Here is a 60,718-nt window from a genome sequence, read left to right as displayed (position 1 = left end):
CACTAAACTGAAATATTCTTTGGACGACTCAATTTTTTTTTAAGGTCAAGAATCTCTTGCATGAAAGACGGCCAAGCTCAACCTTCTTGATGATAGAAAGATTTGTGCGTCCAATTTGCCAAATTAATGGCATCTTCGTTTGACATCATGACCACTTCAACACTTAGCTAGGTTAGGTGCCAAGCTTGGACAGATACATGTTGTCTTTGATGATCAATGCCAATTTGACCTTGTACCATGAAATTGGCCACATTCATGTCAATGATTGATGCTTTATCAAAATTCAGTGTCCCTTTCCACGACACGGCTCCTTGTGTTTTTTTTTATCATTTTCAGAACCCTTTAATAATGCTAGAAACAAGCCATGCTTACATCCACTTCCATATTAGCTGGATAAAAACGCGCATCTCGAAGGGAATGGGGCCTTGCATTCGGTCATAAAATTGAGTTTTGTCATCTCTTATGCAATCCATCCTTCATTAACTTCATTAATTTGTAGTTATTACCGGCTCTTCTGTGTTATTATTAAAGTAACATATCATTACCATATTGAATGAGGAGATCGTGTATGTTATGATTCGAGTCGACTCATGATGATCGATGTCCCCGAGGCTCTTATTATAAGTTTAACGCCATTTCGTTGCTAGCTACAAGTAGTATCATGGAAAATCAAATTTGCTTCTTAACAGTTCTTTGGATATGGAGTAATAAAAAGAAAAATAGAGAGGTTATTGCTTAAGTCTTCCATTTTCAACCGAAACAGGAATACCGGATATCGGAGACAGAAAATAAAATAAAAAGACTGCTAATTGGTGTTGTCATGTGGAGGGCTCTTTATAATAAACATATCTTGTTTGGAAGATAGCAGAAAAATAGATTGGGAATCGGATAAAGATAATAGCCACGATGGGTATGCTCATGATTTATAATTGGAATGTGATATGGTTGTTAGGGTTTCAAACGGTTGTATATAGTTCATGACATGTGCCCCATTTGTTGAAAAATCTCAACAACCAGCAGGGAGGAAAGCTTTCATTGTCAATCTCATCTATGTCTTCTCCTCAGGTCTTAAATGAATTCAAGGGTTTTCTCTTCGAGTGACCAACGCCATATATTTCCTTATTAAACTTATCATCCATGTGACTTCAACTACATTTCTCCCCTTTTTCTTTCATTCCCTTTTCTTGTTCGTTTTTCATTTTTCTTTAATGTTAAATAACTCTCGGTTCTCTCACAAAAGCCTCCAATGAGACTGTTTTCTTGGGTGTCATGCTAGTTATTGTATGCTTAATATAATCGTTGATAGTTTTGTAGGTTAGTTAAGATTAAGGAGCCCAAAATGTATTATCAATTTACAACATAACTATAGATGCCGAAAGCACTCATGGCTAGCTAGCCCACGCCGCCGCCAGCGCACCGAAGTCTACTAGTTTCAGAATGGTCAGTGAGGGATTAGGGGGATGTCACCTTATTCAAATCCTAATGACATGATCGAATCCGAGTAATGTTAATTATCTAATGGCTTCAAGTGATTTGAGATCTCATGACCAGGAAACCCTAAATAAAAAAATACAACACTTTATGCAATGGAAAGATAATAAAAAGGTCAGCTGCCTTGTAAATCAGGGTTCCATCATGCTTGCATTCACATTCCCATATGCAGCCGTGGTATGTGACACATGGTGCCCGCATGCAGTTCTTCGCAATTAGCTAGCTTTTTTTCTAGTTGGATTAAGATTTAAGCAATTGGGGCTGGCAGTCCCTCTTACAAAGCCATAATAGCACTCTCAATCTCTAATTGGAACGACTGCCGTTAGCTATTTGAAGGTTTAGCCTCTACATTGAAAGAATTTGATTCCGATGAGACCCCGCATCGCCCATTTTGCATCTGTAAATCCGAAGCTTAAACACGCACACCAAAATTCTTTCGCAATTACGTTAAATAAAGTCTCACTTTTGAACAAGTGGGGGTACTCTTTTTTTCCCTTGGAAAATGGGCTTTTGATGGGAAAAAAAGGAAAATATAAAGAGGCATGGGGAATGAAACCGTGGGTCTGTTTGATTGAAAACGAGGAATCTACTCTCGAAAAAAATCTAAAAAATCGTCGAAGATTTTTGCTGTTAAAAAGATCTATGGATATCCAATCGATATAAAAGTTTAGGATTTCTTTAGTGAAAGGTGATGTGTGGTACGAGAGTAAAGAGATGAGAAATTATCCTTGTAATTTTTCACTGGGATGATTTTTAAAGAAGACAAGAATTTAAGAAAAGCTAACATTTAACCCCAAAAATATGGTTAAGTGTTACTTGGGGAGGGAAGGATAAAGTAATTTTCAAGGTGAAAATTCTTAGTTTTTGTGCCTTTTCTCATCTTTTTTGTTTTAATTCAATTTTATTCCACTCTCATTTATTCTTTCATTTCTACTTTAAACCACAAATATATATATGATTTTAAACTTTTATAATATTATTTAATTTAGGTTAATCTTATTTATATTAGCTAGATTCTATCATTATCAATAATTTCTTCATCTCTTACCAAACATCCTTAAAACCTTTTTTTAAAATATTTTTATTACATTCTTTAAATCTTATTTTCTTAATAGTTTCTCTCCAAATTTTCACCTCATATCAAACACAATCAAATACTTGAGATTCCAAACAATATCGATTTTTTGCTATATCCATGGAAGTGAAAAATCTAATGATTGCACATCATGTGTTTAAAACTTTCCTATTTTTAAAGATTTATAATTTTTGAAGGTTCAATGTTCTTCCTTAAAAATAGGATTGCCTTTTCATATTGATTTAATGTATTTACATCATGATTTGTCAATTATCATTTTGATAAGACTATATTTTCAATATTAAAAGGATAAATTAAACAACTGGATAAAGAATATTGCATGGAATGCATAATCATTATTGAATTTTGATCCTCATACAAAATAATGTGAACAACAAGTTCAAAAGATATTTCGCTTGCAACACATAGCAAATCATCTACTAGATGCATCCACTGACTTAAAAGAAGTAACTGAATCTCATATACTAACTGCAAATGCTTCAGTTCAAATTGAAGTCCTAATAGAACAATCCACTAAAATTATAGCAAATGAATCTACGGCACGCTAGAAGCGTGGTAGACTAACCAATTCAAAAGACAAAAATCCTCGAAAAAAAGAACCATATAATCAAGTTGGCATTATCGAAGAGACAAACATTCATAATAATATAAACATAACTAATCACAAAACCCAAAAGAGGTTTAGGTACCTGAACACAATGAAAATGAGGAGATCTCGATAAATTATGTCTCTATAAAATAAAGATGAAATCGAAATGAAATAGTTGTCGACATCATTTTTCATATAATATATCACTTGATACCATTAGCGAAAACAAGGAACTTGAGCCTAAATCTTTCAAAGAATGTCGACGTGGAAATGATTGATAAAAATGGAAAGAAACAATCCAGGCAAAATCAAATTCACTTGCAAAACACCTGAAGGTGTAAAGCCAACTGGATACAAATGAGTATTTCTATGAAAACAAAATGAGAAAAAAAATCATAACATATAAGGCTAGTGGCACAAGGTTTTTCACAAAGATCTGGTATTGATTACGATAAAACATACTTTCCTGTAGTAGATGTAATTACATTTTGGTATCTTATTAACCTGACAACACATGAAAGATTAAATACGTGTTTGATAAATGTTATTAGAACCTATTAAAATATATTCTCCTGTAGTATATGCAATTGCATTTATGTATCGCATTAGCGTGGCAACTCATGAAAGACTAGATGTGAATGATGGATGTAGTTAGACCTATTAATATAGGTCAATTGATAATGATGTTTATATGCAAATCCCTAAAGGATTTAAAATGTGTGAAGCATATAATTCAAATCATTAAAAAATTAACTCAATCAAGTTGTAAAGATCCTTGTATGCATTAAAGCAATCAAGATTCATGTGGTATAATTATCTTAGTGAATATTTATTAAAACAAGGGTATAATAATGATCCTATATGCACACGTGTTTTTATAAAGAAGTCAAAATTTGACTTTACTATTATTGTTGTGTATATTGATATTTAAATATTATTGGAACTCTTGGAGAGATATCAAAGACAATAAATTATTTAAAGAAAGAAACTGAGATGAAAAATATTTAGGAAAAACAAATATTTTTCTTGGCTTAGAGATCGAGCATTTAGTAAATGGAATTCTCAGTCACTAATCAATTTGCACAGATGAGGATAATGAAGAATTACTTGGTCTCTAAGTATCATACATGAGTGCAATTGATGCATTAATGTATCTTGCTAATAATATACGACCTAGTATAGCATTTTGTGTAAATTTACTAGCAAGATATAGTTCTTCTCCTACCCGGAGACATAGGAATGAAGTTAAACATATTTTTCATTACCTACCTCAACTATAGATATGAGCTTATTTTATTTAAAAGATGTTAATCATGGATTGGTTGGGTATGATGATGCTGAATATTTATTTGATCCACATAAAAATTGGTCTCAAACATTTTATCTCTTTAGGTGTTGTAATACTACTATATCATGAAGATTTACAAGGTAAACAATAGTTGTCACTTCATTTAATCATGCTGAAATACCTGCAATCCATGAAGTAAGTTGAGAGTGTGGGCGACTGAGATCAATGACTTAACATATTCGCGGAACATATGGTTTATACTTTAGCAGAGGAACTCCAGCCATATTGTATGAAGACAATATTGCATGAATAACTCAATTAAAAGGAGGATACATCAAATGAGATAGAATAAAACACATTTCACCAAAATTATTTTTCACACATGACCTTGATAAGTATGGTGATATTGAGGTTAAGCATATTTGCTCGAAAGATAATCTAGTAAACTTGTTCAGTAAAACGTTACCAACTACAATGTTTTAAAGATTGCAACGCGGTATTGAAATGCAACAACTTAACGATTTAAAGTGATACAATCATGAGGAGGAGTTAATATGCACTAAACTTTTTTTTCCTTGATCATGTTTTTGTTTTCATTGGGTTTTCTCTTGGTTATGAGGCGGTTTCCAATGCGTAAGGTTGTTTAAAAAAATCCAAGCAGGAGTGTCATGAAACCATACATTATATTTGGATATCTATTTGTCTTCTTTCACTTCTTCATCTTCATGTTCATTCATCATCTCCAAGTTTATTTGAACTCTATATTTTCTTATGACATCTAGGCTTACACGTATTAATATATATTAAATTATAAATAGAAGTATAATTGAGATGATGTTAGTTTACAACTACATTTACAAGATAATATGAAAAAACAAGCTTTCGTTTTGTTTTTGTAATCTCGATTCTTCTTATTTATTCTATTTAATGGGTATATTGCTTGGTCTTAAATATATCTTAAATTTATAACACTTTTCAGATTATTATAAAGAAGAAGTAATTTTTTAGTAGCATGGTCTTGATCAAGTAATAAAAAAGGCATGTGGAAATTAGAGTCGGCTAAATGATGGGATCTTCTTTCATATGGTTGTCCAACTCGATCACGTGGAATGTGGGGGTTTTCTACATGGGTTCTTTCGTCTCGAGAACAGCGTCTTCTACATTCTGGATTGATGGTGCAACTTGATTAAATAATTCACCTATTAATTACAATTTAACATAAAACTTGATCTTCTTAAATCTTAATTAGCCACCTGATAAATGGGCTAAGCCTAAACTTGACCCACCATTCACGTGCCGGTGAGTGGGTTCGAGAGCATGGCTTTAAATATACACAAAGCAGTGATTGCTTTATTTCTTTTAAAAATGGTGCCCGTAATAACTACCAACTTCTCAAGATACGCGGAACCAAATTTTGTATTGGTATCCGTCGGAAGGGTGTTTGATTAGGGTTCATCATGTTAGCTCACCTAGTCTCATTTCTTTTTGATCAATTAATAATTAAATTCTTAATAATCGAGATGTACAGCCCTTTGATTATATGGAACATCCACAGGCAGATGCACCTGTCTCTTCCGAAACCCAAGCACCAAATTACAAGAGAGAAATGCAGTGTGTTGCCACGGAGTTTTCAAGACTTGAGAAGCTCGCTCGACTAATCATTTTATGATTGGCATTTGGCCGTTGGATCGAGGGTTGAAATCAATTTCGGAAGTAAACTTCACAAGGAGGACCTTTCTATTTTGTGTTTCATAGTAGGACTTGATATAACATATATGAACGTTAGATTTTGTTCTTGCTTGGGAGTGTGGTATAAATAAATATTGGTCAAAATTCTTCTTTTTTTTTTAATATTTTTTTATGTTTAGGAATGGTTTTGATGTATTAAAATTAAAAATAAATTTTAAAAAATAAAAAATATATTATTTCACCTTTTTGTTGGGTTCTTAATTGTTTTATTTTTTCATGCTATGCCTTCCTTTTTTATTTCTTTCTTTTGCTTGCCGACTCTGCTATCTGTGCCTTATTATTTTGTTGTTATTGATTTCAATTAGGTTTGGTTTCGATGTTAAGGAAGCGTTTGGGAACGTGGTTCAATCCGTGTTCCTAAAAAATTTGAAATTTTGTTTTTCTAAAATTTAATATGATTTATATGTTTTGGATCGTTTTGATGTGCTGATATCAAAAATAATTTTTAAAAATAAAAAAACATCATTGACATGTATTTTGGCACGAAAAGTTATTTAAAAAGCACCCGCAATCATACTGTCAAACACGTTCTAATTGGTTGATGAGCTCCCTTTTATAAAAGAATTTTTTTCACTGCTTTTCCCTGTCCCTGGCTCTATGTCTATGACGATGATCTTGATTATGTCGTTTTCTTACTAATATCCTTTGATTGATTGTTGTTGTCTTAATCTGTGTTGTTGTGCTTGATTTGTACATGTTTTGTGCCTCTCTTCCTCTTAAAAATCTCGGTTGTGTATTGTTTTACTGCCATGCCAAGGATTTCTTCGTTAATTTATTCCATTTGTGTTTTTTATACTCAGTTGTGTGTTGCTTTCTCTGTTCATATGCATCATTAGCTTCGTTTTTCCCTTTTTTATGTGCATGTTTTCTCAATTTTAAGCTATTATGTCCCTTTTTTTTTGTGCCCCTTTCATTATTTGTCGTTTATTTGCCTCCGGTTCACTACATCATTTTGTTTCTTTTTTCTTTTTGTTGCTTTTTCAGTCTTCTACTGTGTCTTTCAGCCTAGAAATATAGTTGTAGATGGCCTTAGTTGATGCTGTTTCTGAACAAGGACTGTTTCTTAGATTTAGACGTGTCTCAATTAATGCCCTTCTTGCTCTTGTATGGATGTTGGGAGTTCCATGAATTTAAGAAAAAAAATCTCTAAATTGTGATTAAACTCTTCTTTTTTCCTTCGATGCCCTTGTTGGTATTGGGATACCTTTTAGAAAACTTGGTTTTACGATATTAATTTTGTTCCCTAGGTTTTTATTATGAAAAAAATTCACTGAATTGTCACAATCTTTTTATTATTTTTTTTAATTTGTTTCCCATCTCTAACATGGATTATCGATGCTTTCTTTATTTGAAAGTGTGGTTATAGTTGTTTTTCAAAATATTTTTTGTGCCGAAATGCATCAAAATGATATATTTTTTATTTTTAAAAAATTATTTTTGAGATTAACGCCAAAACGATTTAAAACATATAAATAAAAATTAATTTTTTACAAAAAAAATTAAATTTTTTAGAAATATAGTTTGCACCGCATTCTCAAACTTTTTTTACACCTTTTTTGAATTGGTTTTAATTGTTTTCTTCATTCTATTTCAATTTTAGGAGTTAGAGTGCGAATGGAAATTTCTTATTTTTTTTTATAATAATATTGAAATATTATATGAAATCACTATAACTACAATGATTATTATTCACTCATCCTCACAGCGCACGCGTTCGTAAATCGCCATTTATTTACTATTCATGTGTCATTAGATCCCGATATTTTTAATATTTTCATTTCAATCCCCACCTTCATTTCTTTCACATTCCATTTCTAGATACAGAAAAAAATAGAGAAAACGTCAGCCGACCATTAAAACCATCAAGACTGCTGTCATCGACTTTCTCTTTGAGATTCAAAATATATTCTATGAGCTCTTGAGATGATTTTGATTCATTTTTTTTGAGTGAAAATGATGGAGAATATAGGATTTACCACTCCCAATTTTATATGTTATATTTGAACCCCATCTAAAGTATTTGGTGAAACAACTTTTTTCTTAAGGGGATTTCGGGCCAACGCTGACATGTTGCGAGCCGAAACACTTCTTTCTCTACCAATCTTTACACACATACATTTTCTTTTCATTACGAGTTGGACTTTTTTTTTTTCATTTAAAAAAATATTCAAGTCATGAAATCTTTTTTTTGATATAATCATTAAATCCAATTTAGCAAGTTAAATCTGAAAACTTTTGACTTGATTTCTTATCAAGTCCGAGTTTTAAATTAAATCATGTAGAAATTATTTAGATATGACTCATTCGACTTGATGGGTGTAAAAAAAACATAAAACATGATAAAAAAAAATAATTAAAGACCAGATGCTCAAGTTTAAAGACAATCTGAACAATTAATAAGAAGTAGTTTGACTTTTTATATATAAAAAAAACTAAAGTTTATATTTAAAAAAAATAAGAAAATAAGATATTAGATCGATTAAATTTAACTTTGATTAACTTTCTAAACTCATGATCTAGGTTATATCTTTACTTTTAATTTATTTTGTAATTTCCCAAAAATATTTTTTTATAAAATTTTAATTTTTAGTTTTTACGTATTTTGAATGACGAGCATCCTTTAAATAACGAATAATTTTCTAAATATTTATTATAAAAGGTGTTAAAAAAATGAATATAACAACAAAAACTATTTTATAAAGCAGTTTGTGCTCAGAATATTATAGCTCTAAGATTTTCTTTCAGAAACGAAATAATAAGAAGAAGACGAAGAGGAGGAGGAGGAGGAGGAGGAGGAGGTTTTGTAGCCAACAGCATTTTATTTCTTTTGTAAATGTGTAGCCAACAACATCGATTATCGTTTTGTGAAATTTCTAGTCAACAATGATTAGCTGAAAATACATGACATTTATTTAAAAATAATGGATGCCACGTAGATGCAGGACAAGGAGCGTGACGATCACCTGGACATCCCACATGGTATGCTAGGAGGCCACTAGGGATCACAAACTAGGTTCCCCGCGAAGAAAATAATATTTTAATTAACTAACGACTCGCAAATTGCAATTACACACTGACTTTGCCTCTAAAAATACTTGTACGTTGACCAGAAACACGTTTTAGTGCCGCCCGCTTTTGGACTTAATAATCAACAACAAACCCGTCATTTGCTTAATTATATTCGCGTTTGTTTCTGATGAGATACCTTCTCGTTGGATGAACTTGAAATCCTCAACTTAATTTCATTACCCAAAAAAATATAAAAAATTAAATTTTAGATTGACACTCATATTTCTTTGGATATATACCACAAAATAAGAAAATCAATGGAGACTCCCCTTTCTTGTGTTTGAAACTCGATGATCCTTCTCATTATAGGAAAAACAAATATTCAGTGATTTTCTTTCTCCAAATATTTGTTTGTTTTTGTATTTTAAAGATATTTTAAAAAAAAATAAAAAAAATTGCTTTATTTCTCTTTTTAAATTATTTTTTTGTTTTTTAAATTATTTTGATACACAAATAAAAATTATATTTAAAAAAATATAAAAAATACTATTTTAATATTTTTTTAAATATTTTTTTTATAAAATAACTGTTATGATAATATTAAATACAATTAAAGACATGTCTTATCATTCTAAAGTTGGGTTGGGTCCATGAACTTTTGACGGTTTCATGTTTCGTCAACATATGTATCGATAATGAGTTTCCAAATATATATAATTCATGGTTTTAAAAAAGTGGTACTATATTTCAAAAGATTGAGCTGAGATTTATGACTTTCACTGATTTTGATTCCGGCCATATCTTGTTACTTTGCTTCTTCACATGTATTTATGTGTGTGTGTGTGTGTCATATATATATATCATAATGGATGTTAACATCAAGCTTAAAATAAGTGACACTAGACCTAGAAATTAACATTGGATTCCACCTAGCTAGCTGCAGGGGCGGTGGATTTAAGATCACAAGCGGAGGCCCGAATAGAGCTCGTAAATGCGAGAGATAAAATGAAAATGGCATATATTATATATATAGACACCGTATATCTTGAAAATCAACCTTCTTTTGTAGCACGAGACATCTCTTCAACGAGATGTGTCGTCTACTTTGGTCTCAAAAACTTCTACATTTCAAAGCGATTTGTCCCATCATAAATTCAATGCTCTCCCACATATATACGGGCTCGTGTTGTTTCCCATTTTCCTCCAAATATCAAAAAATAAAAATAAAAATGAAGTTGATTAGCCAATCATACAGCAGTAGATTAAAAGTACCAGTAGTACTAAACCCGACAATTGCAAGTTCAGACGTAGCGATCATGCACGCACTGTTTCCTAATTCCTCCATTGCAGTGAAAGGATACATTTTACCAGGGCTTGAGTGTTGTCTCCAGAAACATAAGCATAAAAAAACTGGCCAAACGCCACTGAAACCTACCTTGTAGCTTCATCCAAAACAAACAAGGCAGGCTAACCTAGCTACCTCCAGAGCATCATCGAGGACACGGAAGTGTAAAGGGAAGTAAAAAAGTATCTTTACTTTGCCTAACTCCTCCTAAAAAATAACTAATAAACCTTGTAACTCCAACATGATTGGTTAAGACAAAAATTATACACTAATTTTAATACTTTATTCCCGGAAGGAGTTGACATTTCACCAATCCAGCTTTGGTATTCCCCGAGATAATAAAAAAAACGTCAGCAATGAGGAGGAAAGACATGAGCCAAGGTATACAGCATGGGTTATCTCGTGGCTTTAGTCTTAAGTTTACGGATCTTAAGAAAAAGGGACCCACGTGAGTGTCTGAATAATTGACTATTTGATGACATGCACTCTAACTTACCACTGTCAAATCACTCTTTTTGGGAAGGTACCAGAACCGTGACTCCATTTTCTTGACCTTTTTGGTTTTCGCTAACTTTAATGAGCAATTAACTGCGAGTAGTTAATTTTGGATGCCTCTACGAATTAGAGTTAGGGGAGGAGCTGCCTGGTTTGTTTAATAGTTCTATGCTTTTCAAGTTTCGAGATTTAGAGGGACCCTTTACCCAAAAAAACATTTGAGTAAGGGAGACAACTAGAATTCATCTATATGGTCAAGGTTTTACATTCGGAGAGATCAGCTATTAAAAAAAATTAAAAAAATTAAGGTGTGAATTAGGCAATTAGAATACAAATTAAAAAGAAACGGGGAATTAACACAGCAGCAGAGAAATTTGATGAAATAACGTATTTTAGAATAGATGATTATCAATTATAATATCAATTAAAATTTAAAAGCCTTCACGGTTATTTTAAGAAAATTTTATTAACAAATTTCCGAACATCTATATATAACAAAAAATAGTTCTTATGAGATTTATTATTTACTCTGTTGATCTGAAATTTAATTTAATAATTGATTGAGTAAAAATATTTTAAATTTGAACAAAATTCAGCTAGAATTTTCATGAAAAATAATTAATTTCATTTTCTCATCTGACATGCTTAAATTACCATTTAATAACAAATTACTCTTATCATTGTATGTGATATTATCATTCACGTCATGAACAATAATGTTACTGTAATGACATAACATTTTAATAAATAATAATTCTTACTTTGTTCCACGATGTAATTACTAAATTACCTTTAAAAGAAAAAACAAACTGCCTCATTCAAGGTGTATTTTGGGCTTTTCAATTTTTTGTGTAATGTGTAATTTAAATTTCCCGTAAAATTAATTTTTTTTGGCTTTGGATGCAAGGTCCTTTCATAATTTTGTTATGTTTTTTTATTATTCTCATGTAAGGTCATGGGTAATTAGGCATTTTAATATATATATATATATATATATATATATATATATATATATATATATATATAATTTAAATAAATCACACGTGTCGACAAGTGAGTGTTGCTCGCACCTTTTTGGTAGCGCATACGGTACCGTAAAAACTCATAACGTCGCTTTTTAGGGCGGCATACAATGAACCTCGCTACCCCCCGTTACGGTGAAGGGGCACGTGTCACTAGAAGATCAACGGTTTTTTCTTCCCTCTCTATTTCCTCTCTCCCTTCCTAGAAAAACAGATTGGCCATTGAAAAAAACTAAGAAATCTGGTTATTTGTTTATTGAATCAGATCAAGTCTTCATTCTTTTGATTACAATGTATTTTGTCTTAATTCCTTTATTAAGTTATTTTTTTTTAATTTATCCATTGACATTTGATTTTTATATCAAATTTGGTTTTCATTCTTTTGATTATTATTTTTATTTTTTCTTATCATTTTCTTAATTGAAATTATTTTTCAATTTCATCCTTTATGATTTGATTTGATTTTCTTTTTGTGTTAAATTTGATCATCATTCTTTTTAAATCTATATTTTTTTTTCTTTTTGATTCCTTTTTTTTGTTGAATTTAATTTTTCAATTTTATCCTTAATTATTTTGGTTGGGTGAGAATTTGACATTAATATTTTTTTTGGGTTTGCATTTTATGTTGTAAATCAACCCCATGATCCATGTTACAAGTTTTGAAGATTAAATTGGATTGGCTTTAGTCGTTTTTAAATTCTTTTTTTTATTTCATTCCTCAACATCGGGTTCATTGAAAATTGGTACACGTTATTTTTCTAACTTTTCTTTATATAGAGTTATCATGATATCATGTTCTAGGTCATTGATTCAGCAGGTTAACTAAGTTTGACTTGAGTCTTTTTTTTCATTGCTTTTCATTTTTTTTCAACTTCGCTCATCAATATTAGGTTGGTTTGATAGTTGAGCTTCGTGATTTCATTCCGTTTGCTTTTTATGGGGTTATCTCGATCCCAAGACTAGGTTATAGATTTTGTTTGATTTTTGCTCAAGCCATATGTGATAAAAAATTATCATGTCCAGATCCTTCGAATGATGTTTTTTTCTTTAAGAATTCACCTATATGCTAGCTTGAACAGACTTGGGTAATTTTCTTTTTTGTTTTTTAAAATTGTTTTCTTCTCAATTTCATCATTGTTATTTTATTTGTTAGGAATTGAGATTCATTTTTTTTTCACTTCTCTTTCTATGAAATGATTTCATTCTTGTTTTTTTTTGTTAACAAATATGATCATTGGGATGTTTAAGGAATATCGTAGTGATATATTTCCATAATATTACAAATATTCATTGCTTGTGTTGAATTGTTGTTGATTTTTTTTAGCTTTACTTGTTCTCAATATCCTATTTTTTCTATTTACTAGACAAGAAAGTAAATAACTATTATTATGTTAATTAAATATCTTTGAACATTAAAATAACATGCATATTATTGAAGGGGAGGGGGGGGGGGGTTTCCTTGCTTATGAGAGTTAATAAGATAAATGTTTAAGTGGCCAAGAAAGAGAAATGAAGTTTTTATTCGAAGGGATCGAATTGAAAACTTCTTAAGAAAATTGACTAGCTAGAATATTTACCATAAAGTTGGAGGGCAACCCCCCCCCCCCCCCCCCCCCCCCCGATCTTTTGAAGCCATGATCACTACTGACCACCGGATCCCTTGTCGAGAACAAATATAGAAACCAGGGGCAGTGCATGTTTGACGAAGATTTTAGTATCTGGTTAAGCATCTACCATCATACATCCCATTTTAGGATCTCTATCAAAACCAATACTGATACTTGGATAATGAAAATGAACAGGAGATGAGGCCGAGACAGTTAGAATGTGTAGATTCAATCGCCATATCTCAGATAAGGAAAGTGAATTGCTCCTATCTCCTGTAAGCTAACATTATCTCCTGTCGTCATGAAGGATAATATTTACCCCTTCTAGTTGGCTGCTCGTTTTTTCGACCTTCTCTGCTATATTGTCTTCATTATGTATGCAAGCAAGCACAGATTCTTTCACGGCATGACAGCATCTTCCATATGCATTTTACACCACAATCTCACTATCGCTAATTACTAGACGGGGACGTGATATAACGCGGGCCTACCCAGATTTTTCCAATATGAAAATAAATGCTAAGTTGATGAAAATCTATCTTTTTTGAAAAAATTACTGACTAGATTATGTTTAATAAAATTAACTAATTCAAATGAATAGAAAAAATGCAACAACGAAAAATAAAATGAAACTAAAACCGATAAAATAAAAAAGAAAAAAACAATTTGATTCAAGTTCATCCGGTAACTCATATATGTGATATAGTTGTGATACTGAGATAATTCTATCAAAAGCAAATAAAATATAACCACGAAACTCAATTATTAAACAATCATTAAAAAAATTAATTATGAAAAAGCAATGAAAAAATATCTTAATTAACCTGGATTAACCCATTAATTATATAATTATAGACACATGATTGAAATAACCTCATGAAAAAAATATTGAAAAGATAAGTACAAAATAAAATTTTATTAAATCAAATATTAATTCATGTGCAATTTTTTAAAACATTTTGTTTTTTAGGGTGGTATAACTATTATACTGTGTTTCTAAAAGGTAAAAAGAATAAATGGTCGCACAGTTAATCTTGTAATGATTTTGCATAATAGTAATTATACTAGTAAACATGCATTTAAATGCACAGTGGATTCTCCTTGCATTATTTTTTAAAACAGAAATTTACCACCCTAGCGAGGTAAAAATTGGACCCCGATAAGTGGTAAACACGGACCCTCTCGGGGCAAGTATTTTGACATGTTAAGTAGGACATAAAGGATTTGAAAGAGCCCTGCAAACTACCGACACCCCTAGAAAGGACAAGTCCAATGGGCGTATGAGCCACTGGAGAAAATCTGACTTCTATAGACGCATTTAATGTCTTTACTTTCTACTGCGCTACAGCAATTAAATTTCAAAATATGCAATGTTAGTTCCTGACATGTGTATATCAAAAGCCTTTCTAGCTCCCTACTAAAAACATTTTTACTTCGGTAGCCTGCCTCCAATCCTAGGTACCTATATCTCGTACAACTACCCCTCCTATACGGTCCCACGTTTAAGAGATTCTTTTTTTAATTGATCAATGCAATCATGCTAAAATGACAAAAAGAGATCAACGGCTGATGTTGCTTCTTCCAGAGTCGTGCAGGAGAGAACAAGAACAACTACCATTTGTGAATCATGCAGGAGAGACAGGCGAGCTCTAAGTAGTTCCAGTTATGGTTCTGCTAGCATTCTTACGATGTTGAAGGCTACACATTCTTACATGGATCTTGCAATAGGATCGCGCGCCTTGTTAAAGAAAAACCATTTTTAAGATTTGTTTTTTGACTTGTCATCGAGCTCTAATTGATATTTTTTTAAAATCTGAATAGTAATTCAAGATTTGAACTTCGATGGTTAGAAGAACAAACCCTTGACAGTAAAGCTGGTCTCTCTGGTTTTTGGTTTGGTTGAACTAAAAAAAAAGCAAAGGATATTGAGTTAAATCATATACGATTGATTGTCTTTGCCAATTCCTAAGTCGGCCATGCAATCTCCTAGTTCAATGCCAAAAAACCTTGTTTCTTTGGGTTTGTGTTCCCCTCGGATTAGTCATGTGAATTTCAATTAGCTATATTTTTAAATGAGATAACGGTTTTTTATCAATATTTTTTCCTTTGAAAATATGATTTTATTAAAGCTATATATTAAAATAATATTTTTAAATTATTTTTTATTTGAAAATATATTAAAATAATATATTTTATATTTTTTAAAAAATATTTTTTAATAGGTTGTCAAAACAATTTTAAATATAAAAAAATTATTTAAAAAAAAAATAAAGAGATACGCGTAGCTAAACCATGTGGCTAGCTTTCGTTGACCGGAGAAGTAAATATAACCAGCAGATGTCAGTCACCGTGGTAAATTCATTATTTAACCATTTCCAAGATGGATATATAGACAGCTAAACTTCTCTCTGTGCATCGAACATATAGAGATAGAGAGAGATAGAGAGAGCTGTAGATCTCATCAAAGCCTTTTGCCTTCTGCCAGATATCTTTTCGGGGCTATCGATGGTATAGAGCAATAAAAAAGAGGGGAAGAGCAAGAGAGAGAGAGAGAGAAATACAGACTTGGGGTTCTATTCATATTATACTATCAATCTATAAATCTCACTTCTTTGTCTCATCGCCTTTATTTTGTTTTTTCATTTGATCCCATGCTGCTGTTGTATTTCTGAATTCAATCCTGCACTCTTTTTGTCTTCAGTGTCAGCCTTTGATCCTTCAAAACAAAACTCCCTTCTGTTATCTTCTTCCTCATCTCTCTATAAAGGTAAAAGAAAGGTGGGGATTTCTTTGATTCTTGCTCTGGCCCCTAACTGAAAAATGGGTACCGGTTGGAGAAGAGCTTTTTGCACAACAATTCCTAGAGACCGAGAAACCACAATCTCTGATAAGCAACAAACCACAAGTCCAAGTCCAAGTCCTAGCCCCAGAAGGTGTGCAAAGCTAGGATTTTTCTCCAGTGCAAGCAACCCCAGTACGCCTCGTTTGCCGTCTCAAAATCCCAACCTGCGTTGCCGCACAAATACTGTAGACTCTCCTTCAACAAACGAGAGCCCCGCCTTCCATTGCAAAACCGCACCGAAAATAACCACCACCACTACTAAAAACCCCAAATCACTACTGAGCTCAAATCCATCTTCTCCTAGATCTCCTCTTAAATTGTCTCTCTTCAAGAATAGCTTCAAATTCAGAGTAAGATTTCTCCATTTCTATGAAAAAAGATTCTTATTTCTCTCTCTTAGTTTTATCTTTAATTTCAAGAAGGCTGATTTTCGGTGTGATTGAGATCTCATTGCTACTTATCATAAAGAGATTTGACTTTATTGACAATTGATGGGTTTTGTTTTATTGTTGTTGCAGAGTAGCTGCGGAATCTGCTTGAATAGCGTAAAAAGAGGTCAAGGCACAGCAATTTACACAGCAGAGTGTGCACATGCCTTCCACTTCCCTTGCATAGCTTCCTATGTTCGTAAGCATGGCAGTCTTGTGTGCCCTGTCTGCAACTCTACCTGGAAAGATGTTCCTTTACTTGCCATCCACAAAAACCTCCACCAAAATGACAATAATTTAGAAGAAGACCCCAGCACCAACACCATCACCAAAGTTGAAGAGAAAAAGGTTGTCATTGTAGAATCATCACCAAGAGCCATAAAAACCCCAACCACACCCACACCCACCCCACAACAACCACAACCAAGAACACCAAAATATTCCGATTCAAGATCCTATGATGACGATGAACCATTATTATCTCCAACTGCCGGTGCCAGATTCAACCCAATTCCTGAAGCTGACGAAAGTGTGGATGACGATGATGACGGTGTTGAAGAATTTCAAGGATTCTTCCCCACCCATTCTACTTCAGTCGTCAAATCGGATGAAGTTTCAATCAATGACCGAGATTTTTCGAGGAATGTTCAGGTCAGATTATTGCCAGAAGTAGCTGTCATATCTGTAGGCCGCGGGTATGAAACTTATGCAGTGGCTCTGAGAGTGAAAGCTCCACCACCATTGCCATCACTAACCACACGCAACAGTTCAAATTCAACAGCATCTCTTTTAGACCCTTCCCGTCGAGCACCCATTGATTTGATAACGGTTCTTGATGTTAGTGCCAGCATGACCGGGGCTAAGTTGCAAATGCTGAAACGCGCCATGCGTCTGGTTATTTCTTCTCTTGGCTCGGCTGATCGACTTTCTATTGTGGCCTTTTCGAGTAGTCCTAAAAGGCTATTGCCTTTGAAGAGAATGACGCCCAATGGACAGCGGTCAGCTCGGCGCATTATTGACCGACTTGTTTGTGGTCAAGGCAGTAGTGTTGGTGAAGCTTTGAGGAAAGCGACTAAGGTTCTTGAAGACAGGAGGGAGAGAAATCCTGTGGCCAGCATCATGTTATTATCAGACGGTCAGGACGAGAGGGTATCGGATAATAACTCAAATCATAGGCACACGTCTATCCACAAGTCGTCTACACGCTTTGCACATATCGAGATCCCGGTTCATTCATTTGGGTTTGGTCAAAGCGGTGGCAACAGCCAGGAGCCGGCTGAGGATGCCTTTGCTAAATGTGTTGGTGGTTTATTGAGTGTTGTGGTGCAGGATTTAAGAATTCAGCTTGGATTCGCCTCCAGCTCCGCTCCTGCTGAAATTGTAGCGGTTTATCCTTGCAATTCGAGACCAAATGTGCTCGGTTCGGGTTCCGTTCGGCTTGGCGATTTGTACGCCGAAGAAGAGAGGGAGCTGTTAGTGGAGCTGAGAGTTCCACAATCGGCTGTTGGGTCCCACCATGTGATGTCTGCTCGATGCCTTTACAAAGATCCCGCCACGCAAGAGGTCGTGTATGACCGTGATCAGTCTCTACTAGTCCCACGGCCCCACGCTCTCCCGTCAACAGGCCCTAAGATCCAACATCTGAGTAATTTGTTTATCACAACTCGAGCCTTGGCCGAGGCTAGGCGGCTCGTGGAGCATAATGAGTTTACAAGTGCACATCACTTGCTCGTATCATCTCGAGCTTTGATATTGCAGTCTAGTTTAATATCAGCTGACGAGTATGTTAGGAGGTTGGAGGCTGAATTGGCAGAGGTGCAATGGCGGAAGCAGCATCATCAATTGCAGCAGCAGCAGCAGCAGCAGCAGCAGCAAATGATGATGCAACGGCGGAGAGAAATGGTTACGATGGATGAGAATGGCGAGCCACTTACCCCCACTTCAGCTTGGAGGGCGGCTGAGAAGCTGGCTAAAGTAGCCACAATGAAAAAGTCGTTGAATAGAGTCAGTGACTTGCACGGCTTTGAAAATGCTAGATTTTAACGGGTGGAAAAAATAGGGTGAAATAATTGATTTTGTTAAAAATTCATGGGAGAAAAATATTAGAAAACTTTGGATTTGGAAGCATAGTTCTATTTAAAAGGGGGACAAGCTGGTAGCAGACGGCGCGGTCTTTTCTGCAGGGGGGGGAGTGATAACATTAGAGAGATCGATACCCCACAGGAATTGATTGGGTGGGTGCTCAAAGCTTGTCTTTTGTTTTGTGCTTTTTTTTCCTTTTCAAAAACTCAATCCACAGCTCTTGTTGAGAGAGAATTTGTATTGTATTTGTAGGAGATCATCATCATCATCTCTTCAACAAAAAGGTGTAAATGTTAGGATAATGGAGCTTTTTATTTTTTGTTTTTTGTTTATGGTTGTTGTTCCTAGTTAACAATCATATCGTTTTAGGACTTTAACGAATAAGTGGGCTAGTTTTAGGACCGTGTCATGTGTATTTGGAATCAATGGTAATAGGACAGAATCATTGAGGTTGCTGGGGCTTGAAATGATGATTGAATCATTTTGTTGTTATGATTCCTTTGCTGTTTTTCTTTCTCTTTTTTTAAGGGAAAAAAAGAAGAAGAGGAAAGTGCCTTGGACCCCTTTGAGAGTGGGGTGATATTGATGGGCTTAGGTCCCCCATGTAATGTTTTGCTTTTATATATTTTTCTGTTCCATGCATCATTTTGGCCCGACCTCTTCTGTGTAATTTGAACAATTTCTTGATTTCAAATGCAGTTGATCTTGTATCCCACTACGTTTTGAAATATGTTTATGATCTAATTAGCAGCTAAGACAATCATTAGAGATGTTAACATGAATTTCCTCAGATTTATGATTTAATCGGACAATCAGTATCCTCATCTTACCGCGTTTCTGTCATAGCCTCGCTCTTGCCCATCAATCAATTTGTAGCTGTCTGTGTAATGTTGCATCCCTTATTCTAGATTTGGTCGTCTTTAGATCAGTTCTTTAGGACAACTTTTAGTCATTTCTTTGCAGTGTTGCATCACTCTCTCCTAGTCTATGGCTGCATCAAAATAAGGACTCGTGGTCTGGTCCAAGTCTCAGGAAACGGCCCACCATCATCAATCAGAATTTAACTTCTCCAACGGTGAAGGCGAGCAAGCTAGCAAAACTAGATCAACAGGAGGGGGCAAAGTCGTGTTCTTCTCTAGCATATTAATCTGTTCTCCCTCTCTCTCTTCTCTCTCTCTCTATATATATATATGAATCAATCTATAAAAGAAATTCAATTTATAAATTTGTTGACTAATGTAAATCGAAGTAAATACCAATCCTCTGATCTTAAAACGTTTTATTATCTGTTTTCCAGTGCTTGTAAATTGATTACTCTATTTCAAATACAATTTCTCGTAATCTATTGAGTTCGAGGCGTGGTCATGTCACTTCTTAGGGACTGGACCATTCTAAAGCCTGCTTTGCTGGACGAGCCTCACTTAAAATGTGACTTCTCCGTAGCAAATAACACAGCTATCAATGCAAAGCAATGGTTTCTCCTAGTTTGTGACTAAAAAGCACGATGGGGTCGTGAGTTTGTTTGATTCCATAGCTAGAGAGGGACGTGTGTGTGAATTTTTATATGCTGATAGGGGCAGGAATTCCTCATGAAATGGGCGTACGTGCTAGTGTTTACAAAAGATGCACCACATTCTTTCTGATTTTAGAGCCCCTTTTAACCTTTTGACGTTCGCAGGATCAATTGCACTTTTAAACTTTCTGGGAAAAGAAAGAGAAGGATCGCCGGGAAAGATTTCAATGTTCTTTTCTTTTCCTTCTCTTATTGCAATCCTCAATCCTAGGTACATGATCTTGGAAGAAAATATTTACATGTACCATTGCGATGGTAAAGATTAGCTATAGGAAAACGAAATAGCTTCTATATTTGCATTTATGGTTTAAAAAATAGGCTTAAAAAAATAATAAAGATTTCTAGAGAGATTTTTCATTGGAAACTATGCAAAACAGTGGTGTTTATTTATTAATTAAGTGTCCGTTTATTTACGCGGCTACGGCTGCGGTAACTTTTAAAGCAAACCGTAGATGTTAAATGTTTGGTAACGAAGAACCACAGTTAACTATTCACGTGAGACCCATTTAAATTTTGTTAAAACCACAGGTTTGCGGAAAGCAGCTCTCAGCTGCTTTCCGCAAACCTGCGGACACGGTGGAGAGTGAATTATAAATCACTCTCCACTGTTCCGGCCGGACCGGGTCCGGTCTAAAGTTAAATGCATTGAATCGGGTCCGACCAAGTTAAAAAAAATTCAATTTTTATTTTTATTTTTAATTGTGTTTTATTCAAAAAATTAGAAGAAGATCGCTTGATGATGTAGCATTTGCAGAATTTGATCGCAATCTCAATTTTGTTTCTGGTGATATTTTACCTGATGTTGTTGTGCACTTAAAAAACCAAGAAAACTATAGTCCTTGTCGGATGGATTTCGTACGTGATGAAATTGTAGATAGTTTAATGGAACAATAAAAAATATTTGATATAAGTATTATTTATTTCATGATGTAATAGCAGTAGTTAAATCTACAATATTTAAATTTAAAACCATCAATATATATATATAACCTTAATTTGAAAAGCATTCTTTTAACCAAACACATTAAATTACTTTTTGTTCAACCTCAATTTCAACCACAATGTTAACCAAACATATATAAATATCAAACAAACCTCAACTAAAAGTATCTCTTGTAAAACAACTTTTTTCAAACCACAACCACAAAAGCTAACACAATACCATAAAACACATTGATTTTTAAAATTATGGTTGAGGTAAAACACAGTTTCAACCACACCTCACCGCATTAACAAACAAACTCAATCCTCTTGTTTTGTTTCCCTATGTAGTAGGATTGTTCAGGATATATACATTAAATTTAAAAAAAAAAACCTAAAAGACATTGATTTTTTACTATAACACAAGATACACATATAAGATACATATAAAATGTAGATTCCTATAGTGCAATTTACAACTATCATCTTTTAGATTATAATTAAAAAAATAAAATAGCAATTAACAAAATTAACAAAAAAAACACAAATTTTTTTTGTTTGTATTGTTCAAAGGATGCGAGAAACTTCAGTTTGGTCTCTATTTTTTTTCTATTCAACCTTAACTTTATTTTTATCATGTTTCGATTCCTAGATGTTAGGAAAGAGAGAAAGTGTTTGGTTGACCGTATTTCATCAATCAAAATGTTTAATCTTGTTGTGAATTAGTTCGTTTTAAAGAGCGTAGTTTAAATTGAAGTGATTTTGTCCTTCAACTTACCAAAAATAATAGATCAAGATCCATTATTTTATTTTCATTTGATTTGGTTTACAATTTTTAATCTCATGAAATTGTGTTTTAAGGTTGTAATGACTTTATAGAGGTTTCCAGGGTATTTTAGGTGTGTTTTCTTGTTAAAACAAGTTCAAATTTAAGATTTTTATGTCAAAAAACTTTAATTCTTACTTTTCAGCCAAGCTAAAATTTGAACCACAAGATAACACGTTGTCAACCCAGGTGGACAATGCGTCCTTCATTTTATTTTAAAAGGGTGAACAACATGTCGTTTGCAAATTTTGAAAAACAAAGAAAGCCAAGAGCACAAACCTGGCTTTCAAGATCTATGTGTGTCTTGTTCTTTTTTTTCAAACTAGACGCACCTAATCTTTTTGTTAAATAACCCTTAATATTTTTTTAAAAAAATTATAATAACTTTATCTTTAAATAAATTTATTTATTTAAATAATTACCCTATCATGACATAGTTTTTAAGAAGATTTGAGCTTTTTTATGGTAATATTAACAATTACTTTATAAATAATTACGTATTAATCTAATATTTAGATATTTTGAAAAAATTTGCTCATTAATAATTAATATGAATAAAATATCTATTTTGTTATTTTTATAGTTTAAATTTCTTTATATAATCTTTTCATGTTTATTAATCTTATATTTGTTTTTCATATAAGTGCATAAAATGATAGATCATGGTTTTATTTTTATTTTTAAATCAAAACTTACTTTCAATAACATACTAAGTTCTTACTTTAAAAATATTTTTCTGATAATTTCTTTTGTCAAGACAAAAAAGAAATATATGAATAAGAAATAATTTTTTTGTATAGAAAAGATACATTATTTACTCTTTAATTCAAATGAATATTTTTTTAATTTTCATTACTTTTTATGCAATAAACCATGTTACTGAGATGTTGTCAAAACAAAAAACAATTTTGAGTACAAAAACACACTTTTCCTCCATAATCTGATTCATATTTTTTATGAATATTATTTTAATTACTAAACAATTAAATAAAAATAGATCTTGAAAAGTGTGTCCTGTAACAATGCACAATTACTATAAACCAGCAATATAATAAAACGACTGTTCATGATACAATTTTTGCAAATCTTATCGTTGGTTTCTACCGCACAGCACGCACTTTGGATTCTTCAGGCAGATGCATAGATGGCTTGTCCTAGCAGTGAAAAATGGAGCGATGGATAAACTCATGCGAAGTTACTTTAAAAAACCATCACTGACAATGACAAGGAAGGCATTGTGTCCAGTCAACTCGAGGTGGATGTGCACCGATAGCATTATTGGGGGAAACAAGATTAGGAAACTGGAGGACGGTAATAGACAGTACAAATAGAAAATAATCTTTAAGCAACGTACACGTGTCATACCATAATTTTTACCCTCTCAAAGCTGCAAGTAAAACAATCCAATGTAATGTATTTACTGGTATTGGAAATAGAACACTATCAGAATTTGTAAACAAGAATGAAATGGTGACCCAGAGCCTATTTCTATGTGAATGATGGTTGTATTAGCCAAATGTGGTTTTTTTTTTTTTTAATATAGGTGTTCGTGTCGGTTTATAAGTCCACCAAAATTAATTTGTGAAAAAAACTGTTCCAAAAAAAAAGTCAAAGCCCACCAAAATAGTTGTGAAAAAGCCTATATTCATTTTGATTTTTTCTTACGACTAATTCACTAGTCTAGACATGTAAATCAAGCCAGGTTTGGGCTCAAAACTAGAATTGATGTTTCTAATTGATGGTTTAGACCTACATACTTGGACTAGTAGCTTGTTTGGCCCTCTATTTTTGTAAATTTACTTGTTTGATTTAAAGCAAAGCACCAAAAAAAAAAAAGGTGCTTGGTTAAGATTTAAAAAATCAGGTGTATAACTTTTTAAAAGTGAAGGATATTTCTTTTTTAGAGCAGATTAAGTGTATATATTAGCTTCTATTTCCAAAATCACGGGAAGTTATGTTTTTGCAAATGGAAGAGTACTTGTTTTATTTAAAAGACAAAGACAACCTAAATATTTGAAAATTAACTAACCTCAATCATTTTTGTTTTAAGTGTAATAATTAACTAATATTTAATCTAATAGTTAAATAATATTTAAGATTAACTAATATTATTACAAGTATATTAGTTCTCAGTTTGTATTGATCTTAGTTATATTATTAATTGAAAAATAACCATGCGATGTTTTGATTATTGTTTTTTTTTTTACTGTTTTTTTATCTTTATGATATTTGTGTATTTTTCAAATAAAGAATTCTCTTAAACAACTCATTTAATTTTTTGAAAAATAATGTTTAAATTATCAAAGAAAATATTTAATTTAAATTATATCTTTAATGATAATTTTAATTTAAGTAGTTTTACTAACAGAACACCACAACAGTTCATTGTCAAACAATTTGATATGTTGAATTTCACAAAATAGCACGGCACAATACAGCAGAGGCCAAACACGCTCTAGACACATCAGCTCCTTCTGCATTTTGGGGATTGCAATCAACTTATCCTTTCATCGTAAACCCAAACTTAAGAAACCCTTAAGCTCAAGCTCATTGGTTGGACAACAAAACACAGCTCCTACTTTTTATCCAACCACTTGGGTTGGTGACCAATTATTGTCCCATGATGGAGAATTTTCTGTCTGAAACTTGGAGCCGCAACACAAATAGCATTGGCATGTATTCTTCATTTTTTTTTTTCCTGTTATGCTTATTGACCACCATCCCTTGCAGCATTTGATCACTGAGATGATAAAAACAGGAAGCAGCGTCCCTCTTTGACAGGAACCAAGAGCAGTCAAGTTATTGGGACTTCATGGTTGCCAAAGCCCACAGGAGCTTTTCCAAAGTGCATGCGAGGCCCGAGGGGAGGATCCCTCCCATCCTTCCATATTCTGTAATTTGCAGTCTGCCCAATTCAGGCGTCTCCCATTTTTCCTCTCCCTTGTTAACCAAACTGGCTGATGGAATAATAATTACCCTCTCCCTTCACTTCCTTCCACATTCACCCTTTCCAGCCTTCTAAACAAACAAAAGGGTGCGTGCATCATGCAGGCGTGCACGCGAAAGAGATACTAGTAAAAGGCAGCTTTATATTAAAATAAGTATATACTTAATTACAACGATAAGAGTATACCGGATACATGCCATGAACTCTTACAACAAATCGATACACGGATCAAGCTCACCTCTATATCACCCTACTGTATCCTAGAAAGATGATACTACTGGTAACACTGGATGCATACAAAAAAAAAAAAAAAAAGAAGCAATTTCCAAATTGAAAACAGTGTATTGCACCAAATAAATCAATGGACGTGTTCCTTCAAGGGAATCACAGTTCACTCATAAAAAAGTGAAGTTTACACTTGGGGGCAGCATTCACAGAAAGTTGAGGAAGATTTCCTCTTATTCAATTCGGAGGTTAATGAAGTGTCATTAAGCTATTTTATGTTGGAACTTACTTCTGGCTTTGTTTGGCTCGAATCTTTTGTTCCAAAACAGCCACTTCTGTCTCGAGGCTGAACATTCTGTTAAGAGCATGCATATTCTCAAGGGTCTCGCTGAGAGTCCGGCTGTCACTACCATCACATCTCAGGTGCTGCATCGGACCATGAAGGAGCTTGTTCACTATACCACGGCTAAGATCATCCACTGCTCTCCTTGTTTTCTTTGAGATATCATCACCCATTTTTGAAAGGCATTTCTCCAGCTCTGCAAGTCTGATTCTCTCAGCATAAGCCCTCAATTTCTTGATGGTAGGAACAGTCTCCAGTGAATCCCTCCAGGCTTCAAATTGTTTTGATTCTTCATTAATGATTGCCTGAGCTTCCATTGCTTTTCGCAGGCGGTCTTCTTTGTTAGCAGCCACAACCTCCTTCAGGTCATCAACATTGTAAACTCGCACATTTTCAAGGTCGCTGACACATGAACCCACATTTCTGGGAACAGAGATATCAACAAATAGCCTCGAACCCCCAACTTCTGAACCAACAGGAGGAAGATCTTTAACATCGTCTCTCACAAATAATGGAGTTTCTGATGATGTGCTTGTGAAAACAACATCAGCTTCAGCAGCGCAAGTTAGCATATCTGGAAAGGGCTTGTATATGATCTCAACATCCTTCAACTCCTCGCGGATGGCTGCAACTCTATCCCCTGTTCTGTTTACAACTACCATCTTTGTGCAACCTTTTGCTACTAAGTGTTTAATGACAAGCTTCCCCATCTTCCCTGCCCCAATTACCAACATTCTGGCACTGGCATGAGAAGATTCAGGGAGCTTCATCAAAGCTAGTTCAACAGCAGCTGAGCTCACGGAAACAGCCCCAGCAGCGATATTTGTCTCGGTTCTAACCCGCTTTCCAACAGTGATTGCATGCTTAAACAGCCCACTAATGTTCCTCCCGAAACCAACAACCCCTTGGCCACCTTTGACAACTTGTTTAACTTGAGCAAGAATCTGACCTTCTCCAAGAACAAGCGAGTCAAGACCAGCAGATACTTCAAACAGATGCTGTGTAGCATCATTATTGTACAGCAAAAACCGGTGTTCACAAATTTCAGAAACAGGGACACCACTTGTCTGAAAAGAAGAGAAATAATATTTTAACAACTAAATGCCATTTTAGAAAAAACAAGACCTGAGAAAGCATGAGAAGCTCACATGCCACGTATATTAAAGCAAAATCAGGACAGGAAAATCCGAATCGTTCAATGGCAGTAAACTTGGTGATAGCATAGAAAGTTTTAATCGCTCAAGGTCGTCTAGCTAGACCACCTCTTATTAACTTATAATGGCAAGTCTAATCCTGCATTTTCTTTATAGGAAGAAAAACTCTCTTCCTACGCACTGATGGAGTAAATAGGACTGTAAAAATGAAGGTTCTCTTAAATTCCATGATAAACCAAGTACAGGAACAAGAAAGCACCTTTGACATCCATTCAGTCACTTCTTTGACCCCGCGATGCTGAGATAGGGCAACAACATATATTTCCATTCTATTGCAAGTGCTAAGCACAGCGGCTTCTTCTATGTGATTTAAACCACAAAGCTCCCCGATAGCTCGGGGCCATTCAGCTTCTGGAATGGCAAGCTTTTCGCGCATTTCAACTGGTGCGGTGTGAATACTAAGCCCAATTACCACGATGCTAGCCCTCTCTTTTGTATATCCTGGTGGAAATCAACAAAGAGACCATCAGCAATGCAATAACACCACAAAAACTTGATGATTATACCCTCTATGGAAAATGCTGAAACCCAAACCGATATTTCCTTTGTTGCATCCTAAGATGCAAAAAGGTTAGACGCTGATTGTGAATCTCAGAATCCAAATACATGATTAAGGTATATATTTTAGTTTGCCACTGGAATTTATTAAAAATAATCTCAGAACCCTGCTACACACTCGCATGTTATAAAATGTAAAACCACACACAAAGACCACGCAATTTTTTTGATTTAGATAGCGATCTAAATTACAATTAAGCAACTCATTCACGGTTGAGAAGGCTAGAATTGAGAATCGGGATAGAAACCCAAAAATCAGTAAAAACAACGGAATCTGAAAACAAAATTCAAGAGTATAAGAAAAACAACTCACTGTCAACAGCAGAGGTCTTGAGCTGTTCAAGAGCAGACATGCTAGAGACTCTAGCCGGGTCAATTTCAGCAGCAAGAGCAACATCATTCGAAGCAGTAGAAACCTCGCATCTCACCCCCCCTCCTTTATTATTCAGCAAGACTCTTCTCCTATAATTATTTCTAGGGGGTTTGCAAGAAACCCGCATATCCTGTGGCAAAACAAAGAATACAGATGATGTAGAATAAGAAGAAGAATTCAACGATAGCAATGTCTCCATTTTGGCACCCGAAATAGTTGTCGCAAATCCACTCGCAACAGCCATTCAGCGTTAGGAGACGATTTCAGACAGGGGTTTTACTTGTTGCGAGTTTGTGGAGATGGAGGAGGGGGCGTGTGGTTGTTGGTTTGGTCTGGCTTCCTTTTTTTTATTTGGATGTAAAAGGTTAGTGGAGTGTGGCAGGCTTCGGAGCAAAATTATTGACTTTTGCTCCTTGATGAGAGAGGCTAGGGGGGGTTTTTGGAGATGTGAAGTGGAGGATTTGTTGATTTGGTCTGTGTGATTTTCTGAATTCTGATTGGCGGATGTTGTGCTGTGTATTTCTTCTATTCTATCCACACTCCGGCTCTCTCTCTCTCTCTCTCCCTCCCTCCCTCCCTCCCTCCCGTTAAAATAGAAAGAAAAAGTTATTAAATTAACCAAGTAAGTACAATAACAAGAGATTCAGATTAAAAAATCGTTTGGGAATACGACACAAACCGTATTTTTAAAAAATTAATTTTTTTTTAAAATTTAATATAGTTTGTATATTTTGAATTGTTTTGATATGCTGATGTCAAAAATAATTTTAAAAAAATAAAAAAACATCATTGACATATATTTCGGTATAAAAAGTTATTTGAAAAGCAACCGCTATCACATTACCAAGCATGTTCTAAGAAGTTTGCTTTCTTTTTTGTTTCAAGTTCGAGTTATGTGGTTGCTAATATAATGGTTACTGGAGGCTTACTTTGTCGTTAACTTTAAAGTCCATGGGATTAGTTGATGTGTGCACCAAGTTGATCCGGACACCAACGTTAATAAAAAAAATATATTAAATTAACTTAAGTAACATAATCTATTAGGATTCATTTTAATTTCAACACTTGAGAAAAAAACAAAAAAGAGAGTCATGTTCTCCCATTTATAAATGATACGTGACATTTTATCGCCTTGTAATTTGCTTCTCTCTTTTTACTTCCTTAGCAATTTAACCAGTCATGTATATGATGATGGGTTGGGGCAAAATAAGCCTTGCCAACTCTGCTTGTATCTATATGGGTTTGGAAAAGAGTCCAGGTCACCTTCCCATAAGACATGACCCAATGCTATTCCCGGGTCCAGTTTTGGCCACCAATCTTCTACATGGCTAATCCTTAACATTTAATATTAAGAGATGGTATGCTAGAAAGTAATTTTTTTTAAAAAAAATTTATTTTTTATAGAAAATAAATGTTTTAAAATTGAATTATTTACTTTGATATTTAAAAATAAAATTAATGTTTTTTTATCATTTAACATTAAATTTATTAGGAATTGAATTTTTTTATTGACCACATTTAGGATTCCAAAAAATATGAGTTTAGAAGATTAACTCAGGTTTGTAGATTCGCCTGAGTTTGGTTTTTTCTTTCTTTCTATATTGCTTTCTGTAAAATTTCTCACTAATTTTAAAATCGGCATGAGTTATCTCTAGTTTTTTTATTTGTTTTTCTTCGTTAAATTTAGTTGTTTTAAAAAAAGTTTTTTTTTTTGTTTTTGGACTAAATTAAATTATTTGATTAAATATAAACTTGAGATACTCCTTATATGATATATTTATTTGGTTTGCTTTCCAAGTTGTTGTTCTAATAGCCCATACAACTCATTTGATGTCGTCGTGAAGCTTTTTTCAATAGCATCATAGCTATCCTGATGAGCTCTTTCTAATAGTTAAGTAGTGTCTATAGTGGAGCGATAATGAGTTTTCATCGGGCTTTTCTTTCTACTCCTTCTGAGCATAATATTGACAATTATTTTTTATAGATAATAATTGTCATGTTTGTTTCTATTCGTGTTATTGAATTAATAGAGTTTATTAAACCCGATTAAATCAATAAATCATATCTTATATTATTATTTTTTACCTTTTAAAAAATACTAACATCATCTAAATATTTTTTATGTTTAAAAAACTCAGCCAACAAGATATCACATATCCATCTAGTAAAGATGTATTAGCGAAGACGAGATTAAAAAAAAAAAAAAAAAACGAAATTCATTTCGTGTCTAGATATGTGAGATTTGATAAATTAAATATGAACGGCACACCATTAATTTTTTTCTTACTGGCACGTCTATTTCAAAACCGAAACAGACAACAATATGTGAAGTGCCACCGCACAAAAACAAAAGAGAGCATCAAACCATCAATCTTTCTGGAAAATCAGGAATTTATTCAGATATTTACACACTCATTATGATCTATATGGACGTGAAATTGGCATCTCTTGCTGTTCTTTAACAAGAAGCGGTATATACCACGAAGAAAATCGAAGCCATGCTTGTTCTTGTCCTTTGCTCTCAAGTTAGCCGGACACATGACTTGCATCGTAGCAGCCTGCAGTCCATTCGATTACTAAATGCACTTGTGTATCCAATGGTCAAGCGAGGCCTTCCTGAGTTCCTGGCCACCATTTGTTCTTCGGAAGAGAGGGATATAGGGCAGCACACCTGGGAAAGAGATAAGGTGAGAAGAGGTGGGCCTTCAAGCTGTGAATGATATTGCTTTCTAAGATTCTGGGTCTCTGTTTGCCACAACTTTTGATGTGAAAATCGTGGAGAGCAGCTACACTCACGTTTCAGGATATGAACAGGGCTATAGCTAACGAGTAATTTTATTCACCAAAATATAACATAGCAAATTGCTCAATTTAGAGGGTTGGTATGGGTTTATTTTTTAAAGTTTTTTTTATTTAAAATATATTAAAATAATATATATTTTTATTTTTTAAAATTATTTTTGATATCATCACATTAAAATAATTTAAAATAAAATAAAAACAAACAGGAAATTAAAAACCAATTTCAAGCAAGCTGTTTCAGAACTTGAGGAGCAATACAGTGCAGCATAGTCTTGGAGTAAAGCTGAGATTTGATCATGTGATGATTAATTTAAAATCTTGAGCTCCATTATTATGTTTCTTCGGTTTCAATTTTAGAGGAATTCCACCTACATTGCTATTTACAGATTAAAAAACACCAGCCAACAACAACAGATCCTACCCTTTTTAGGGCAATTTTTAGCTTGAATTCATGTTCTTTTCATTTTTAGTATATGATTAGGGTGCATTCCAAGATACTTGTCGCCAGCACCATGGGCCGTCCTATTTATTTATTTTTTAATTAACCAATCAATTCTGGACGTCTTTTTTCCCACTTCGGGGAAGGTTACTTTCAACTAACTACAAAGTGCGTGTTTGTTCTGGCCGCATGAACCACGTTTTCAAAAAATTTAGATTTTATTTAAAATTATTTTATTTTGTTTTTAGATCTTTTTTATGTTAAAAATAAATTAAAAAAATAAAATAATATATTACTAAGCAACCACCGCTAAAATACTAATTAAACCCGTCAAAAGATGATCAAAATTTAACTTAACATTAAAATGACAGTTATTAACACATTGTTCGACACTCGTTGGATCTCAACCTCCATGCAGTACAGATGTTTAAATCGCTGGACTCGTGCCAGTTGTTCTTAGCACTATTTAATTGAAAATTTATGCTATTTAAATTCCGATCAATATTGTAATACAGATTATTTTTCAAAATATTATTTTATATAAAAATATATAAAAATAATTTTTTAAAATTTATTTTTCGTCAAAACAATATGAAAATATAAAAAAATTTAATTTAATTTAAAAAATAATTTCAAAAACATTTTTAAAATAAAAAACAAATTGTCTCATTATAGTAGCTCCAAATTATTGTTCCTGTGTCAAATCGCGTCGTACCATGATCAAGGTTAACTTTTAGAGTAACCTTGAAGTTTAACTCATGCTTGGGCCTTGCCAGTTTGTAGCTCGTGACTGTATTGGAATGTGCCCAATTTGGTGTAACCAGTTGTGCATGGTGGATCGTCTAGAGAAACTTTAAAGACCAGTATTATTGGGCCTGTGTCAGACCAATTCACTATCAGGCCTTGACTAGTTATCCTCTCAGTAACAGGGCCTCGTGCACTAAACTTAAAACAACTATCTGGAATGATTATGGGCCGGATCTTGGCCCACGTTAAAAGGAGAGAGACGTTCAGTTTTCTCCGTGGGTCCACACGATTTGATGGTCTTTATCAAACTTTCTTCCCGAAATCAACCCATTGATGTCAGGGCAAATCCAATCAACTTTAACTCGGGAAAACAGTGGAGAGAAATTTCATGTAGCCCGTCCTATGAACTTCCTTTCCTTTTTCTTGTTTTCACGATCCATTTCTATCTTCTCTTACATTATAGAAAAAAACTAATAAAAACACTGTAGCTTGTGAGGACATTCATTGGACGTTCAAACAATGATTTCCTTTTTTTTTAATTGTTTTAAAATAATTAGCGCTTCAAGATCGAATTTTGAAGAAGTATCTGATGCCTTTGTTTGCCAACGTCAAGAAATTTATGTTTTTATTTATTTATTGTAGTCTCTTAATTGTTTTTAATTTAATCCTTTTATATTGGCTTTATTTGAGATTTACCTTAATAGTTTGTTTTAGTTCTTTTTATATGAGTATATTGCAGTATTAAGAAAAAAATTCAATGCTTAGTTTAACAAAATAAAATAAAAATCGACTAATTTTAAACAATTAAGTATTAAGGGAACAGATTAAAATCAGGATAAGTATAGAAATTAGAATAAACGTATAGGAAAAACCAGTTTGTGCAAGGTATTCGAGGTGTTCGAGTGGCATATGAGGTGTACCTCATTGACCAAACAATGACTTTTACGGCGGCATTGGAAGCCGCGCATTGCACTCTCCCTAGCGGTTCAAAGCATGTCAATAGAGGTGACTTGGCTTTAATAGATTTTTTTTCTTTTCCTTCCACTATTCTCTCTTCTCTTTTCAAAACTCATGATGGGTAGCCAAAATTAAATGTTGTCTTAACATTGTTTTTTTTTCACTTTTTAATTTGATTTATTTTTATTTTTGTCCTTAAACATTTAATTTGAATAAAATCAAAATTCTAAGTGTTTTTCATTTTATTTTTTATAAACTTATCATGTCCTCATTCTATTTTTGTTTTATTATCAAGTATTGACAGTGAGTTTTTTCTTTATATTGACAAGGGTTTAATTTTTAGTTGATCATTGTGTATTTTTTTTGGTTTAGTTTATTTAATGTCTTTTTTAAAAAAATATATATATTGTTAAATTAATTGTGATTATTAAATCGAGCTGAGACTCATGTCTTAATTATTTGTTTTTACCTATTTAAAAACATTAATATCATCTCAACATTCCTTTTACAACGAGAAAAAATGGGTTCAACCACTGATCTAGTATATAGATATACATCCTCACGATAATCCTTTTTTATTTAAATACAACGAACGTGTAAGAAAATTGCTCCGTCTAGTGTCCTCGTCGTTATCACCACAATTATGTTCAACACACTCATCGCAAAACTAATTAAATTAAAAAACAAACTGCTAAAAATAGGGAAATCCGGGTTTTTTGGGGTACGCTGTGCCAAAAAAAAACTCCAATTAAGAGAAACACCTAGGTAATCCATGTATAATCAATTAATTAAGTGGTTAATGCTGGCAGGACTCAGGAGTCAAGTCAAAGGACGAGCAGCAAGAATGTGTGTGGATCCGACGTGGATTGCCAGAGTTAAGCCTATCCAAAACCGAAGTGGTGGCTTCATAACTAGGATAGAGACATGTCTGACTTCGATTAAATAAATCATTCGTTTAACAACCAACCCCCAACCCAATAAGAGGACATATACGTGGTACTCGGAAGCTCTCTTTGACCTTAATTAATTAACTGTTGAAGTGCGGCAGGTTTGCTGTAATTGTAACATGTTTGGAAACACGGAGTAAATTATATTTTTAAAAAATTTTAAAATTTTTATTTTAAAATTTAATATGATTTGTACATTTTGAATCGTTTTAATATGCTGATTTCAAAAATAATTTTTAAAAATAAAAAAACATCATTGACATACATTTCAGCACAAAAAATTATTTGAAAAGTAACCGCTACCACACCGCCAAACACCCTCTTTAGAGTCTAGAAACCTACAAATTAAAAATAAAACAAATCTCGCTTGACTAAGAAGATTCCAGCTTGTTTGGTTTTGTGGTACTGTTTTTTTTTTTTAATTAATTTTTTAATATTTTTATATTATTTTTATATATTAATTTAAAAAATAGAATTTAAAAAATATATAATATTTTTCTAAATAAAAAACATTTAAAAACTGTTTGATTTGGTTTGAAATTGTGCTTGATTATGTTTTAAAAGTGTTTGATAAAATAAATATTAAATAAATATTTTTTTATAATTTTTATAATTTTAATATTAAAAATAAAAAAATATTTTAATATATTTTTAAATAAAAATCATTTTAAAAAAATACCTCATACCACAATATAAAACACACAAAGATAACACAAATTACTCCATGTTATTTAATGTCATAATGACCAAACACGTTCCCGTAAATTTTTCTTCCCTAAAAAAAAAAAAAACATAACCAGGTCTATTTGATCAGCGAAAATAAGTTTTATCTAACATTTTCCAGTTTTGTTTTAATCATCAGACGCTGAAACTAAGGTGTGCTGTCTCCGGGTTCTTGTCTGGTGGCTTTCCTCAATTTAGACGTGTTTAGTGTTGTGATTGTATTATAATTTTTTTAAAAATTATAATTTTATTATTATTTTAATATGTTGTTGTTAAAAATAAATTTTTTAAAATAAAAAATATATATTATTTTGATGTATTTTCAAACAAAAACACTTTAAAAAATAATTTTTATTATATTTTTAAATATTTTTTTATTATGCTATTAGAAGCTTGAACATTAGTTATTATTTCTTTTTCAATGAAAACTACAGAGATTTTTTTAATTGAAAATCTGAAAACCAGGTACGTCTATGATCACAAGATATGAACATCAATTTCATCACGTTATAGCAAAACAAAAATTGACGATTTTAGGATACATGGCAGTTAAACAAAATCTGTTTATTTTATTAAAAAAATAACTTAATTTAATTTATCTTTAAAAACTTGATTTGATTAATAAATCAATATATTTTTTATGTCATCGCAGAAAAAGGGTTAACTTAAGAAAAATGTTGCCTGAAAAAAACAGGGGAAAAAAAACAAAAAAAAAATAGAAGAATAGTAGGTGGGCTGAAACTCATTGGGCCTGACCACTCGATGAATACCAGATGTGATGCGGCGTTGACGGTGGCTCTTTGAGTCTTCGACAGTAACAGACGCCCTTTTTTAAAAAAAAATTAAATCGTTTTTCTAATATTAAAAATAAAAAAATATTTTTTTAATATATTTTTAAACAAAAATAATAATTATTATAATAAGAAATAATATCTTAAAAAAAAATCAAAATTCATCTGCGCAGTGTACGTATGGTCAAGTAGATAGCTTTTTATTTGGAATTTTTATAAAGTAAGGAGAGGAGGCCTTGAGAGGGCAGAAATCAAGGGGTTGACATGTTCTGAGCAAGCCATCATTTAATATTTAAAAATATTGATTAGAAGTTTATGTCCATTTTATCCACAGCTTACGCTATTGAGTAAATCACTTTTCGTATATAATATGATATGGAAGTGGAAAGCCTTAAAAAAATCAATCAAATTTATTTAGTGATTTAAATCATATGATCATTTCCCATCAGCCGCTCGTTCACGCAAGGCTTGTGATTAGTTTATATCCATCGCATGTGCAGATCAAAAAAGCACACCCAGTGGATTAATATTTTCTGGGAAAGTTCTTGCTTGTAAGAATTAAGTTTTTCTTTCTAATTTAATTGAAAATAAGTCATTCATCTTAAAATTCATAAAATCTCAACCTTTAAAATTTAGATGAATACGTATTATTCCTTATTCCTTGATAGATCCTTAAGCTAAAAAGGTTATATGAAAATGCGGTTGAAATCGTATTTTTTAAAAATTTAAATTTTTTTTATTTAAAATTATTTTTTTTATGTTTTTTTAATTATTTTGATGTGTTGATATCAAGATTGATTTTTAAAAAATAAAAAATATATATTATTTTGATGTATTTTAAAGAAAAAAATATTTTAAAAAATAATTGTTAATATATTCTCAAATACTTTCAAAAATACGAGAAGAGTTATAATCACAAAAATATGAAATAAAATTATTTTTCCATGAAATGAATATTATTTGGCAATTACAATATTAACCCTATAAAATTTCTCCGTCCAACAATCATAGCCACATTCTCATGTGGCCAGTGTTGAACATCCATGATAGGACTGATTTTAGTGCTTTACAAGGAAGACATGGGTGACCAGATGCCATTTTCATGACAGCTTCCAAACACCCATATCCATACTCACAGCACGGCCTTGCATACTGTTTTGGTTTTAATTCGACTTTGGATTTTTCCAGTTCATTAGTCGCTATAGCAGCATAAACTTAACTGTCTAAGGCTCTCTTAACTATGGTTAACTAAACCCTGGTTAAGTTGGCCTTTTATAAGAGGATTAGCCAGTGCATTTGGAGATCATACTTGCTTGGATCCCGCCTCTTCCACTTTGCGTTAGAAACAAAAAAATCTGACACTTAGTACCTGTATGTGAGTGACAATTTCCCTTCCTTCCTCTGTTTGTTTCAAGAAATTTCTCTGCCATCATCCTTATCCTTGTCAACTAATTTTTAGCATTTCAATGTTTTCTTTTTCGTTCTTATCCTGATCAGTTAGTTTTTCAGCTCAAAACTTCTTGTTCCACCTGCAAGGGGTATTCAATATTCAATTATAGTATAAAATCTTAAAGCTGTGACTTTTTGCAGATCGCATATAGAAGAAGAAGAAGATGGACAACAAGGCACCTGACAATGGAGAGTTTAGCTTTGCTAGCAATACTCCTAGGAGCACTGGACGGAAAGGGCTGCCTAAAATCCAGACACAAGATCATAACAAGAAGGCAAACGATGTGTGTCATGATGACAGTGGAACACCAGTGAAAGCCAAAACGATCGATGAACTCCATTCTCTACAGAGGAAAAAATCAGCACCCACCACTCCCATCAAGGGAGCTCAGGGTGCTTTCAATGCTATCTCTGAAGAAGAACGCCAGAAACAGCAACTCCAGTCCATCAGGTGATCAGATTATAGTATTCAGAAATTAATTACGATTTGGTTACGGTGCGGTCAATTCCTTATGATTTCTTTTTTATGTTGCTGCTTTTTACAGTGCTTCCTTGGCATCGCTGATGAGAGAGACAGGGCCAAAGTTAGTGAAAGGGGACCCGGCAAGGAAGGGAGAGGGGCAACAAATTGCACATCATCATCATTATACGCCCACCATCAGCGCTACAGACAGTTCTCTCAAGTTTACCCATTACCTCCACAATCTTTCTCCTGCTGGTATAATTAATCAAACCTTCCTCGAGATTTCACCTTGTCTAATTATTTCCACTCTCTCTTGCATGCTCCTTGGACGAATTTATCAGACTGTCTATATGAACCGTGTCCCCCTGGCTTAGAAGACGTATTAAGTTTAACATCATTGAATTAATGTGGTGCAGAACTCTATGAACAAGCAATTAAGTACGAGAAAGGTTCATTCATAGCATCATCTGGCGCCTTAGCTACACTTTCCGGGGCAAAAACAGGCAGGTCACCAAGAGATAAACGTGTTGTCAGGGATGAAACCACCGAAGATGATCTTTGGTGGGGAAAGTAAGTCTCTTCTAATCAATTTTTTGCTGCTATTAATTAATTATCTAGATCCCTTTACATTAGTTTAGTCCTTAATTCTGATTCACTAATTTCCTTTTTGCAGGGGCTCACCTAATATTGAAATGGATGAACATACTTTCATGGTTAACAGAGAAAGAGCTGTCGATTATTTGAACTCGCTGGACAAGGTATATATATTGATAATTGATCGCTTAAAGTGCTTTTATGGTTATTCAAATTAATCCATCTGTGAAAAACAAGTCTAATTATTTGTCACTTGCTAGAGCTTAAGCCTTTCTCAGGCGATTGAAAAAGCGGCCCAAATGTTTTTTTTTTGCAATTTTTTTTAATATATATATAATTATTATTTTATATATTTTTAGATAATGATATAAAAAATAAATTTTAAAAAATAAAAAATATTATTTTAATATATTTACAAATAAAAAATACTTTAAAAATAAATAATTATGACAATAACAAACGCCACCTTAAGTAATTAGCCCCTGCTTGACTTATTAACAATTAATCGCTTGTCAGTCACAACTTTGTATTGGTCCATATTGTTTAGATGGTCTTCTTATTTCATGGGAGACACGTCCTAACTTGCTGGCAATAACAACTGAAACATTATACAATACAGTATTAACCAGTAACTAATTAGTAATTAATTTTAGTCTAATCTCACATATATCGCCATTTCTTTCTACGTCTTTGTTAGTAAATTTATTTTTTAAAAAAAAAAAAATGTTTGCTTGCCACCTCCAGTTAGCTCTGTTTTGTACGTAAGAGCTCGTTTCGAAACGCGTGTCGATCCGTATTTTTAAAAAAATTAATTTTTTTTTGTTAAAAATAATTTATATATATATATTGAATTGTTTTGATGCATTGATTTCAAAAAAAAAATTAAAAAAATAAAAAAATATCATTTTGATACATTTCGACATGAAAAACACTTTGAAAAGCAACTGTAACCATACTTCCAAACAAGCTAGTCATAATGATGATAATAGTAGCTTCATAGTGTTGCATATGGCCCATTTCTTTTTTATCTCTTGAAAAAGAAAAACTAAATGACATCACTAAAACATTGTAACATTTGAATGAAATTTCGTGGATTTGTAATTTCATTTATTTTTTATTTTTTTTAAAAGAAATTTTTTTATTTTATAAACCTACAAAGTAAATCGAATCATATTAAATCAACTATTAAGTAATTTAATTTAAAATTCAAACTAAGTTAGGATTTGGATCGGAAGATTTCAATAATGACTAGTTAGCTACATTTAATGATACTTTCAAAAAACTTTCAACGACAAAGCACGAGCATTGTTTTATTATTATAGTTTTTTAATGCACTTATATTAAAATTATTAGGGTGTGTTTTTTTTTAAATTTTTTTTAAAATAATAATACAATGTTGTCAAAGAAACAAATATTATAGTTAAATGTTTCAGAAAAATAAAAAGAAAAAGACACGCTAATGAGACATAAGAAATTTTAGTTAGAGAGGTATCTCTTTCATATTTATTTTAAATAGACCTGATTTTTTTGGGTATGTTTTTTGAATGCTTTTAATTTTTATTAAATAAATACTATAGAAAAAAATATTATGCTTTTAAAATTAAAGATATTAATAAGAAAAAGGAAGACCTTTATTAACAAATTATTTTTGTTTTAATGGAATTTAAAGTATTACTTTTCTTATATAAAATATTAGTTCCATATTATTAAGTTAAAAAAACTAAAAAGCTTTTAGCGGCACCTAATCAAATATCTTTATTTGTGCTTGTTTTAAACTTTACGACTTGGTCTTTAAGTACCTTCAAACTCTCCTGGCAAATATAAACCTTGATTTACTTTCTTAAACGAATGCATCATATTTTGAGTAGAAAATTAAAAAATTTCTTGCTGCATGAAAAATCTATAACAATGCCTAACTTTTTTTTACGCTAAGAAGTTAGCAAAAAAAAGAAGCTAAGAGCTTTGCGTAGCACAAGCTAATTAAGAAAGAATCCATATAGCGGCATGGCCTTGGCCTGTCTCTATATGTTTGCACGAATCTTATGCTTCCCGGGTCCCAAGATTACAGTCTTTACAGATTAGAGATCTGCAGACTGTCCAAACCTTCCTTTTGTCCATGTTTTCTTTTTGACATGGCCCCCGGTGCAACTTGTAAGGTTTGTGTGAGTTGGGACCGGGTGCCAAGATACACTGAGCTTGGATTTCTTTATTTGTTTTTTTGTCTGGTGTGGCTAATCCAGTTCTTTTCACTTCCACGACTGGTGTCCACAAGCTGGTCGTGGAAGATCCCACAAGATTGATTTGAATGTGGTGTCTATGTAAAGTAAGAGTTGCTGATGAGTGGTTATAACTAACAAGCACTAGATTCTAAATGATATTCAATGCACGAGGTCTTACATCTCAATCCAAAGTTCTTTCCTTCAGGACATTTGAGGGTCTTTTGCATGCTCCTCTGAACTGATTGAACTTGTCAAGCTGTGCTACTTTGGTTCATGTCTATTTGTTTCTGCCAAGGAATTGGTAGTATAAACGTAACAACTAGTTTGGAACACGAAGGCTTGATAGTTGATAATTCAATCGAGTAACTCTCAAGCAGTCACTTAGAAAATATACAACAGAAATATAATTGGCATGAAGGGTCCTCTGATGTAACTGTTTTTGCTGTACTGTCTTCTACTTTGAGGTTTTTCCATGGACAGAAATGATCCCAGGCTTCTAAATTCGTGGTAAAAATAAATGATTGACATTTTGACTATCATCTGATTTGTATCTGAGCTACTCAGCAATACATGACTATCCAGTAGTCTTTTCATCCTTCAAGAAAAAAAACATCTTTTACGTTTTGTGGTGATTTGTTAAACTGATGTGAGAGTGACAATGGTAAACCTGCATTTCAGGTCTTTGTAAATGACCAGTTCCTGAATTGGGACCCTGAACACAGAATTAAAGTTCGTATCGTTTCAGCCAGGGCTTACCATTCCTTGTTCATGCACAACATGTAAGTGATGAGGCAAAAACTACCTAGTCATTTTAACAATTTGTCTCCCTTTCTTTCATATGCTTTGAATTTTAGGTAATTTTCCATGCATTGTTAGCTAGACATGTTAGCTGTTTCTAGCTTAGAATGCATTGACGGTGCAAAATTATTTGCTTCCAATTGTTCACCCTTACTAAAAAAAAGTTTGGCAAGTGTGACAAGAGATGCGATGATGTGTTAGTTTAGTTTATTTTCGATAATTGGGTGGGTTACAGGTGTATCCGACCCACTCCTGAAGAGCTAGAGAACTTCGGGACTCCGGACTTCACTATATACAACGCCGGACAGTTCCCATGTAACCGTTACACCCATTACATGACTTCCTCTACTAGCATAGACATCAATCTTGCTAGGAAGGAGATGGTCATCCTTGGCACCCAATATGCTGGGGAAATGAAGAAGGGTCTATTCGGGGTAATGCATTATCTCATGCCTAAGCGTCAAATCCTCTCCCTTCACTCTGGCTGCAATATGGGGAAAGATGGGGATGTTGCCCTCTTCTTTGGATTATCAGGTACAGTTAACTTGGAACTTAACCGTGCAACATGGAGCAATCAACTGCCTACTGATATGTGCCTCGTACGATCTCCACATGACACTCGTTTCTATTACAAATTGTTGCTAACAATTCTCCCTTTGGTTTTGTTTGTCGCAGGTACCGGGAAGACAACTCTGTCCACAGATCATAATAGGTATTTAATTGGAGACGACGAACATTGCTGGAGTGAGAATGGTGTGTCAAACATAGAAGGCGGTTGCTATGCCAAGTGCATTGATCTCTCTCGAGAGAAGGAGCCCGATATTTGGAATGCCATCAAGTTTGGGACTGGTAATATATATATGTATATTGATCCGTCTTCCAATTCCTTGTTTTGAGAAAATGCCAACAAGTTTTATTCTCTAGTATGGATAACATCAATTGAGAACTTGTGATGTGGAAGCGCTTCACTTCAGCAAGCACATGATATTGTTCTCCCTTTTTAAGTAATTTCCATTTGGTTGTACTGATTATAGCTAATAAGAATATTGCCTATATGTGGTAGTATTGGAGAATGTGGTGTTTGATGAGCATACTCGAGAAGTGGATTACGTGGACAGCTCAGTTACAGGTAATAATAAATCAACGTATATTTGATTGAGCTGAAATAAGATGTCTATACCACTCGTATGTGCATATCAAAAGGATTTTTGTAAAATTAAAAATCTCCTCTATTGGGCTGCTAACTCAGCTCTTCCTGCAAACTCACCTTGATACATGCTAAGCTGGTTTTTCTGGTTGCAGAAAACACGCGAGCAGCATATCCTATTGATTACATTCCAAATGCTAAGATACCGTGCGTTGGTCCCCATCCGAAGAACATCATTCTACTGGCATGTGATGCATTTGGCGTGCTCCCACCTGTGAGCAAGCTGAGCTTGGCACAGACCATGTATCACTTTATCAGTGGTTATACAGCTCTGGTAATCATAAACTTGTCCCATCTTCAATCCGATCCCTGATTGATCTGTAATAGATGTTCTACTTTCCCCTTCAACTTGACAAGGTCAATTAGACTCTTGGTTCAATAGAGAGCCTTGATTAGTAATTATCTCAACTCCTAAACAGGTAGCCGGGACAGAGGATGGTATTAAGGAGCCACAGGCAACATTTTCAGCCTGCTTTGGTGCAGCATTTATAATGATGCATCCTACCAAGTATGCTGCCATGCTGTCTGAAAAGATGCAGAAACATGGGGCTACAGGATGGCTTGTCAATACCGGTTGGTCAGGTGGAAGGTATGCTGCTTGACAATTGACACATTTTATATATCACACATTTCGGTTCAGTGGATAATTTTCCAAGTGTTTGGCAGTTATGGATCCGGAAAACGTATCAAGTTGGCATACACTCGGAGGATCATCGATGCAATCCACTCCGGTAGCCTTTTGAATGCTAGCTATAAAAAGACTGAAGTTTTTGGTCTCGAAATCCCAACTGAGATTGAGGGCGTGCCTTCAGAAATCTTGGATCCTGTCAACACTGTATGCTGGCTGTCTTTATCCTATTTCTCAACTTATTTCTTAACCCTTCAAATATGTGCCTTCCATTAATGCATGTAATTTTACTTGTAGTGGACGGACAAGAATGCATACAAGGATACCCAGTTGAAGCTGGCTGGTCTTTTCAAGAATAATTTCGCGGTGTTCACAAATTACAAGATTGGAAAGAACAGCATGCTGACCGAGGAGATTCTGGCAGCTGGTCCTAATTACTAGTCGGGTGCTTTCAGATTGGAGAGAGTGAAACTGAAAGGAATAAAACGAGGCTAAGCTAAATACATCTCGTAACATATATTATGCCTCGTTTAATATCAACGATTCAAGTCGTTTTATTTAGGTTTAATCGAATTGGAGCGTGTTGTGTATGAAGTGGTTTTTTAATGATATTTCAGACTCTCTCTTTATATATATATATATAACATCCTTCAATTATGTCATCTTCGTTCGTGCTAGAAATGTATTTTGCTTATGGAATTTTAAATTGTGCTAGAAATTTGGCTTGTCTTTTGCTTATTTATATTTGTAAAACACAAAAAAAGGGAAATTCTCCATTGCTTGGATTTCTTGCAAGTCATTAAGGGTTCCAGTTAGTGCGTGTTCTCTTCAGGGACTGAACTTGTCAGTATCAACAACACACGCACACGTCAGCTACAACCGCTCTTATTGAGAAATTCCCGTGGTTACTTCCATGCCAAAAGCACTGTTCGAAAACAATTCAATTCTATCTTTGACAATTCTCTCGTCCCAGGCTTAACTCAGTCCCTGAAAACTTTGGAAAACTCAGAGATTTGAAGTCGTTAAGAATTGGTTGGTGTCAGGAGCTGGACACTTTGCCACGTGGATTGACAAGGTTAACATCTCTAGAGATTTTGGAGATTATTGAGTGTCCTAGTTTAGCCTCCTTGCCAAAGGAAATCCTAGAAGGAATGAGCTCGCTCCGATCACTCTCTGTTGAGAATTGTCACAGCTTAACTTTGCCACAGCCCTTGATCGCCCATCTATTATGTATTGTTCATATCTGGCTTCTCTGCGTAATGGCCTGCAACATCTCTCTGCACTTAAAAGTTTGACCACCATAAGCTGTGCAGAGCAATCCCTCTGCCTGAGGGATTGGGATTCTTTGCCGCATTGGAAACCATCGAAACCCATGGCTGTCCAAAACTTATGGAATTGCCAACATGGGTGGAGAACCTGGATTCACTTCGATCTTTGACAATCCCAGATTGCTATAATATCAAGTCTTTGTGGGAAGGTCTCCAACTTCTCTGTGCACTCCAACAGTGGTCCTGAACTCGAGAAACGGTGTGAGATGAGAAAGGGAGCGGATTGGCAAAGAATATACCACACACCACATATTTATGTTGGATCATCAGCATCGCAGCAGAGGCGTGATACTGCTAGCAGCTCTTCTACTTCTTAGGTGAATCTCTTCTAGGTCCTTGCGAGTATAAATTCATTTACAGACAGCACTTTATCATTGAATATTAATAGAACTTGTTTTGTGCCGTGACGTGGTAGATCTTAGACCAAGAAACTGAGAAAGGATGTCTTTATCCAAAGCATCAGGATACCTGTGGCCGAAGAGACTACCCCTCATTTATACCAGTGATCCTTGCTTCATGTATATTCTGTTTCCCGTAGTCTGCATTGAAATAAGGTGGGAAATATGCTCTGGGAAAGGAACTGGGATTGTTGCAATTTGCAAGTTATAAAGGCTCGCAGTGCGCGCATTGCTTCTTCTGAGGCTTTAACGCCACATTTTCTGTTCATCTTAACATATTTTATGCATAACTAGAGCAACCTGTCTTGTCTTCAACTCACCGCATGAACACACTCACGGATTGAATTAATTCAGAGTCTCCAATTACAGTATTGGATTTTTCCTCTGTTTACTCCTAAGAGGCTTTTATTGTCATGTTTATGGCATGCTTCCGCTGGCATGATGAACCAATTACCAAGCTGAACGACAAGCTACGATGAACCAACGTACAATCAGCAACAAACTGCTGCAATTGCTGTTGTAGCTTCGAGGAAAGAAAGGATTCCTCTAACAAGATTGAGATAAGGTACACAATTTTTCCAAGAGAGAACTTTTTAATCCCTCACAAATTTGTTTTTAATAAAATAGGAGCTAATATTTTGCAAGAAAGACAGGAGCACATAAATAAATCCCAAAAAATGTATCTGAGATTCAATAAAGAAACAGCTCATGGTATCATTAAGCTATCAAAAGTACACACACAAAATTGACATAAATGGGGAATATTATCATTATGTATCTGCATTTCGAAACTACGAGTTACAAAATTCAAGTCTATGTATCCAAACCAATAGAAATTGCAATCTCAGCAGATGGATTTCACACTCCTCGAAGTTGTACATTTATGATTTAATGCTTATTCTCTATGACCAAGTCAAGAAATCTGACACTAGATACTTTTACAGCCGGAATGGTTCATTGAATAACTAAGACTCACTGGTTGAGGTTGCATCATCTTTGTGCTTAATCATACCAGAATCCACAAGGACTGGGACCTCTGCCGCAAGCCATGGAGCAAGACCCAAACAAAGTGCATGTGCTATGCCAAACCTAGGACTGGCCACCCAGGAGCAAAATTCAAAATATTATATCAGTTCATAATTCCACTAAATGGAAAGGATAAAAAAGAAATTATAAGGTGAGATTGGATGAAAGCTAGTAAGATAAAATGCAATTCAAGAAGCAGAACGGTATCAGCAACATAAAAAGTTCCAAGAGATAAATCCATTTTTGACCAAATATGGGAATGCCCACCTCTGAAAATCAATATTATCTCATGTCAATTCATACATAATGTAACATTACAACATTAATGTTCAGAGTCCCTAAAGAAGACCAACCACCACAAAACAGACAGCCAGGGGTAGTGCAACTACTGAGTCAACAAAGAAAAAAAAAGTATATCAAAACAACAAAACTCCTCGTAAGTCGTAAGAGTCCATGGGAAAATAGCTTCCAAAATGAGAAGAATCGACAAATGAGCTCCGTTAATAAAGAAAAAAACATAATGATAACCTTAGCAGACTAACTTATTCGACTCCCCATGCTATTTCTCCAATTTCATTAATAAATGAAAATTCAACTATGAATTGTGCATATAAAAGTAAAGTTTCCACATTCTAATAATCCCAAATCTTAGCATCTCAACAAATACATATTGTTTGATCTCTTCATTCGTTTTCAATTTACAATAATTCTTCAACAAACAAAAAAAAATCTTAATCCACAATATCAAATAAATCCTTAATCCACAATATCAAATAAATCAATCAAACCATCAACCCAACACTGATTCAATTTAATTAAAACATACCAATTTTTAGCCCAGAGCGGCTTGAAATGAACCGTCAGACAAATCTTCCCTCCTCTATACATCTACAAACATGATCGCCGAAAACAATTTTTTTAAAAAAAAATCAACAACAAGAAAAGGGATAAGAGGAAAAGAAATCAACCTTCTGAGTTTTTCCATCAAGCTGAGGCAACTCGAGTTCAGGCGCGGTAGAAGGGTAGGTAACAGGAATATCAAACTGAAGATCAAACTCGTACTTGAGGAGATTATGAACGTACCAGCACTTGCCAGTCCAACGTGTCCCTTCAGGATTGGCTGACGAGATACGAAACCAATCGTTATCGTTTGACTTGTTCATCTGTGTATAGGCGATCAGAGCCTTGTATTCCTCTTTCAGCCTCGTTGTCCATGCAGCTCCATCTCTTGGACCTGCCTTCGTTGTTAACAGCGGGATCTGGGTCAGTGTTGATTTCGTGTTTGGATCCCATCCCTCCATTTTTGTTTTTTTCTAACCCTAACCCCCAATTCCAGATTTTATTTGTTCTTTCTTTCGCTCGTTTTAGTAGCTCCTATGTTTATCACAGCTTTAGCGTTTTGAGATGCTTTTCAAAAAAAAAAATTAAAAGAATGTTTAATATTATAATAGTTATTGTTTTTAAAGTTTTTTTTATTTAAAATATTTTAAAATTATATTTTTTTATTTTTAAAAATTATTTTTAATATTATTTGAAAAATTATAATACTATTTGAAAATCATGTATAATCAATTAACTATTTTAAATATCTTCTGAATAAACTTATTTAAAGTTGTAAAATATAACTTAGGGGCGCTTAGAAAAAGTTCAGGCGAACCTAAGCTAGAGAGATGGGCCCTACGCCTTAACCCAAAATAAATAAAAATATGCCTGGTGTTCTTGGGCCTAGAAGATGAAGGTGGCATCAGAGGTTTTTACTAAAAAACAACGAATGACACATCATTCATCTGTTATGTTTTATAATATGAATTAAAAAATATATAAATTGGTAAATCACAAAAAAAAATATTAATGTTAATTACAGATTAAATAGAGAACTTGATGTTTATTATAAGAAGTAAAATATTGATGCAAATGTAAAATTTTGACCTACTAACGTGGGTAATTTTTTAATTGAATTACGTGGCAATAAAATTAAATATTATTAGGAGATATAATGATTTAAATTATATTATAAAAAAAATTCATCAACATTCTCTTTTCTTAATGATGTATTTTTGTATTAACAGTGTGGTTTATTGAATAAAAAATAAAAACAATTGAAATATAAATTAGAAAACATTCTATTGATTTGAAATAAAAAGTTAAAAATGTATCTTTCTCGTCCAAACTTTATTCTCTTATTTATATGTTTCTTCTTCTTTTTCTTTTTTTTTATAAAAACATGTATTTTTTTAATCTAAAATATTATTTTAAATTAAAACCTATAACATTTTTAAAAGAAAGTTTCAATTAAAAAGCACAGAATCATAAATTGATAATTTTTAAATGAGATATCAAACAATATAAAATCTAGGAAAAACTATATAAAATTTTACAATAAAAAATAATTTGATAAATATTCAATCCGTGTTAGATATTCTTGGGGGAAATCTTAAATAGATAAATATATTAAGTTGATATATATTTACTAAAAAAAATAGTTGTTAATGCTCTCATTAAAAGTTATAATATTATTTTAAAATTATGGCGTAGTCAATTAATTATTTAAATATTCTATGAATAAATTTATTTTGAGTCAATCATATTTTAAAATATCAAAAAAAAAAACAGGGGCGCTTGGAAAAATGCCAAGCAAGCTTAGGCCAAAGAGATCCATCTCCCTCCTGGCCTGAAGAGGAAAAAAAAACCGGGTGCTCTTGAGCCTGGAAGGTTAAGCTGGTGACTAAGGTCTAAAGATGTGAATGACACTTCATTCACTTGCGACATTTCTCAACTATCAAAGTTAACTCTGATTTTTAGAAAATCAATGTCCAGATTAGGGACTCTAAAAACCTAAATTTTAAAATAATATTTACTAAAAAAAAAAAAAAACCTCATCATATGAACTCTAAAACACTATTACTAACTATGAAAATATATTTTTATCTCACTAAAAACCTTAAAATCAAAATAATTTAAAAATTCTTTTCGAGCCTCGGTCTGCCTTATAAGACATCATTCAATGAAAAATCTATCTCAAAATAGTTCCCCAATTAAAAAATAAAATAAAATACTTCAAAATTATAGTTACTAGTTGTTGTAATTTGATCTTCTAGAGCTTTCTATCTCTCTCTCAATGACTTTGTCTTTTTTCTTTATATATTCAAACACTATAATAAATAAATAAAAAAGAACTTAAGGATTAAAAAGTAAAAAACTCAAAAAAGAGTGATTAAATATAAAAAAACTGAGACTTTAAATACCACTTTAACATCTCTACACCATTTGAAAAGTTTTTTTAAATTATTAATTTTGATCAATTTTAGTTTTGAGGACAACATAATTTTTTTTTTAAATTAATTTTAATTTAATATTGAAATATTTAATGACACATAGAACACACAAAAACATATAAATTGAAGCATGTAACAATAAATAAAATCATGTCAACATGACTTGTATGGATGCAATTGAAAATAAATAAAGTTTAATAATTGAAATGAAAAAATGTAAAATTTTAAGGACCGAATGTTGAAAATTTTGGAACTACAATAGATTAAATGTTTTTCCCGAATTTTTTTTATTTTATTTTGAGTAAACTGAACATAGCCCTCAAACTTTATTTTTTATTTTTTCTAATTTGACTGCCATGATATTTTTTTATCATTTCATGCGGGTTTCGTCCTTCAATCTATTTTAGCATTGGGGGTGATAGTTTTAGTTTAGAAACATGACATGAATTCTAAACACGTGAAAGATGACACTTGTCTTGAAAAATAAAACAATGATAATACAATTAATTTATTTACTACAATTAAAATTTATTTTAAGAAAAAAAAATTTCAATTAAAATACAAATATGGGTTATTGTTTCATGAAAACACTTTTTTATAAACCAATTTATGAACTTTCTTATATTTATTTAACTTTATGAAAGTTGATCAATAAAAAATTTAATAAGTGATTTTTTTAATTTATTTTTTATGACAAAGTTAAACACTATAAAATATTTTTCAACTCGTTTTATTTGATATTATTCAACATAAAAAAAATCAACTTTCTATGAAAACTATTAAAAAAACATTTTTCAAGAAATAAGGAATGTAAATAGAATATGAATACAAATTGATTTGTTCTACCACGAGTTGGAAAAGCATGTCCGAAAAATGCACAACTTTTACCAATCTAAAGACTCTTTTTATTCCTGACGAACCAGTATCTCTCTCCTTCTCTCATCAATGTGTGTTCAATATTGCAGTGTAGAGTTTTTTTAAAAAAGTATTTATTAAAATAATATTTTTATTTTTTTATTATTGATATTAAGACGTCAAAATTAAAAAAAAAACATTAATTTGATTTTTTTGCAACAAAAAAACAATTTTAAAAACATGTTATAATATAAAAATAAGCACTCACCAATCAAAGCCCGTAAAAATACTTGTTTTCAAAGACCCCAGGCCTGGGCCGTTGTTAAAACGAGTTTGGACCAACAAAAAATTGTTTTAAAAAATATTAATAGATCCTATTCATCAGATTACACACACTTTTCTTCATGAATGCAAGCCAATAATGTAATTTTTGCAAGAATCTCCGCACTAGATTCAAGCTCGATAGGTATGTTTTGTCTCATGATAAATCTCAATTAGATGTGTCCATTTTATCACCTAAAAGGATTAAAAAGTGATCCAAAGCATAAATCTATAATGCATTCTCCTTCCTTATTTTCCACAAATACACCTAAAAATCTATTACTAAAAGCATTGATTTTAAAAATATATATATACAAATTTCGTGTTTTATTGTGGATTGAAATAGTGAAATAATGGTTTTTCTCTTTATAAAAAAAATAAAATGAACTGATATTAAAGGGTTGAATAGGTCTTTTTATGGGGTCCATTTGTCATTCTTGAATTATTCGGGGGTAACATTGCCTTTAAACAACTTTTTTGCATAGCTACATTAGTTGATTTCCCTTAAAAGAAAGAAGGAAACTTAACTATGGTATAAAGAGATTTCTTGATATCTCACCTTTTGAAGCAAATATAATGATTCTATTGCTCCTTAAAATCAAAATTCTCAAAGTTTGACTCTAGGGTCATATTTGTTATTTCATAATAGTTTTTTCATAGTAATTATATGGTTTGAAGGGAAATGCCGCATTTTGATAAATAAAAAAAATAAAAAAGTTGTTGAAGCGTGCATTGCACGTGTCATCCTCTTTGTAACTTTCAGGTAATGCATACGACTGACTTCAATTGTCAAAATCGTTGTTATGCTGCGTCATTCGATTTGTCTCGATATTTTTTTTCTCTCTAAATGACATGTGTGGTCAATGGACCTTTTATTCAGCACCTACAACCTTTTCTTTTCTTTTCTATTTCCTCCTATAAATTAGTGCCTAACCCTCCAAATTTGCATTTTAGTCTTTCAGGGTTTTTTTTCCTTTGGATATAGTCCTTCTTTTTTTTCTATTTGTTTATTTTAATCAATTTATAAAATTAATTTTTTTTCAATTTCATTCTATTTTAATTTTTTAATCTGTCAGATTTGGTTCTCATTCTTTTTATTGTTGTTTTTTTTATTTGAGGTGGTTTTTGGATTTGAATATTTTTTAATTTCACCCTCCTTCATTATTTTTTCTTTTAGATTTGATCCTCATTATTTTCATTACTATTTTTTTTTGCATTGACAAGATTTTTAAATTGATTTTTTTATATATATAATTATATATTTCAATACTAAATTGGACGAGAATTGAGCTTTTTGATTGAATCTAAATTTAAAATTTATCGGGTTATAATTTTGAAAGATTAATCCAGGTTTATAAGATTCATCATGACGTGATTTGTTTTTCATATTATAAAATTAAGGTTTTTTTTATTGGATTTTAACCAAATTTAAAATTACATTGTCGTCTTTCTAGATTTTGAGACTCAGGATCTTTCTTTTTTTCATTTTTAAACTACTTCATGTGTCTGTGTATCATCATTTCGTTTTCAATATCTATTTTTTTCTTATAGAATTTATTATAAATACTTGAAAATACCATCATATAAAATAACATTCAGCAATCTAGTTCCTATATAACGAATATAGCATGTGATCTTTCAGTCTTAACATGATTAAAATCAACCCGTACCACCTGTTTAAGTTTCTACAATTCTATTTTCCTTTGGAGGCAAGTTCTCCTCGGAATTTTCTACTTTGCCTCTCGACCTGCTCTTCTCTCTCCTCTTCATCAGAGGGCTTGTCCACTTGATTGGTGCGTTCTCGTGATGGGATCGCATCACATTTTTGCTTTTATTTTAGCAATATTTCTTGCCGTTCTTGCCTTGGAAATTATTCTCTCTATCCTTGTCTACTTATGGGAATTCCCGTGGCTGAATTTGTAATGGTGGAAAATGGAATTCTCTCTCTCTATTTGTGCGCCACGCATGTATGGTAGAACCGGTTAGCATGGGGGGTTAGAATAATGAGAAAGGAATAAAAACAATCGAGTCGCCGGAGCATGCATGAATTGACTTTTCAAGAGATGGTGCCATGATAATTAAACTACTTCAATTAATTATTTATCATTCCGTGGTTTTCTTCAGAAGATTGCATATAATTAGCATAAAAAATGTTTCTTTGGCAAATTGCCATTCTGTGCTTTTCGTGTCTAATTATGGCTTCCTAATTTGTTCAACAAAGCTCTAGTTTAGCATTGGGTTCTGGGTTCTTTGTTGTTTGTATTATCGAGCACTCGAGCTTGATGTAATCAAACCGTAGCTGCCGGTAATGGGTGTGGTTTTTCTATTGTAGCTTTGAATTCTACTTGCTGTTGCTTGGTACACTGTAATTCATAAAGTAATTAAAGAAATGTTTGAGAATTTTATTGTTTTTTTTTTAATATATTAAAATAATTTTTATTTTATTTTTAAAAAATTATTTTGACTCAAACATATCAAAATAATATGAAAATATAAAAAAATAAATTTTAAGTGAAATAAATTTTAAATTTTTTAAAAATACAATTTATATATTCACTAACAGTGCAACAGTGAGGTAGGATGATCAATCAATCCAGCAAACAACAATGAGAAAAGTCGAATGAGCACAGAAGGCAAGAAAATAAATATAAACAGATAAATAACACATGAGTAACATCAAAGTGCAAAACAAGCTGGAGAATAAAAAAAACAAACTAAAAGAAATATCGTATAACTTTCTCATTTCTTTTAAAACATACATTTCAATTACTAAAAAGAGAACAATTAAGGAAAAAAAAGAGAGTACGAGGAATAGATAACACAGTTAGAAGAAAGCAGCATGTATAAAAGAAATAAAAAGATCATAAAAAGTCATGCTTATATAAAAGAAAAAAACAACAAAAACAATAATCAGCGAAATGCTTAAAAAAAACCCAGCAAACTTAAAACATGAAAAAACTATAAACACTAAAACTAAGCCCAATCAATATCCTAAAACAAACCTAAAGCAATGCAATTATATATAAACATGTCTTTTATGATCTTTTTATAAATTTTAGTCCAATTAGTTGCCACTAGGTTTGGTTCTATGTTTTAAACCAACCTTTGACCACGTATGCATGCATTAACACCCCCCTTAATATTTAGGCATATTATACATATCATGAATAAAAAAATACAATGTACATAAATGTAAAGATTCAGGTTCTACCATAAGAGGAAAAAAAGGTCGAGGAAAGTTATGGAATACCTTCCTAAATAAAATCCCGTAACCTATTAACCATGAGAAGTGTAATCAACTGGTCAGATATTGAGTTTGTTCTTTAGAGGTCACCAGTTCGAATCTCACAAATCTCAGGGTCACTAGAAGTTTACATGATCGTTAACTTCATAACCCGTGGAATTAGTTGAGGTACATACAAGTTGACTCGAACATCCACGTTAATAAAAAAAACCCTCAAACCTAAAATTCACTAAAATCAAATAAATTATCAACAAATAAACAAGTAGTGACTTACTAATAATATCCACTAACAAATAATACAACAATTCTTCTTCCTCTTCTTCTAAGTAATCCATGTTAAAATATGTAAAACTCCAAATTAGCATCATTATTGAACTTAGTTTTCCTGTGTTTTTAGTCAACGCTAGAATAACACCAGAGTTGAGAATTTCTTTTTTTGCTAGTATATAGTAAATGAGTATTTTTTATCGTAAAAAGAAAAAAAGAGGCAACCAAAGAGGACAGCTATTATTATTATATATAAAAAAAAACATGCGTTTTTACCATTTAAAATTTACTAAGCACACACTTATATTTTACTATTCATTCAGCACCGTGTATTTTATATTTGCTAAAAAAAAATATACATGTTTTTTTTAAAAAAAATTTCCTTTTCACATGGTGCTAAGATTTAATTTTAAAAAATATTATTATGGCAAAAAAGATTTGTTTTTCTAGAAAACAAAATGACTAAGGAAAGAGGGCTTTGGATATTTTTTGCTCTCATTAATTCAAATTACCTGAATTCTTGTTAATGCTTATTTTAATTGTGTAAGGTTTTCATTTGAAAAAATCATATTACATGTAAAAATATTTTCCAAGCTCCTGTGGTATCTCCCCTGCTAACTAATTGAATTCTAATCTTAGAACCCCGAGCTTGTTTATCCTTGAAATGGATTTGGGAATGCAACCGCTCAAATTATCGTGGGACAAGCTCCCGCGTATAAAATAAAGGGCTTTCACATTTGGTATGTAAACAAGCATCTGATAATGCTTTCGATCAGGATTTTGGCCCATCGATGAACTTCCATCCAGTCGAAGGATGTTCAAACTTCCAGACTCACATATATCTACATGAACTAAGCCGACTAAAGCACTGTTTCACAGTCCTGAGGGAGGGGTGTAGTTTAATTTAAAAATAAGTAAAAAAATCGATAAACCGATTAAACCGAAAAAACAAAAAAAAATCAAATTAACCGATTAAAAATCACAAAAAAATTTCAGTTCGGTTTCCAAAGTCTGAAACCGATTGAACCGAATTGGTTCAACCAGACTAGCACTTAAAAAAAATAAGTATAAATATGATGTTTTTTCTAACCCTAAACCTAAAGTAGCATTCCCTTAAAAACAAAATCAGTCGCTGCCCCTCCCTTTGCTCTCAACATCTCTTCTTCTCTGGATCTTAACCAGCAAGCCCCCCTCCCACACAGGAACACGCATAAACACCTACTCGATGAACCTCGCAGGCTTCTCCTCGACTTTTTCTTCTTCTTCGTCGAACTCGAACACATTAAATTTTCAACTCGAACGAGCTATGACTCATTTATAGGGAGCTTTTTCAGTTGCTATTGAAGCTTTCATGGGGAAGAAGACAAGCTTGTAACCCCGAAAATTGATGCTAGTTGTTATTAAATAGTAGGGGTGAGCATTTTCGGTTCGGTTCGGTTTTTATCTAAAAAACTAACCAAAATAAAATTTTGAAAAACTAAAAAAATCGAACCGGAACTGGTTCAAACCGACCGGTTTCGGTTCGGTTCGATTTTTTAACATAAAAACTGGAAAACCTGTTTTTTCCTTTAAGCTTCACTGTAAGCTATCATTCAAGTAAGAGTTTATCAACGAAAATAAACAGAAACATCTCAAAGCACTATATTAATTTTCAATATAATCGAATTATGAACATAAAGTATTTAAAAAAGAAATCAACGATAAAAAAAGTTACAATCACAACCAAAAGCAGGGAATTTCAGGCTACAATTAGATGTAGCAAAACACATCAATATGCAGAAACTTGCATTTGCTCCAGCCATGGGCACTCATCTCCTTCTCTTTATAATAAGTATTCAGTGCCTAAAGAGAATGCCTGATTTGGAAAGTGAAAGAGCCTATGGAGTCGAAGAAATCTTGCAGGTAGGACTCTGATTTTGTCTCCTTCTTATCATTGTCCTTCTTATAAGCAGCAGAGAACCTCCCACTGGCCATACCTTTAGTTACAATTACAGATCTGTGCGTGAAGGTGAAAGCGTGAAATGTGAATTGTGAGGGAGCGGCTTAGGAGCAAGGAGAAGGACGGTTGGAGTCTAGTGGACGCTAGGGTTAAGATTAAGCATGTTTTTTTTTTGTATTTAAAGTACCCCCAACGGAACCGGTTCGGTTCGGTTGGGGTTTTGTCAGTTTCAGGTTTTTGAAACCGAAACCAAACCGAATCGAAATTTTTTTCAAAAAATTAATTGGTTTTTTTTACGGTTTGGTTTTTTTGGTTATTTTTTCTCGGTTTTCTCGATTTAGGGCCTGTTTGTTTCTGCGTTTCAAAAGTGCTTTTGATAAAATTTGAAATTTTTTTATTTTTTTATTAACTTGAAATTAATATGTTTTTAGTGTTTTCAAATCATTTTGATGTGCTGATGTCAAAAATAATTTTTAAAAAATAAAAAAACATCATTGGCATGCATTTTGGCACGAAAAGCTATTTGAAAAGCAACCGCAACCACACTGCCAAACAAACCCTTAATCGGTTTCTCGGTTTTTTTTTCTCATCCCTGTTAAATAGAATACTCCAAGCACAACAAGAAGAGATGTTGCGATAACAAAAAAAAAACTAGACGGTCCTCTACATGCAAAAGCTTGTGCCATGAATGATATGTTAAAGAACTTAATTTATGGCATTATGTCTGCTTTCCATGAAAAGATGTTCACAAGCACTAAAACAAGTCTTCTTAATAAGGATTGAGTTGCTAAAAGCAAACCTCTTTTTGGAACCTAGGAGCTGCTTGTGTAGAAACTACATCATTTCCTAGATTTCCCAGCTAGCAAACTGAATCAACCGGTTTGGAAAAAAACCAAACCGAACCAAAAATGATCGGTCTGAATCGGTTTTTGGTTTGGTTCGATTCAAAATTTAAAAAAATAATAATTTTGATTTGGTTATTTATTTTGATCAAGAACCGAACTGAACCGAAAATGCTCAGCCTTAATTTAATTGGTTAGGTTCTGAATTTGTTCCCAAAAAGTTACTAGTTCGAGTACGATAAATTTTAGGGTTATTGGAGGCTTACCTGATCTTTAATTTCAGGGCATCGGAGGATTAGTTGAGGTGCACAAGCTAACCCGGACACCTATAATTATTAAAAAAAAAAAAAAACACTGCTTCGAAGATCCAAAACTGTCAAGTTCTAAAAGTAGCCAATCTCGGGTGACATTCTAGATTCCATATTGTTCTAGGACAAATTCAAGCATCACAAATTAGACAAGGGATCCATTTTTGCTGGAATATGTTCAATAAAGGTTTGTTTGGCAGTGTGGTTGCGGTTGCTTTTCAAATAGCTTTTCGTGCCAAAATGCATACCAATGATGTTTTTTTATTTTTTAAAAATCATTTTTGACATCAGCACATCAAAATGATTTGAAAACACTAAAAACATATTAATTTCAAGTTAATAAAAAAATAAAAAAATTTTAAATTTTATCAAAAGCACTTTTAAAACGCAGAAACAAACAGGGCCTAAGATTGTTCCTTCAGCCCTACAAACAAGCCTGTCGGCATGCCCAAATCATCCCTTGAATTTGAGAATTTAGGGTAAGGGTTAGGATCTATAAAAGAAAAGAGAAAAGTTGAAAATGGTGGCTAGGTTTTATTTTTTAATTTAATGATAAAGTTGTAGTATTTGATACAAAAACTTTTTAGTTATTAAATAAATTATAATGGTAAATTTGTAAGAAATGAGATATATTTTGTTGATTTTTTTTAGAAATATATCAAGGTGGTGTTTAGCATTGTTGTTGAACTGTATTTTTTTTTAAATTGAATTTTTTTAGCTTTATTTATTTTTATGTTTTTATATCATTTTGATATGTTGGTGTTAAGAATAAATTTTAAAAAATAAAAAAAATATTATTTCAATGTATTTTTAAGAGAAAAACAATTTAAAAAACAATTTTTACCATACTTTCAAATAAACACCAAGTGTTAGTGCTCAACTAAGAGAGTATTTAGAATAGCGATTGTATTGTTCTTTTAAAAAAAATCTAAAGTTATTTTTGTTTTAAATTTTTTTTAAATTGTTTTAATATATTAATATTAAAAATAAATTCTAAAACATAAAAAATATTATTTTAATATATTTTAAAATATAAAATATTTTTAAAAACAATTTTTACCGCATTATTTCTAATCAAACTACAATTTGGACCAAATAACCTATGTTAAAAGGTAATCTTGCCAAATAAAAAAAATAAAAACGCACACACGCACAGTAACGCCGGGCCCTTTCACGCTCCGCAACGACATCGTCGTCGTCGTCCTCATCATTTTACCTATTTATAAAGCCAAAAAGCCCGATCCCAAAAGGTGTCAAACGCCAACATCTAAATCCCGCTGATTTCAAAAAATAAATCAAACTTTCAATTCCATGCCTTTTCTAGCGACAAAACCACATCTCTCTCTCTTGAAAACCTAACCCACCCATTCACTCCAAAATCAAAATCCCCGCCGTGTACAGAACCAAATTCTACGCTCAACAATGGCTTCAATGGACGAAGCGCTCTCTCTCCTCACCGCAGCGAATTCTCACGGCGATTTGACCGTTAAGCTATCTTCTCTTAAGCAAGCCAAAGATGTTTTATTGTCACTCGAGCCGTCGTTGGCGGCTGAGCTTTTTCCTTCCTTAGTCGAACTGCAGTACTCGCCGGAGGGAATCGTCCGACAAAAGCTTGTCGAGTTAGTTTCGAAACCCTACTTTCTACATTTTTTGGTCAATTATCCTAATTTTTGTTATGATTGCTCGAATTTGGTTGCTAATTGTGTGATCATGAGAGGTAGTTTTAGGGTTAGGGTTTCTTTGTGATAGTCAATATGCTTATGTATACTAGCTTCATCATTTTGTTTTTGTGATTGATTGTTTATAATAAAATGGCTAGAAAAAATTTATTCCTGTGATTATTTTTATTTTATGTGGCTGTCAGGGTAATTGAAGAAATTGGTTTGAAAGCAATGGAGAATTGCTCAATACTAATACCTGTCTTATTGGGACTTTTAAGAGATAGCGATTCTGTTGTTGCAAGGGAGTCTATTGTTAGTGGCACGCATTTATATTGTGGTGTTCTAGAGGAAATGGCATTGCAGGTATCTTTCTGTCTCCACCCAACTATCCCTTTATTGGGCGAAAAATCTGAAGTTCGATTCAACTTGGTTTGTTCTCATTTTGGATGTAGCTTATAAAGAAATTTTCCTTTATTTTGACAGACATTTCAATGTAATCCATCGTTTCTCTTGCTATTACTGAAATTCTTAATTGTTTTTTCTTAAAATGCTTTATTTTATCTTCGCACTTTTTTTTATCATGCTTATTTTGGAAAATTACAGTGTCACCGGCGTGGTAAGGTTGAACGATGGCTCGAAGGACTATGGATATGGATGCTGAAGTTCAAGGATGCTGTCTTTGCAATTGCATTGGAGGTATGGCGTGAATATGGTTGTTTATTTGCAGATCTCACCATGTGCCAATTAATTCATGGTTAATGATGTTCTCATCGAATGGTACTTGGGTAACTGATTCCCTATAAATAAGTCGTGTCGTGTGTTTCTTTCTTTGTTCTTTTTTTTTGAGGGGGGGTGTTGTGTGGGTGTATGGGGCTTGTTACAAAAATTATCAATTCATTCATCTGCCATTTGCTGTGTTTAGAAGAGCTAGCTAGCTTGTGAGCAATTGGATTTTTGCAACCTTCCTACATGTTAACAGGCTGTAAGAAAGTTTCTTGTGCTTAAAGTAACTAGACAAAACAGTTGGCAGTAGACATGTGATATTATGTTATTCTGGTCAAAGGTAGAGGGATTCTTCATTCATTGGACTGTTATAACATCAACTGCTGCCGCTATTGATTAAGTCAAATCTTTTCAACTTGAGGGAACTTTCTATTCCTTTGCATGAGGCATTTGAAACATATTTAATAAACTGAATGTTGCTTTAATTTGACTGTAGCCTGGACCTGTTGGGATAAAGTTACTGGCGTTGAAATTTTTGGAAACATACATCTTGCTTTTTACTACCGAGACCACTGATTCTGATAGACTTGTTGCAGAAGGTATTGCATTCTGGCCTTTAATTGTTTATTTCTGTAAGATGATTTGATTATGGTGTTTTCTGTCTGAAGTCTTTTCTTGACTTTGATCTGTGCTTTTCTTATAAAAGAAGTAATAGCTCTGCCTTCTGATTTGGCTCTAATTCCTATAGGAAGCAGACGGTTATTCAACATTTCATGGGTAGCCGGTGGGCATCCTGTTTTGGATCCAGTTTCTCTCATGTCAGATGCCAATAAGACACTTGTCATTCTTTTGGATTTTTTATGGTCGCCTGGTAGTCTTCCTGGTGCACTGATGATCGCTGTTGTCAATTGGTGAGCCACATGCTTTTAATAAATTTTTCTATATTAGTAAATGGACATGGATATGATAGGATGATAATGGTTCATTGCAATTTTTTTTTGTAGCTAAAAAAATCATAGATTTGATAGTTTTATGGTGCCTATCTTCTTTTGTGGTAACTCTTAAATTAACTGTGCCCTTCCCTTTTTCCATCTTTGCTATTTTCTTTCTTGATTGTTTTTGGGTAAATAGTTTCTTGACATTTTCTTTTGGAGTCTAAAGAGCCAAAACCTTGAAGTGTATCCCTTTATTTAGCTATAATGAGATATGTCAGCAACCGTGTTGTGGGATTACTATCAGAAATCTTATAGGTCTGTTTCTCTTTGTTATCTTCTAGATGGTGTGGGTCATTCATTCTATCCATTTAAATGCATGGAAGGTCTAAAGGCTTTCCGAGCATCACAGGCTGCCTTCTTAAGAAGGGGAAAACTATTTGTAAAATGCCTACTTTTATAATTTATTTTTGGCACATTAATACCATATTTGTGCATGCATCTTTGTGCACCTAAATACTGCTCATACCCTTTTAGTTGTTTTGTTTGTCTGGATATCTGGATGCATTCATCAATACCGGCCAGTTTTTATTCTCATTTGGTGTGTTCATGACATATAGAGCAACACCATTTTTTCGTACTTTATCCTAGCCCTTATGCATTCTGATATAGAAGTTAGAACATGCATACATATTTGTAGACACAAGCACTCACAAACAATATGCAACTTCTTTTTTCCCCATATATGCAGAGTTGCAGACACACAGACACATGTGGGCGTGCAATATGCCATTTCCCCAATAATTACATCA

The 60,718-nt window shown here is 32.9% G+C and overlaps 5 protein-coding genes across 12 annotated transcripts in view; 3 read left to right on the top strand and 2 right to left on the bottom strand.

Moving 5' to 3' along the window:
* The first annotated feature begins 16,035 nt into the window (after positions 1-16,035).
* Positions 16,036-19,535, top strand: LOC112326632 (E3 ubiquitin-protein ligase WAV3). The gene is made up of 2 exons (XM_052450540.1): positions 16,036-16,883; positions 17,052-19,535. Exons 1-2 carry the CDS (start codon positions 16,512-16,514, stop codon positions 19,002-19,004), a joined length of 2,325 nt encoding a protein of 774 aa, XP_052306500.1. The 5' UTR covers positions 16,036-16,511; the 3' UTR covers positions 19,005-19,535.
* Positions 19,536-25,632: 6,097 nt separating this feature from the next.
* LOC7461831 (glutamyl-tRNA reductase 1, chloroplastic) lies at positions 25,633-28,567 on the bottom strand. The gene is made up of 3 exons (XM_002301069.4): positions 27,964-28,567; positions 27,292-27,533; positions 25,633-26,945 (listed from the first exon to the last, which is right to left on the bottom strand). The coding sequence occupies exons 1-3, from the start codon at positions 28,265-28,267 to the stop codon at positions 25,821-25,823; spliced, it is 1,671 nt and encodes a 556-aa protein (XP_002301105.3). The 5' UTR covers positions 28,268-28,567; the 3' UTR covers positions 25,633-25,820.
* An 8,064-nt stretch (positions 28,568-36,631) lies between these two features.
* LOC7467210 (phosphoenolpyruvate carboxykinase (ATP)) lies at positions 36,632-43,416 on the top strand. Of its 4 annotated transcripts, none has more exons than XM_052450538.1 (13): positions 36,633-36,800; positions 37,020-37,329; positions 37,424-37,596; positions 37,758-37,911; positions 38,015-38,099; positions 40,833-40,933; positions 41,188-41,486; positions 41,628-41,801; positions 42,016-42,081; positions 42,255-42,433; positions 42,579-42,748; positions 42,826-42,994; positions 43,085-43,416. In XM_052450538.1, exons 2-13 carry the CDS (start codon positions 37,043-37,045, stop codon positions 43,226-43,228), a joined length of 2,001 nt encoding a protein of 666 aa, XP_052306498.1. In that variant the 5' UTR covers positions 36,633-36,800; positions 37,020-37,042; the 3' UTR covers positions 43,229-43,416. The 4 variants fall into 4 exon arrangements, with proteins under 4 accessions (XP_052306497.1, XP_052306498.1, XP_052306496.1 ...); XM_006386379.3 differs by having other exon boundaries at positions 36,640-36,804; XM_052450537.1 differs by having other exon boundaries at positions 36,632-36,800; positions 41,188-41,801.
* A 1,842-nt stretch (positions 43,417-45,258) lies between these two features.
* On the bottom strand, positions 45,259-47,112 carry LOC7461830 (ubiquitin-fold modifier-conjugating enzyme 1). 2 transcript variants are annotated; one of them, XM_052450539.1, is made up of 4 exons: positions 46,508-46,952; positions 46,366-46,427; positions 45,448-45,608; positions 45,259-45,406 (listed from the first exon to the last, which is right to left on the bottom strand). In XM_052450539.1, exons 1-3 carry the CDS (start codon positions 46,838-46,840, stop codon positions 45,479-45,481), a joined length of 525 nt encoding a protein of 174 aa, XP_052306499.1. In that variant the 5' UTR covers positions 46,841-46,952; the 3' UTR covers positions 45,259-45,406; positions 45,448-45,478. The 2 variants fall into 2 exon arrangements, with proteins under 2 accessions (XP_052306499.1, XP_002301104.1); XM_002301068.3 differs by having other exon boundaries at positions 45,259-45,608; positions 46,508-47,112.
* Positions 47,113-57,737: 10,625 nt separating this feature from the next.
* LOC7467209 (uncharacterized) overlaps positions 57,738-60,718 on the top strand; it is a 19,289-nt gene continuing 16,308 nt past the window's right edge. The window contains exons 1-5 of one of the 4 annotated variants that reach the window (XM_024595284.2): positions 57,738-58,209; positions 58,455-58,614; positions 58,855-58,947; positions 59,471-59,573; positions 59,723-59,885. In XM_024595284.2, coding sequence (XP_024451052.2) covers positions 58,013-58,209; positions 58,455-58,614; positions 58,855-58,947; positions 59,471-59,573; positions 59,723-59,885 — 716 coding nt within the window. In that variant the 5' untranslated portion in view covers positions 57,738-58,012. The other 3 variants (XM_024595283.2, XM_002302312.4, XM_052450535.1) reach the window with 3 other exon arrangements.

This window comes from Populus trichocarpa, chromosome 2, assembly GCF_000002775.5.
Source record: "Populus trichocarpa isolate Nisqually-1 chromosome 2, P.trichocarpa_v4.1, whole genome shotgun sequence".
Classification (NCBI taxonomy): domain Eukaryota; kingdom Viridiplantae; phylum Streptophyta; class Magnoliopsida; order Malpighiales; family Salicaceae; genus Populus; species Populus trichocarpa.
Note: the sequence above shows the minus strand (reverse complement) of the source record. Positions and strands in the feature narration are given on the sequence as shown.

Bases quoted from the DNA above. Each gene is read 5' to 3' on its own strand.
- LOC7467210 (XM_052450537.1), top strand. From the start codon at position 37,043: ATGGACAACAAGGCACCTGACAATGGAGAGTTTAGCTTTGCTAGCAAT. The intron at 37,330-37,423 runs GTGATCAGATTA...TGCTTTTTACAG, and splicing joins CAGCAACTCCAGTCCATCAG to TGCTTCCTTGGCATCGCTGA. The intron at 42,749-42,825 runs GTATGCTGCTTG...AGTGTTTGGCAG, and splicing joins ACCGGTTGGTCAGGTGGAAG to TTATGGATCCGGAAAACGTA.
- LOC112326632 (XM_052450540.1), top strand. From the start codon at position 16,512: ATGGGTACCGGTTGGAGAAGAGCTTTTTGCACAACAATTCCTAGAGAC. The intron at 16,884-17,051 runs GTAAGATTTCTC...TTGTTGTTGCAG, and splicing joins AGAATAGCTTCAAATTCAGA to AGTAGCTGCGGAATCTGCTT.
- LOC7461831 (XM_002301069.4), bottom strand. From the start codon at position 28,267: ATGGCTGTTGCGAGTGGATTTGCGACAACTATTTCGGGTGCCAAAATG. The intron at 27,534-27,963 runs GTGAGTTGTTTT...GATTTCCACCAG, and splicing joins CAAGACCTCTGCTGTTGACA to GATATACAAAAGAGAGGGCT. The intron at 26,946-27,291 runs GTGCTTTCTTGT...TCTTCTTTTCAG, and splicing joins TGACTGAATGGATGTCAAAG to ACAAGTGGTGTCCCTGTTTC.
- LOC7461830 (XM_002301068.3), bottom strand. From the start codon at position 46,840: ATGGAGGGATGGGATCCAAACACGAAATCAACACTGACCCAGATCCCG. The intron at 46,428-46,507 runs GTTGATTTCTTT...TCATGTTTGTAG, and splicing joins TTGATGGAAAAACTCAGAAG to ATGTATAGAGGAGGGAAGAT. The intron at 45,609-46,365 runs GTATGTTTTAAT...CTGGGTGGCCAG, and splicing joins CCGCTCTGGGCTAAAAATTG to TCCTAGGTTTGGCATAGCAC.